The 72,089-nt window shown below is 36.7% G+C and overlaps 1 protein-coding gene and 1 long non-coding RNA gene across 3 annotated transcripts; one reads left to right on the top strand and one right to left on the bottom strand.

The window, feature by feature from the left end:
• Positions 1-20,542: 20,542 nt before the first annotated feature.
• On the bottom strand, positions 20,543-51,140 carry LOC107847786 (1-acyl-sn-glycerol-3-phosphate acyltransferase PLS1). The gene is given in 12 exon segments (XM_047399178.1): positions 20,543-21,112; positions 21,115-21,136; positions 21,235-21,323; positions 21,970-22,060; positions 23,659-23,784; positions 23,934-24,092; positions 24,179-24,256; positions 47,137-47,196; positions 47,600-47,673; positions 47,781-47,820; positions 49,817-49,956; positions 50,952-51,140. Coding segments are annotated over 12 exon segments (1,164 nt in total). The 5' UTR covers positions 51,049-51,140; the 3' UTR covers positions 20,543-20,924.
• Positions 51,141-66,095: 14,955 nt separating this feature from the next.
• LOC107848611 lies at positions 66,096-71,378 on the top strand. 2 transcript variants are annotated; one of them, XR_001668116.2, is made up of 5 exons: positions 66,099-66,883; positions 67,164-67,239; positions 68,715-68,798; positions 69,972-70,080; positions 70,155-71,378. It is a non-coding gene; the product is annotated as an uncharacterized LOC107848611 (long non-coding RNA). The 2 variants fall into 2 exon arrangements; XR_007046969.1 differs by having other exon boundaries at positions 66,096-66,883; positions 68,715-70,080.
• The last annotated feature ends 711 nt before the right edge of the window (positions 71,379-72,089 follow it).

A 72,089-nucleotide genomic window follows, 5' to 3' on the forward strand; every position in this document is an offset into this window, starting at 1 on the left:
GACAATTTCATAATTCAAAGCCATTTACACGAAAGGGTTGAGGGACCACAATTATTCAAAACCAATTTCAAATTTCAAAACACCAATTTGGGTAAAACTATAGACCCTTAGTTTATTCGTCATTCCCATACACCCCACAAGTTCAAAACTATTAACAAAGCATAAAAAATGCAAAATAAATCATGGGAAAACAATTATGAATTAACTATATCAAAACCCTCAACCACACCCAAGCCCATATTCAAAACCATCTAATTAAACCAATTAAATACATGTTTTTCATAAAGTAATAACTGGGGAAGAGTAACAATCCTGAAATACCAAGATTTATGGAGAGAAATCAACCCTCAAGCCCTTAATGACCAACTTCTTGGAAATCCTAAATATCTTGACCTTGGAGAGTTTAGAGAGTAGAGAGTGTGTTTTTATTATGTTAAGAATAAGAAATAACCCTCTTGAGTTCTTTATGGACGTTGGTTCTGAGTAAGAGAAATGGGGAATTAACCAAAATGGACTTAATGAAAAGACTAAAAATTATTTTTCAGTCACTATGGGTGACCTTATGACTCATAGGGTCACCTTACAACTCGAAAGGTCGCACTCGTAGTCTGGACAGTGCCCATGATCACCAATATTAACTTGGCTACGATTCATGCCATACGACTCGTACTCAGTCATTATGACTCGCATGGACCAGTTATTGTCAAAGCAAAAACAAATGGGGCATCACATTGCCTAGGCTATGAAACACACCATACAACTCATTTTAAGTCTTTTTGACTCATTAGTAGCCACTCGTACTCAGACAGAAAACTTAGCCACACAGACTGGTCAGGCTATAATTATGGTTCTACGACCCGTAATGACTCATTACAACTCATAAAAAGAGTCATAGTCTGGGCAATAAGGATAAAATTTTAAAAATTTTTAAGGACCAAAAATTTGGGGTGTTAAAGTCTCCAATCTAGATAAATATGAATCAATCACCTAATAAGTTTGTGAGTGTTTGCATTACTAATCCTTACCCTTGATCTCCAGTTAGCTATTTGTGGACAAGCTTAAGCTATTAGATGAGGGTTGATAGCCTCAAATCTCTATTGTTAATCTCTTTTCTCATTTGTTACCCCTTTTATCTAGCAAGTAATAACTAGGAAAAGATCTAATGTTGGCCATTATTATAAAGCAATCAATATGAAGGAAAGAATAATACATGCATGAATACTGTTCAAGAATCACTAAGTAATTTATGCTACTTGGTTAATTCATCATGGAACTCACAATCCTAGTTATGGAATTTGGATACTCATGTTCATAAGATCACAATGAGAATTTGTAAAAGAATTCATAATCATAAACTTACGAAATAAGTAGAAAAAATCAGGAATATTGAATTATCAAAAAATATCTTAATAATCATGAACCAATGCATGAATAATCTCCAAAAACCCAATAAAAACATATATCCAAGCAATATAATTCACTACTTAGGATATAGAGTGCGTAAAAATAAATAAATATAGAGAAGAAAAGAATAAATCAATTTTCTTAGGCCTCTACAGCTCTTAGTTCTCGCTAGATAAAAAATTATGTAAAAATTATTCTTAAGAAATATTTATAGGTGTGAGAAAAAGCATCAACCAAAATAATTGAGTACAAAATAAACTGAAAAAATCCAACCCGATTTGATTTGGACGACACGGAGTGTGCCACTTGAGACAGTCCAGAGTAGCAGCTTGCTTATTGTGCACATTGGGCCACATGTCTGTCAGGTATGTTCTCTCACTCAATTCATTAATTTGCAAGTATAACTTTTGTTTGTTGCATTTATATATTATAATATTTATATTCAATTTAATTCATTAAGTTGCCTTTTTTATTTCATTATATGGTTTCTCATTTTTAATTCATGTTTACTCTAAATTTCTTTATTTTCACACCAATTTAATTCTATATATAAAAATATAATATTAAGCATAATCCATAGATTCAATGCTCAAAAAGAAAAAGAAAAATACTAAATATAATGAAAATAATGACTAAATATAGATAATTTTACCCTCACATCAGGAACCCAGGTGTTTGAAATAAGTCGTCATCTAACTAGAGGATTTACTCCGACCACAATGCGAAATCAAAATTTATGGCGACAATTTGTCATAATTACAATTTCAACCAAGATTTATTTCCTCAATTTTTAACATAGGACGTCGGTCATTACAAAGGAAATTATCCCTACTGCTATTTTGTTAGAAGAAAGCCTTCCTAGAAAAAATCTTATTTGGGACAAAAATTGGACAAAGGAGGAAAAATTGTAAGCCTATCCTACTGGGGACTTAAATGAAGGCATTCCAACTTTAGATGACACCCCCGGTCCTAGAAAATATCTCATAAGTTCCAAACCAAATAGCTAGCTAAAAAAGCAACAATAGAGAAAGGGATACTTCTCTAGGAGTTTTGCCTAGTTTATCATTTTCAGGGAGCTTCGCATTACAGGCACAAGGAGCCTTCTTTCATATTGCTCGATCTAGTTGGTGGTGGTACTTTTCTGTGCTAACATTCTTGTAGCCTGTAAATTGTGCTGCTGGAACTTAGTTCCCCACTCTTATGCTTTTGGATTCTCTAGAAGGTGCGTCATATACACGAGCCTAAATCTCGACCACCTCTTCTCACCTAAATATAGCTTTCTTCCAAGAGAGTCAGGGATAAGGTGGATTGGTCTCGATGTTTCTAATGACAACCCCACAACCTTTCCTTGTTAGTGGTGTGACAAGGCCTCTGAGTTTGTTCCACACCTACAGGGCCGATCTAATTCTCGATTGATATTCATTTTTTTCCTAAAATTTTGGCTTGTGTTGGGAGTATGTCTTGGTCCTGGTCATTGTCTTGAATCTAGTCAAACTTTATTTTAGCTTACATGAGGGGGATGAGCTCCTCGAGTTCAAACCCCTATTGAAAACTCTTTCTGCCCTTTCATCAGTTATTATTGGCAAGTGTATCCTCTCCTTTTGAAACCTAGGGATGACTTCTTGAAGTAACTTTGTGTTTCCCTATCATATTACAAAATCCCTATGATAGGCCTATATCTCTTTAGGCCTCGATAAAGCAACTATCCATCATGAAAATGAGTCCATAAAGTTCTGCGGCAGATATGTATACCACTCCAAATCCTTTTCCTATAATGTATCCTTTAATTCTCTGACCTTAGGCGTATTTATACTCCTAAGTATTATTATCAATACATTATTAGATTAGTTTTAAGGAATTCTTGATTTTATTAATGAGGTATTAAAGGATTAATTATTTATTCACGTGTTAATTTACATTTTTAGAGTGTTTAAGGTATAATTGAAACAAGTCAAGAGTCAACTAGTGGTGTTAGCTTGAGCAATACTTGTTCTAGTGTAATTTGATGAGCTATATTATGTTGTATGAACTAATTCTTTTTATATTATGTTGTAGGATACCATTATAGGTGTTTTTTAAGTCAATCTAATCTTATAAATAAGTCATAATAAGTGGGTAAATAAAGACCAAATGTACGAGAAGATAGGAGCGATAACACAGTGATTCTTCCCCTTTGAGGAGGTGCCTTGCGATGCACCCCCCAAATCTTCGTATGGCATATGTTTTGAACCCCTTATGTAGAGGTAAAACTACCTCACCCTTGCTTTGTTTTGGCATCTTACCCCCTAAGGCAGGCTTTTGACCCTCCCGGGACATCTAAAAGTTTATTTTTATATCTTTAAGTGAGGAGCAAAGTTGTAAATCCATATACTTCATGTTGGGAAGCCGATGGATGACCTGAATCACTATAAAATGAATTATTATTCATAATTACACCACACTTTTGAAATAACACAAGATTGGAGAGAAGATAAGGCATCCAAAGTCTCTACATTAGGGTTCTTTCATCTTTAGTTTAGTTTCTTTGTAGTTTTTACTTATGACCTCAATTGTGCTAATTCTTTATAAGATTCTGAGTGTCTAAACACCTCATTTTAGGTTTTATTATATGACCATGAGTACTATCATTCAATCAAATTTGTTTAAAGTTGATTATCATATTTGGTTGTTCATATGTTCTTGTTATTACTATTCTATCGACTCGCGATTTTTAGAATACATTTATATTTCTATTGTGAGCCTGAAAAGGGGAATGTTAGATGACAACATGTAATATATAGACTGGTTTTTTTTTCATTTAAATAAATTAAATATAGTATTCGCGGTTATGATATGATATACCTAATTATCTCCATTTGGTTCAAATACAGGGTGACATACAAATGCATTTGAATTAGTTCTCACATTCCCGCTTAACAATGTAGTTGTGGGGCTAATTTAAATTGATTATTAGAGGTTCAAAAGACCATAATCATGTTATCAACCATGTGAATCAACAACCAAGATAGTTAACTTCACCAACAAGATTATACAGCTTTGTAGGATTGTTCAAATTTGGTTTGACCCTTTGATTTCTTCTTATTATTGTTTTAAACACTTTATATCCATGTTATTGTTTCTGTTAATTATCTAAAATTAAAATCCCTTTAGTTACAAAGCACACTTATTTAATCTCATGATTAATGTTAGAATTAGATTGCTTGCTAAATAGTAAGTCCCTGTGGGGTCGATATTCAGCTTGAAAAGGCCACTTTATTACTTTCAAAGCCACGTACACTTATATGTGTGGTAGGACACAATATGCTTTTGGTGCCATTTTCAAGGACTTGAAAATTAAGAACGTTCTGATTTTTAGTTTTTTATTCTGATTTGCAAGTGCTGACAGCTTAGTCTTAGCTACTGAACTTGCAGGTACAGGTTTGAATCTCGAGTAAGTTAGCAAGAAAAAAGGATTTGGCTGAACCATATCCCAAACCTGGGCGACGCTTACATTAATTAAGGAGAGAAACAACACTTCTCTATCTCACCCCTCAATTTTAATAGGGTGAATCCATTTTTGCAGTCATAGATAAAGAACAACCAACCCATAGGACAGTGCATGAAGTGGTAATCCCATTCACAACTAATTTTACCTTTGTCATTCATAGATCGAAACCTGGGGGTAGATTTGAGAAAATGCAGAACATGGCAAAATTATTGCACAACAACAGGTAGTTCACAAGCTTGTTACATGAGGATCCACAGGTCCACTTATAAAATTTCTTGGAGAACGATGAAACCTTTATTCCTGCAAGTGTGCTAGAGTCTCCATAAATTATGTGAGACTTCTATTATTTCCCTTCTCATTATTAGAGAAAGTGGAGCAATAGTTGAATTCAAAACCTTCAATCTAAATCACAACTTAGGAAGACTTGGGAAAAAAGCTCCTTATTTAATTCTTTCCTTTTGGCAAAACTATCAGGTTGAGGAGTGAAATCCTGAGTTTCAAATGAAATCCAGATGAGACTCTCTATCATGCATATGAGAGATTAAGTCTCTTCTCAGAGATTGTCTGCATCACCAATAGACTATCTAGGTATTATGAAATACCCTAAACTTTGGTCCTTGCAAAATTTCTTAAATTTTGGACATTCTAGACAAGGAACGATTTGTGGGTACTAGTCGTTGCCAAGATACAGTTTAGTACTTCCTCTCTCATATGTTAGACAGTGTGTTTGGGTAGGTTTCTGTCCGAAGTATGACTAGGCATCATACCAATTGTATGATAGTGTACGAGTGGTATGTTGCCAAGTCGTATGATGTCTTAAGTATGGTATTAATGATTTTAACCAAGGTATGACTCCAAGGGTACCACGTGTATGCTATGATATGACTTGGCCTTGTATGGTCGTCTATTGATTAGTATGGGGGTTCAATGAGTAAGGGTACCACTCATACCCTAGGGTATGGTTTAAAAGGGGTGATTCGTACCCTCCAACGTATGTTTTTCAGCTTTTAAGTTGAGGGCATTCCAAATATTTCTCACCCCAAAACCCTTATGTCTCCACACTATATAACTTATTGTAGCCTCTCATGACTATCATATATGGGTCAAAATACTCCAAATACTCTCTCTAAACACTCTCCTAAAGATTGAGGCTAGAGTTTCTACAAGTATTCTTCAAAGGGCTCAAGAGTCAAGTTTCCTTCCGTGAATCTTCTTGTATAAGGCATGTAATCCTCCCTCATTGTTATTTCTAACTAAAAGCATGTTTTAATGTGTTTTAAACATTAATTATAAATCATACATGGTGGTTTTGAAAACCAATGTTGAGGGCTTTGGATGCATATTGTTGAGTATTGTTTACTCTTGGTTTAAATTATGTTTTCACATATTTTTTGTGGTGGTTTGCATATGTGGGTTCTTTTTGGTTGTGGTTTAACAAATGGGTCATGGGTAACCTTAAAATTGATGGTTTATTCTTTGGTTTTGGTCTTGGTAAAGGTATGCCCACAACATGTTTGATAAAATGCCTGTGAGAATAGTTTTGGTTATATTATTGAACTTCTATTGAAGCTTTGCATGGTTTACTATAGTAATAGAACCTAAGTTGTTTTGCGTTGGATTAAATGGTTTCGAATGATTAGAAATGGTTTTGAATGGTTTAAATAGTTTGGGATGGTTAAATGGTAAGGCCTTGGTGGCTATGAAATTAAATTGAATGAAATCCTTGTAGGGTACATAAAAATCTCCCAAGTTAGCCTAATAATGATGTACTTATGGGGTATATAGGAATCCTCTAAGTAAACTTAATAATGTAACCTACGGGATACATGGGAATCCCCTAAGGTTGGCTAAAAATATTGCTTACAAGCTATAGTCGGTATGACGATACCACTTCTCATAGCCTTGGTTAATAATAAATGTAATGGTGGTTTGGTTGTGTGGTAATGGTTTTAATTGGGTAATAATGGCGAGTTGTGATAGCTAATCGTGAAGGTGAGAGTCCAATAGACAAACACTGAAAACTCATATTTACCGATATGATAATAGGTCATGGCGACCATATACTTAAGGGGTACAATAGGAATCCCCTAATACTTATATATATATATATATATATCATAGAGAGAGAAGGGTACAAGGGAATCCCTTACTCCTATGGTATCTCTGGTTTGTGTGGTTACATGTATCGGGGCTCATCCAGGGGGTAACACTGGACCCATATATCCCGTGGATGGATTATGATGGTAATGCTACACATACCCAGGTTAATGGTTTTAAAGGCATGATAAACCCGATTTTCTTTGCTGACATGGATTATATATATGTGTGTGTGTGTATGGTTGTGAATGCATATGGTTGGTTTACTTAGTTTTACAGGTTGGCATTTTTTTATCCTTATACTGAGTGCATGCTATCATTCACCCGCTAACCCATCTGTAGGTGTTGTATCCCTATGCGATGCAGGAACCGGCCATACTACTACTCCTGCTTATTGATCGAATTCGAGGATAGTCAGTTTTGGATTGAAGTGGTGAGTTTCCATAGTTCAAAAGGCAACTATTTCATGTAATGGATTAGTTTACATTCTTTTTATATTTTAATAGACTTTGGTTTCTGGCTATGGTCAGGGGCATCTCCCGACTAGATACTCTTTGGTTTGGTTTAATGGCATTATATGGACAATTGTGGACTTGGGTATGGAATGATCATGATATATTTATATATATACATTGGATTAACATTTATGGTTTGGTTGGTTATTGGATGGATTGACTTGGTTGGATTGGTCTAGTAAGTAGACCCATCCTAAAGTCATTATATCTTCTAATTTACTATCTTATTATATATTCAGAATTCATCCAACTTTGGGTATAATTTTGTTGGTTAGATTGGGTATGATATGTTTAGAATTCATCCAACTTTGGGTATATGTTTGTTGGTTAGATTGGGTATTAGGGTGGTCTTTGGTCCCGATTGGACTTGAGATGCCCATTACGATAAGGCCCCAATTCAGGTCGTATCAAGTTGATATCAGAGCTTAGGTTTTGATGTCATGAGGTATCCATAAAGCGTGTTAAGTAGAGTCTTGGTTATGGGTGTTCCATGCACCACACTTATAATCCGGAGGCTACGAGGTATTTAGGAATATTCCACTTTTTTGTTGTTCTACTTTAGGGCTATAAAGTTTATGATCTTGAACTCTTCTTTAAATCTTTTTTTGGTTCACCTTTCAAATCATATCCTCTCAATGATCTAAAGTTCGTGGAAACTCACCTTTCCAACTTGAGGATAACATGGATGGATCTCGTCTAACTCATAAGGCACAAACTCGGTTAAAGGTCATAGTTTTAGATTTTCCCCATGAAATTTCATCGATCTCCACTGACCCTACTTTGAAAGGTGGTACTCGTGTTCAGTTACCTCTAGGAAAGGTTACCAATGCTAAGTTTTGACATTCTATTAATCTATTAACCCATATAGTGATAACTCTACCACGCCAGTCTAGTCCTATTGGTACAGAGGAGAATAAGAAAAGGTTGGGAAATAGGCAAAGTAAGAGTTCTCAATTTTCTGAACAAAGTGGAAGTCAATAGTATGGTGGTAAGTGGTCCAAGAGGAAGAGTTGGATGGGTCCTAACTCCTGTTTTATGGCTAGTGCTCCCTACCCAAAGCCATTGAGAGATAAATATTTTTAGATTGGTAATACTTATAGGGCATAAGGTACCCAATTTCAGACTGGTGGGGCCTACTCTGCACCAACCTATCCTCCTTGTAGATTTTATGGTCAGTCACACCATGGTTGTTGTGAAAAGAGAGGAATCAGTGTTTTAGTTATGGTCAGTTCGATCACATACAATGTAAGTGTCCTACAAGGTTGGGCAAATAAGATATCGGTTGCCACTTCTCTAGCTCTTGCATCTAGGGGTGTTGCTTTTGGCTTCGGCACTGGTCAGGGTTATCTCAATGCTCTTACTTTCTCTCAGAAGTCTGAGGCATCTTTTGATGTTGATACTGGTATGTTGAAAACTCTTTTCTCGTTATATGCATTGGTTACTTGGTCTGGGGTCCCCTCTCTCTCATGTGACTCTATTTGTGGTTATGTATTTTGGTTTTGGTCCTAAGGTTATTTTAGACCCCTTTTTTATTTCTACCCTGATAGGTGACTCGGTGATTGCTAAAAGAGTCTGTAAGGGTGTATGGCATTTTTTGGTAGTAAGGAGACTATGGTGGATTTAAATATCATTCTAGGGATGGATTGGTTACACTAGTGCTATGCATAAATAGACTATCTAACCCGTAAAGTTGTCTTAGACTCCCTGGTAATTCAGATATAGAATAGAAGAATGGTTCCCTAGCTATTAAGGGAAAGGTTATATCATATCTTAGAGCTCGGAGATTAATCTCCAAAGAAGGTGTCTCTGTCATTTGGTCCATATTAAAGATTCTAACTCAGAAGTTCCTTGTTTACATTCAATTTTAGTGGTGAATGAATTTCCTGAGGTCTTCTCGGTGACCCTCATAGTGTCTTTCTAATACCCACACTCACGGATGGTTAATTAGATAAAAAATTTCATGAGTTAGGATTGGTCTTATTTTGGACACTTGTCCAATTTCTATTCTTTCTTTATAGAATGGCTCCGATTGAGTTAAAAGGTCTTAAGGGGAAGTTGAAGGATCTCTTAGAAAAAGGTTTCATCCATCCTAGTCCTGGACTATTTTTTTTCTTTCTTACATAAGAAGGGGGATGGTTTCCCTTGGGATGGTATAGGTTGTTGGTGGGTGAATAAGGAATTTAGGGTGTCCTCCTTGTGGGGTGGACTATATATGTATATTTCTTTATAGGGTACCTTGTTGGTAGTGCATAATAATTGGTAGAATGGATGAGGTTACGGAAAAGGGTGAGGTTAATGACTTGGGGAATGCAGGAGTGGCAAGGTTATGACGTATAGGTCGGGGGTTCAGGTTGAACTGATGGATTGGGGGTTAAGTTATTGGATCAGTTAGAGCATGGAGTTTGTGTGACTATGCTGGACTGTAGGCGGCATTTAGGTGTCTGGGGTTTTAAGTATAGGGGAACCAAGAATCCCTAGTGTACGTCCTTAGTAATACCCTTTAAAGCAAAGTATTGTGCTGGCAGGTGCAATAAGATAAAGGTCGAGGATCAATCTTAAATCTTCTTCTAGTAATGGACTTCTAGGGAAAGTCGGGGTGAATATTCTAGCAATTCTCTCCTATCTTGGTTACGAGGGCACTCTCCTAATATTGCATCCATTCTGGTAGCATTTATGCCTAAGGTTCGCATTCTGCATTCTCCTTGCTCCCTGGATTTGAATCTTGACCTTACATTGCATTACTTATGATATATGTAGTTGTATTTCTTTTGGTGTCCAATCTTAAGGACTCTTACTATGGTGTGTTATGTCGGGATGGTTCTCTATTCATGACCTAGGTGGTTGCTATGAAGTACCTCTTCTTATAGTGTTATTTCTCTTTTTGGGGGTCTCGCTTGGGTGGCATAAGTAATTCTTGTACTTTAGTGCCTTAATAACCCTTCTTATGTTAGGATGGTAGGGGCTTTGGAGGTGTGGTGATGTTTTAAAATGGGGGGCGGTAGAAGTCGCTAAGTGGGGGAGATTTTGGAGTGACTACTAGAGCTGAGGTTTTGGAGAGTGAGGTAAGGTTGTTGTCATGAGAAATGGTTAGGAGAGGAGTACGTGGTAAAAAAAATATTTGTGAAAATGATAGAGGGTACTAGATCCTTAGAAGGATAGGTAGTACCACTGGAATAAAAAAGGTAGTCTTGAATGTTATGGATTATAGATATGCCAATCATTGTGTTGGGTACTTAAAATCTTGGTGGAAATGGAAATGTGTTTTGGGTGGATGTAAGAAGTAGAGTCCCATGGCCTAATTTTACTCTTTTTAGTGCTGGATAGGCTTAAACATGAAGGTGTTGGAGTATAAATCATATTTGGGGTATGTGATGATTTTCTCATCTTGTTTTATGTCTTTGTTTTCTAACTTGGTTTAAAGGAAGTTTGATGTGTATTATTTTGTTGACTCGTTCTTGTGCTTTCCTTTACCCGTCATTCGAAGATGAATAATCCTAAGTGGGGGAGAATAAAACACCCTAAACTTTGTCCCTTGCAAAATTTCTTGAGTTTTGGACATTCTAGACAAGGTACGATTCATGGGGACTAGTTATGCTAAGGTACTGTTTAGTACTCGTTCTCTCATATGTTAGAAGTGTGTATGGGTAGGTTTCTGCCCTAGGTATGACTAGGCATCATATCAATTATATATAGTGTACGAATGGTATGTTGCCAAGTCGTATGATGTCTTAAGTATGGTCTTGATGATTCTGACCAAGGTATAACTCCAAGGGTACCACTCGTATGCTATGATATGACTTGTCCTTGTATAGTCGTATGTTGATCAGTATGGGGGTTCAAGGGGAGGTTTAGGGAACGAGTAAGGATGCCACTCGTACCCTAGGATACGGTTTAAGAGAGGCAAGTCTTACCCTCCTACGCGTGTTTTTCATCTTTTAAGCTGAGGCTATTCCAAACATTTTTTTGCCCCAAAACACTTATGTCCCCATGTTATATAACTCATTGTATACTCTTATAACTCTCATGTATGGATCAAAACACTCCAAATACTCTCTCTAAACACTCTCTTAAAGATTGAGGCTGGGGTTTCTATAAGTTTTATTCAAAGAGCTCAAGATTCAAGTTTCCTTTCATGAATCTTCTTGTATAAGGCATGTACTCCTCCCTCATTGTTAGTTATAACTAAAGGCATGTTTTAATGTATTTTAAACATTGATTATGAATCATAAATGGTGGTTTTGATAACCAATATTGAGGGTGTTGGATGCATATTGTTGAGTATTGTTTACTCTTGGTTTAAATTATGTTTTCATATGTTTTTGGTGGTGGTTTGCATATATGAGTGCTTGTTGGTTGTGGTTTAAGCAATGGGTCATGGGTAACCCAAAACTTGATGGTTTATGCTTTGGGTTTGGTCTTTGGTAAAGGTAAGCCCTCAACATGTTTGATAAAATGCCTATGAGAATGTTTTTAGTTATATTATTGAACTTGCATTGAAGCTTTGCATGGTTTACTATAGTAATGGAATCTAAGTTGGTTCGCATTGGTTTAAATGGTTTGAAATGGTTTTGAATGGTTTGAATTCTTTGGGATAGTTAAATGATAAAGCCTTGGTGGCTATGAAATTGATTTGAATGAAATACTTGTGAGGAACACCAGAATCCCCCAAGTAAGCCTAATAATGATGTACTTGGGGAGTACATGGGAATCCCCCAAGTAAACTTAATAATGTAACCCATGGGGTACATGGGAATCCCCTAAGGTTGGTTAAAGACATTGGTTGCAAGCCATAGTTGGTATGAGATACCACTTCTCATAGCCTTGGTTAATAATAAATGGAATGGTAGTTTGGTTGCGTGGTAATGATTTTAATTGGGAAATAATGGCGGGTTGTGATAGAAAACCATAAAGGTGTGAGTCCAATGGAAAAACACTGGAAACTCATGTTTGCAGACATGAGAATGGGCCATGGCGACCATATACTTGAGAGGTACACAAGAATCCCCTAACACTTGTATATATGTATCATGGAGAGCGAAGGATACACGGGAATCCCCTACTCCTATGGTATCTTTGGTTCATGCGGCTACACGCACCGGGGCCTGTTAGGGGTTAACAATAAACCCATATAGCCCATTGGTGGATTATGACAGTAATGCTACACATACCCAGGTTAATGGTTTTAAAGGCATGATAAATCCAGTTCACTTTTTTGGCATGGATAATATATAAATTTATGTTTGGTTGTGAATGAATATGGTTGGTTAAATTAGTTTTAAAGGTTGGCATTACTTTATCCTTATCCTGAGTGTATGCTAGCGTTCACCCTCTAACACGTCTTCGAATATTTTATCCTCACGCGATGCAGGAGCCGACCATACTACTCCTTCTTCTCATTAATCGAATTCGGGGACAATCAGTATTGGATTGAAGTGAGCTTCCATAGTTTAAAAGGCATCTATTTCATGCCATGTATTACTTTACATATTTTTGCCTTTTTATAGACTTTTGTTTTTGGCTATGTTCGGGGGCATGTCCCGACTAGATACTCCTTGGTTTGGTTTAAAGTCTTTGTATGGACAACTATGGACTTAGGTATGGAATAATCATGATATATTTATATATATACATTGGATTAACATTTTTGGTTTGGTTGGTTGGTTATTGGATGTATTGACTTGGTTGGGTTGGTCTAGTAAGTAGACTTATCCCAAAGTCATTATATCTTCTAATTTGCTATCTTGTTGTATGTTTGGAATTCATCTGACTCTGGGTATATATTGGTTGGTTAGATTGGGTATCGAAGTGGTCTCCTGTCCCGGTTGAACTTGAAATGCCCATTACGACAAGGCCCCTATTTGGGTTGTGCCATATTATTTCATACTTTTGTTGAAGCTCTTGACCATAATACAAAATTTTTCTAGATTCAATTACAGGCAGTCAAGCTTCGGAGAAAACTTATGACAGGTTATATACTCTTATGAATTGAATTGCACAAGGTAATCCCAAATGGCAGGGTGATATTTCCAGAAGTATGGTGAAGAATCTAGCAGGTATATTGAGGTGGATAGTGTCATAGCATTGGCTACTCAGTTGGTATCCTTTTAGAACCAAATGATGGCATAGTTCAGTAAGTTAAGTGTGAATTAACCTTAGGCCCTAGCTAATGCAATTCAATAGACTCAAACTTGGTGTAAAATTTATGGAGGTAGTGATCACTCTGTAGACTTATATGGAACCAAAGTAGAGTCAATAAATTTTGTGAGCAATGCATAAAAGGGAAATCAAAACTATGGTAATGCCTATAACCATAACTGGCAGAGTCAACCCAATTACTCATGGGGCAATAATCAGGCTCAGATTCAGCAATTGTAGCAGCAATAGAGTATTCAAAATAATAGTTAGGCCAATAATAGAGATGAGACATTAAAAAAGATCCTCGCCAACCAAGAACAAATGGTTGAAAATATCAAAAATCAGCAACTGACTCAGAAAAATTTGGAGACACAATTGGGGCAGTTAGCTCAAGCATAAAACACAAGACCTCAAGGGAGTTTGCCTAGTGAAACAAAAAATTCAAAGCAAGTAATGGCAATAATCGTGAAGAGTGTTAGAGACCTTATTAACAAACCTCCAAAGAAAAATAATAAGACGTAGGCAGAGTTGGTCCTACAACAAGCTGATGAGAAGCAAGTGGTAGCTAAAGAAGCTAAAAATTCATGGAAGTTTGAGTACCAAAAGTCAAGACAGTTGAACATACACCAAAGAGACTACCACTTTCATTCCCTCATAGGCTTAAAAACTAAAAAGGATGATTGTTTTAAGAAATTCTTTAACACGTTCAGAGAACTTCACATTAACCTTCCTTTGTTGGAAGTTTTGAAGGAAATGCCTAAGTAAGCTAAGTACTTGAAACATTTGGTGACAAATAAGATGAAGCTGGGTGACATTGAGATGGTAGCACCTACTGAGGAGTGCAGTTTGGTAGTTTCACCCTCCCTATATAAATGGGTGAAAGTGATGTGGTCCATGCTTTGAGTGATTTAGGGGAAAGAATAAATTTGATGCCCCAATCTGTGTTTAAAACTATGGGTTTAGGAAAACCAAGTCCATGTTCAACTGTGCTCTAAATAGAAGATAGAATTAGAGCGATCCCCAAAGGAATTATAGAGGATGTTCTCATTAAGGTTAGTAAGTTCATTATTCCTTCTGACTTTATTATTCTTGCTTATGATGTAGATGACAAGGTACCAATCATACTAGGATGTCCATTTTTGGCAACTAGAGAAGAACTGATAGATGTGAGAGAAGGTACTCTAAAAATGAGACTGAATGATAAAGAGGTGGTCTTAAAAGTGTACAAAGCACTTAATACACCCTTAAACTACTAAGATTTGTCCATGATCATAGTTGTTGAAGTATATAAGTGTTGTTTGGAGGAGTTCAAACCTCAATTTACCTCATTGGACTCTCTCATATAGTTTCTTAAATCAATGATAAGCCCGGATTTGAGAAATATGAAGAAGGTCCTAAAATGTTAAGTGAAAAAATAGCTACAAACCTAGAGAGTAAGAACTCAAAAGGTCATAAAAAATAAGAGAATGGGCTCTGAGTGGGAGAAAAAGGATGAGAGACAGTGGTTAAGAATTGTGATGTGAGTCGTGCAGCGATAATAAATCAGACATTGCTTGGGAGGTAACCCAAGTTAAGGTTGTTATTTTTATTTCTCTAGTTTTTCTTTAGTATCACCTTTGTTTTTATTTTTATTTGAATTAACGAGTTGAAGAAAAGTCTGAGTACTGGAGATATGAGCTAAAGAGCATGGCAAAGACTGAGTATGGAGTTCTTCAGACCTCTTTGATGGTTAAGATGCTACTAATCTAGGCCTAGAGGCCTCATGGAGTATTTCTATTAAGGAGTATTTCTATCCTTACTTTTAATTTATACTGTGGGAACAAAGTGTAATTTTAAGTGGAGTGGGGAATCTTTCGATTGTTTAAGGTGAAATATTGCTATAGGATTTCCATTTTTATTTATTCTCTAGTTTTTTACTAGATTTTAAAAATTACAAAAAGATTTTCTCTTTATTTATTTTAGTTTTTGTTGGTCTCTGTTTTGTAGAGGCACACTTCACCCACCTCTTAATTTTTCTTTTTGATTCTTTTTTTAGGGAGCGGCCTTTGAACTCATTATCCCTTTTTAGGAGTAATTTTAAAAAAAAATATTAGAAATAAATGAGATATTCTTGCTCAGTGCTATGTATGACTGCATGATGCAAGTTGGTTTTAAATGTGAAAGCATGTTTAGTGAATTGAATGACTATTTTGAGACACCTAGACTTTTTAGATGACTCTTATGCGATGTTGGATTAATTTTGAATTCTTGTTATTGCTTGGTTGAGAGTCTTTAGATATCCTACTTAATTTGAGCATGTGTCACATATGAGTGTGGCTTTTTGTTATATTTCTTATTGCATAATGATATCTAGAACTTGGCCGATGTGTTTGAAAAGTGAAATAAAGAATGTTAGGTTGAGGAGATATTATAGGAATTCAATGTTGGGTTGAGGAGATGATATAGAAATTTCTTTGATAACCATGTTTTATACCTGTTTTATCTATCGTTATTGCATGATCTTAGTTAGATCCGTTGAGTCTTTAGTTTATTCTTTGGTAGCCTCATGTGCAGCTTATTCCCTTTTTTTCAATTGACCGTAACTTGATCTAAGACTCCTAAGCGCTTTAGTTGAAATATTGAGATGTTAAGGAGTGTATAATTAAAGAAGAAGAAAAATGAAAGTGAATCCCTACAAAAATAGCTATTGGTGTGTTGAAAATGTTTATGTGTTGTGGTTGGGAGTAATGTAATAAAAATAAAAATTGATTAAAAGTGAATCATATGTTGATAACATAAAGTGTGATGTATTAAAGCGCTTAGGAAAGATAGTCACTATTATTGGCCAGAATAGTTCCTACCCGCCCCTTAGCCTATATTACACCCCTTAAAGTCCTACTTGATCTAGAGCCTCAGTATTTTGATATAAGTGGAGTACTACACTATGGGAAAGCTTATGGTTCATCTTATGTGACATGTGAATTCTTTGTGAGAGTGAGTAAAATTTGATTCTTACACCCATTCTTGTGATAAAATGCATAACCGTAAGCAAATGTAGGTGACTCTCTTGTGGTAAGGGTGCATACTTGATGATGGTTAGGTAATTTATATGATCTCTTTATTGATTAATATGTATAAGTTTTACAACTTCATAGAGTCAATTCTTAAGGATAGGAAGTTTTGAGATAGTGTTCATGGGTTTTTCAATTATAATATGACATGCTTAATGTGGAACTTGCTACCTATGTAGGCGTTGTAGTTATAGCTTGAGTGTATTAGTTGTAGTAGTGATATTAGAGTCTTCTTTGATGGTGATTAATGTAAGAGTTTTTTTAGGATGAACAAGGCTTTAAGTGTGAGATGGTGATCTTAGGAGCATTTATACTCCTAAGTGTCATTATCTATGCGTGTTTAGCTTGGATTTGAGGACTTCTTGATATGATCAATGAGGATTTAAGGGTGTAATTTTGTATTCATGTGTTAATTTACATAGTTATAGTTTTTAATGTGTAGTTGAAACAAGTCAAGAGTCAAAATGATCAAATAGAGTTTAGACGAGAAAATGAGTGGTGCTAGCTTGAGCTATGCTTGTTCTAGTGTACTTTGATGAGATCTATTGTGTTGTATGAACTAGTTCTTGTTATATGATGTTTTAGGAGACCATTAGAGGTGTTTTTAATATAATTGAAGCCTACAAACAAGTCATAAGAAGTGTGGAAACATAGATCAAACGTACGAGAAGATAGGAACAAAAATGGAGTGAATCCTCTCCTTTGAGGAGGTGCCTTGCATTGGACACACCCCCTCCCCCCCCCCCCCCCCCAAATCTTGGGATGGTATGTGAACCACACCCCCTAGGGTGAGGTAAAAATGTCTCACCCTTTATTTGGATTGAATCCACACCCCCTAAGTCTGGCTTTTGGCCTTGTGGTGCAAGCCCTCTTTCTGGGACGTCCAAAAGTTGATTTTTATATCTTAAGTGAGAGGCAATGTTATAAATACATATATTTCATGTTGGAAAACCTATGTAAGATCTAAAGCACTATAAAAGGACTTTTAGTAACAATTACACCACACTTTTGAAACAACACAAGATTAGAGAGAAGAGAAGGCATCCATGGGCTCTACACTAAGGCTTTTTCCTGTTTACTTTAGTTTCTTTGTAATTTTTACTTAAACTTAATTATTGTGATTTACTATAAGTGGATACACACCCTCATTCTAGGGTTGAGGCTACGTACATTAGTACTTAGTGTTCAATCAAGTTGGTATAAAGTTGATTATCGTATTTGGTTGTTCATATGTTCTTGTTATTGCCATTTTATTGACTCGCGACCTTTAGAATACATTTATATTTCTATTGTGAGACTAGAATGGTAGAAATTAGATTAGAACATGGAATATATGAAGTATGTTCTTGTCATTTAAATTAATTAAAGATAGGATTCACGGTTAGTATAGGAATATACCTAATTTGCCCCATTTGGTTCAAATACGGGGTGACATATAAGAATATACCTAATTTGCCCCATTTGGTTCAAATACGGGGTGACATATAAACGTATTTAATTAGCTCTCACATCCTCACTCAATGATATAGTTGTGGGGCTAATTTAAATAGACAATTAGATGCTCGAAAGATCATAATCGTGTTATAAACCCCGTGAATTACAACTAAGATAGTTAACTTGACCAACGAGATTGTTTAGCTTTGTAGGATTGTTCAAATTATTTTAACCTTGAATTTCACCTTATTATTGTTTCAAACACTGTATTCGCGTTATTATTTATTGTTACTAGTAAATACTATAAAATTAAATTCCCTTTGGTTACAACTCGTATTTATTTAATCTTATTAGTAATGTTAGAATTGGATTGCTTGCTAAGCGACAAGTCTTTGTGGGATCGATATTTGGCTTGAAAGGGCCACTTTATTACTTGCACAACCACGTACACTTATGTGTGTGGTAGGACGCAACATTCTCCACCATGGCTGTTTGGCTCTCCTAATGTCAGGTCGGTATCGTTGTAGTGAACATTAGTAGGTGTATCCAGAGATCCATACTTTCGTCTTACTTAGCAATGTCCAGCATTTCAAAATCCTTCAAAACAAGATCTTTCATTGCATGAGACATATAAGGCGACCCAATATGATGCCTCAATCCAAACATTTCCCTCGTCAACAACAGCCTCAATACAGCCTAGCCTAGATAAGATTTCAAAGTAATGCGTCCTTATCTCTTTTTCTACCATCTTAAGCATGGTTTCTGTCATGTCTTCATCCATGAGCCCATGGCCACCCAAATCATCTTTCCTATTCTCCTTTGGGGTGTAGGGCACCTGCCGAGTCAAGTTTGTCCACTACTCACTCACCCTTTTATCCCGAGCCTCTTCTCAAGCTATGAACTCCCCGAGGGACCCGATGATGTCCTCTAGGAGCTTTTGTAATTGCTTCACGCCATTCATACCCACCTCACGATCCTATCAAACAACAGGCCTCTTTCTCCTCCTCCGCTTGTTTTTGTTTATCATTTTCCTAATGAGGGGTGATCCTTCTCTTACATGGGTCCTCTCTCCCTCCGAACATGTGGGGTTTGTCAGCTCAATCCTTGGCGTCTTCTAGGGAGCAATATCTTGTACACGGTCACTGTTGTCATCGACCATGACCTAAACACGGAAACAAACGACAAAGAAAAAGAAACTAAAACCCACACAGTTGTTCCGGCCCATGGTATTTACCATTGATTTAGGGCAGTTACATGTGCATCAAGAGCACGCGTTATGACTTAGGTTCTTGTTGGTGGCATTAGTTTGCAAGATAAGAAACGTACAAAGTGTATTATATATCCATAAGCAAAATAGAAGTCAAAAATATATCTAGAACGACGATGGAGTCCACAACTCTTTAACCACAAGCTCACCTTAGTGGTTGTATTTATTTAGCTATTTAGACATCAAACGTAAAATAGATAAAGTAAAGAGAACCAAAAACAATGGAGAAAGCTAAAGATTTTATTGCTTGAGGATTGAGATGAGCAAAAAATGAAATAAATCTTATAATGGAAAGGGGGAGCCTACTAATTGGGTACAAGGACTGCTTTCAACCAATAAGAGAATGCCACTTGGATCCTATAGTATAACAATCAATGGACGAAAGCCATTTTCTATTGAGTTGTTGGAGGATGTCAGCCCAATATCATGTGTTTGATGCGGCTCTACTGAGGATCGCCTATGCACTTGAGAGACCTGACACACTGTCCTATCTATCTTTTCGTGTGTGGTTGCCATCGCTGCTAGGCTCATGCTATGTCTTCCTTGCCTGAGAAGGCGTTTTCCCATCTACCTTTCGTTCCCGGGACGTCACCACTGCGCGCTGGTTCCCAGATCCGAACCGGCCCATAGCTGATGACACTATTTTACCCTATACAACGACCTGGTGTTCATAAGTTACTGCCTCAAATACCACTATTATCCTCCTCGTGACAACAACCTTCATACGTGCTCGAATTTTCACAATTGATTCAACTACCTTCCACACATCTCTTGCAACAAGTATCTTCATATGATTTGGAAATTTCCTTGTTACAATACTTAATGGTAAAGTTGTTTCTTTTCGAGTGGTAATTGATATATCTGATGAATTTGAGTAGTACGCTATTTTATTTTATTTTCATCAAGTTATAAGATCTTCTCTTTGGTGTTCCTTCAAAAGGAGTATCAACGTGGTTTCTTGTATGAGTTATAAACAACAATAACAACAATATATCCGGTGCAATTCTACATAAGTAGAGTCTAGAAAGAGTAGTGTACGCAAACCTTACCCCCTACCTTGAAGTTAGAGTCTTCTACGAGTTACAATACACGAGAATTATATAGTTTTAGCTATGCATGTATAATTACTAAAACAACAATCATTAACCACTGGTTAACGAAAATATGTAAAACTTTATAATATTAAAAATAGTATTCCCGCTCCAGCTAATATTTTTTGTGTCAAACAAATGATACAACAATTGTAGCAACTTTTCACATACAATGGAACAAACTCTTAAGATACATTTGGATAATTTGTAAACTGCTACAGATTAACCTAAACATATTGCTGATAGTTTCATAAAAGGCAAACCATGAATAACAAATCGAATCAAAAGGAAAACAAATGAGAAAGTTTGAGCCACCCAAGTATCAATGGATCTTGATCTTCAAAAATCTCTTGTAAAACCAGCCCTTCTTAGTTTTCTCCTCTAATTTGGATACTCAAATTACCCCTATATATAAACCAGTTGAACTTAATTTACATCATATCATCATGCAGGAAGTAGGTTTTCCCCCAATGTATTTGGAGGAGGTACTATATGAGTGGAAGGTTTTTCTGACTTGGAGAAGACAATGAGAATCTGCATCAACACTAGGACCAAAACCAAGAAAACTGCACAAAATACAACTCCTCCCTAAGAGAATGGACAACACTCGAAAAATTTTATAGCACTGAAGGAAAAAATGACCAACAGATAACAACCTGCATATAAACAAATAATCTAGTTGTCAAACAGGAGAACAAATGGAAGTGACAACAAGTGTGGAACTGGCTATTTTATGAATTTGCTCCCTCCTCACCATTAAGGATTTTTTTGGTCTTCCAATATCTTGGCATTCTTGGTCACCAAATGTACCCGTAGCAAGATGCCGGTCCAATAAAGCATCCTAACACCAGAGAAAGAAGGATAGAACCATCAAGAGATATAATAACAATTAACCAGAATGTGACAGTTAGTGCTTTGTGACTAATCAACGAGTCAAGTTACAATATTACAAAGTGAGCTTTGTTGGATGTCCCACATTGGACCAGAGTATGTATTATTATCTCCTTATATGGTCTTCAACAATCCTTACCTTAAGAGCTAAGTTTTTTAGGTTTAGTAGGGTTAGAGATTCAGTTTCTTCACATGGTACCAGGTCAAACCCATCCCTATCTCCATTTACTAGTGCTGGGTCCATCTTGTATTGTCCACGCACCATATGCATAGTATTTGGTCGGGTAGTATGTGTTAGATGTCCCACATTAGTTAAGCGTACGGGTTATTGTCTCCTTATATGGTATTGAGTAATCCTCACATCAGGAGCCAACCCTCACATCAGGAGTCAACTTAAAAGATTGTTAGGGCCCCAACGTCTTGTTCTTCCCACTTCACGAGTATTCACACACTCCCTACTTTCATCATTTCCAAAATGGAGTACCTAGCCCCCACCTGTCCCAAAATCTTCTTAGAGAGATAAATGATTGAGGCATTTTATTCTTGACAGTTTCAAATTCTATGATAAACTATGCTTTAAGTGTATCGAATTCTTCCTTTACAACAAAAACATCTCTGCACTATTGCGCAATACCACTCTCATCTTCTGGTAATTCCTTCATCAAACGGCGTTCAATACGCACATGGACCTACAGAGAGACAAGATAAAATGTCAAATCAATATGAGCAGGAACCAGTCATATGCCCACAAACTGCAATATATGGAGTCATCCCTAATACTTGACACCATGCATAACATAGAAGACATTCAACACTTCTTGTAAGAATCTATCTAAAGCTGTAATTATATGTGAACACTGCAACAAATCAAAATGAAACAAGGAAATGATCATTCATCTGCCACTCAAGCCAGAAATCTGAATTCAGAAAATAGATATTTCTAAAGAACAGAACTAAAGAAACTTGATAACATTATGTTGAATGTGTTAATCAAGTAGCATGATATTAGGAGACTTCATTTTTCCTTTTCCTTGTGTTTATAGGAATATAATATTTCCTTTTATTATAATTGAGTGTCTTTCCTTCATCAGTTAGGAATTCACTAGGAAAAACATACTGAAATATAAAGACATCTTTCTTCTTTCTCAAATCATACATTTAACTGAATTATTTTATAAAAGAGAAACAAAAATAGATGGGGAGAGAGGATAGAATGGAGAATGTAAAGAGAATAAAGGAGATGGAAGAGAGGAAAGCCTTTGCTTCAACAATTGAGTGCCACATTTTCGGTTCTTGTCCTTCTATATAAAGAACAATTAAGGAGATGGGAGAGAGGAAGCCTTTCAACAACTTTAGCCCATTCTTTGAACACTAGTGCCAGAATTCATCTGGTTCCTGTTCTATACTAAGAACCAATAATCCTTAAGGCAGATTCTTCATAAATCAAGAACTGCTCAATCCAGTATATAATTAAAACAGAAAACTAAACTTCCTTTATAGGGGACTGCATAATTTTGAATTTTTTCCAGCTGAAAGTACAGTTTTATCAGTTTCATTTGCTTGTGAGGTAGAGGTTTGTTGGTGGAGCTCTAGAATAGATGAACAGTTTCTTGTATCTATTCAACTGAATTCCTAGTTCTAAACAAACAAGTATAGAAAGCTTATTTATTTGTCAGAAACAACAGCATAACTGAAGCTCGGTTTTATGCAAGCACCAGCTGATTCAAGTGGAAACAAGGGACATTGAAAAAAATGAATGTAATTTTTGAAGTGTGTGAGCATCTCATGTAAAAGCTTAAGCTGTTAGAGAGGAGACACTTCTGTTTTATGACTTCCAACACGCCCCTCATGTGTGGCCTGGTTATTTTTCACTGACCAAGCACGTGGAAATTCTTTTTATAATAGGTGGCAATGAAACTCGAACACAAGACCTCTGTCTGCTCTAATACCATATTGAGGTATGTAATCATCTTATCTAAAAGCTTAAACTCTTAGAGGGAGCACATTTTTATTTATTTAATTATGCCTTTCAACAGTAACATTATCCAGATCTTAAGCAGCGAATAATTCCACGGCTACGAGTTTTGTGGACAATATAGATCATAGCATTCTGATACCCTACTGAGAGAGAACTGCTGCAAATTCTCAGATCAATGCACTGGCATGGTGCATCTTTACTGTCTCAAGCATAAGTGTAGAAACCCATTTTTTTAGAGTTGTGTAGACTGGTGTATAAACTAACAATATCAGTTTTGGAAGGTGAACTTCTATGTAGGTATAAGCTTACCACTGAAGAACATCCTCTAAGCATTCATAGCAATGTCGGTCAAGGCTTATCTTTAGGAATTGCAAATGTTACATTATAAATTGCTGGAACAAAGGAACGCAAATGGTTTAATGATGCAACAAAACCCTGAGAAGAAGAGAATACTATCAGATAAACGTTGGCTACATGTAAGTAATGTTGTCAATGTTAAGAATCTCCTCTGAGTGTTGAATCTAGGATGGGAAACTGTTATAGTCACCACATTCAAATTACATAAGTTAGAAAGACTACGTCACCTTGGTTCGAGGAATCAAAACATTCCTTGGGATAGGTATTCCTGCAGAAACAGCATATTCTTGAGCTAATAAAAGCTTAGCGTGCGTAAAACGAGTTCCTTCTACAAAAACAGCCAACCAAAAAGGTTGATGGAAATCATTTAGCTCTCGGAATCCTGACTGCAGTAAAGACCAAAAGAAGGAATAAATGCAACAAACATAAGTAAAAGATCACAGGCCAAACAGACAAAGGTAGAGAATGGTACCTTCAAGGTGTGTTCATCCTTGGCCCAGCTTCTCTCAAGACTGATATAACCAGCAAACCACATTGACCATCCTAAAACCTGCAAGCAATATTTCCTTTACCATTGAGCTAAGGAAGATGAATTAACGCATTCCTCAGTCAAAAAGCAGTACTGCTTTTCCCTAACGCTGCAGCACAATGATAAGTTGATAGTATTGCTAGATTTGTCAAGTTTAATGAGCATAACAAGCGAAATTTGACCCAAAAGTCTCTTCTGGTATCATAACACTCAAAACTTAAGATTTGCAATTTTTTATGCATTTTGTTGGTCTTATTATGGACAACAGTGACTATGCCTCAATCCTGAGCTAGTTGAGGTTGCCAAATGAATCTAGACTCCATGCATGGATCATATTACTCCAGTTAAGTTCATCTTAGGCCTGTACAATAATAATGATATTATTATTACTCCAGTTAAGTTCAATCTCACAATTATTATTATTATTGTTGTTGTTAATATTATTACTATTATTATTATTGTTGTTGTTGTTGTTATTATTATTATCATCATTATCATTATAATTATCATTATCATTATCATTATCATAACAACAACAAGAACAACAATAATAATAATAATAATTATAAGAATGATAATTGTTAAATATGGTACAATTAGATAGTGTAAATATGGAATATCCCCAGATTCCTGTAATTAGGCAATTGAGAGATTATGTAATATTCTTAATGGTGAAATGATCAGATGGACCACTGTACTTATCCGAGTTTGTAATGTAGACACTTCTACTTATCTTTTCGTCATTTGAACCCTTTAACCTATTAAAACATAATATTCTAAACCCTTTTGATGCATATGTAGCATTAAATTATTGAGGTGGAAAAACGCGCGCTAGCACGCATTTTTGGGCAAGTGAAACAAAAAAAAAAATGAAAAATGAAAAATAGTAAATTATTTTAAAAAAGAAAAAATCCCAAAATCCCACTTTCTTCTTCGCTGACCCCTCCCCGTCCTGCCCCCACCCAACACCTCCATATCCAGCAACCATTCCCCTCCCCCATCCCCTACCCTCCACCCCAAACCCACCCACCCTCTAATTTTTTTTTCTTTCTTCTTTGTCAGCCTCCCCCCCCCCCTCCACCGCCCCCTCCCTCTATTTTTTTTCTTTCTTCTTCTTTGTCAGCCCCCACCCGTCTCCCCCACTCCGTTTGCACCACCCCACCCCGCCCCACTATTCTTTTTCTTCAGCCTCCACTCCTGCCGCACCCAAAAGAAAAAAAAAATCTATTTTCCTTCTTCGAAATTCCCTTACTCTTCATTCGAGATTCACGTTTTTATTTTCTTTTTGCAAATCACTTTCTCAATTCAAACTTTTCATGTTTTTTGGGGACTAAAATTTGAATTTAAATCGAAAGTGAGTGACAGTGGATAAAAAAAGGGCAGCCCGGTGCACTAAAGCTACCGCTATGCGCGGTGTCCGGGGAAGGGCCCCACCACAAGGGTGTATCATACGCAGCCTTACCTTGCATTTCTGCCAGAGGCTGTTTCCAAGGCTTGAACCCGTGACCTCCTGGTCATATGGCAACAACTTTACCACTTACTCCAAGGCTCCCCTTCATGAGTGACAGTGGATATTGAAAAATTAATGAACTCCATCGATAAACTTGGACAAGCTTGAAGTTCAAGTTTGAAGAGCAATAAATTGACTTTTGCGAATTTGTCAAAGATATTTAAAATTGAAAATTGAAAATTTATTGTGTTTGTGTATCTGAATTTATAGTTGAAAATTTAAATTAATTGGAGAGAAATTTCAACTATTTGGAATGAATTTGATGCTCAATTTGTGAGCAAACATCAAGAACATGATTAAATTTATTCTACAATTTGTAAAAGTTATTTATTTAATTAAATTTATTTTAATATTTAATTTCTTATGTGGCATTTAAAATGACGTGGAATTTAATACAACATTTAAAAATGACGTAAAAACTGACGTGGAGGGGGTTGTATTACACACACCGAAATAGGAAGTAAAATCTTGAGTTTTATTGAATTGAGGGGTTCAGATGACAAAAATCTAAGTAAAGGTGTTCACTTTACAAACTCAGATAAGTACAAGGGTCCACTAGACCATTTCGTCTATTTTTAATAGTTTCTTATCTACTTTCTTTCTAAGAACTATTTAATCCCATTAGCTTGTGGGAATAATCAAAACATTAATTCTGAAAATTTTCTTCTCTATCTAATTTCTAATAGTATCAGAGCCCTATTTTCTCTAAGGCTATGTTTGGTATGAGCAGGATCCGGGGTCAAGTCAAGCTACGAGTCAAGGTTGGGGTTCAGATCCTGGATCAAGGTAGAAGTTAGGTAGTTGCATCCTGAGTCGAGGTCGGGTTCGAGAGTCGAGAGTCAGGTCTTGGGTTCAGATCAAGATCAAGAGTCAAGTCCAAGGATGCAACTAGGGTTGGGAGTCGGGTCTCGGCTCAAGGTTGAGATCAAGATCCGGGTCTTGGTTCGGGGTTGAGAGTGAAGTCTAGGTCGGGGCTAGAAGTCAGTCCCTAGTCAGGGTTAGGGTCAAGATCAAAAGTCAGGTTCCAAGCCGAGGATGAGTCTCGGGTCTTAGGTCCCAAGTTTGGATAATAGTCAACTCCCTAATCGTGATTTGAAGTCCGGTGTCAGGTCATAATAGGAGGAGGATGCTGACCCGAGAACTCGATGGGAGGCCTAATTCCAGACCCCAAATCAAGTCCTAATTCAGGACCTAGGACCCGACCCCCACATAAGACCTGACATTCGATCCTAACTCGGGACTCGACTCCACACTTCAACCCGAGACCTGACTCATGACTTGGGACCTAACCCCAACTCAGGACTCGACTACACACCTCAACTCAAGACCCAATTCATGACTTGGGACCTAACCAACTCGAGACCTGACTCCTGACGCTGACTCTAACCCTAGGAATCGACCTTGGAACCAACTCCTAACTCGGAAGTTGAATCTTGAGACCAACTTGGGCTTCGAAACCTGACCCTGAATCGAGAGTCCATTTTCGACCTCAACTTACACTACCCAACCCCAATCTGAAACCCAAGACCTAACCACAACCTGAGACCCAACTCCTAACTTCGAATCAAGATTTAGGACCCGACCTAATTCGGTGCCCGACTTTCAACCTCGACCCCCAACTTGGGACCCGACTCCCGACCTCAACTTGAGACCCAACTCATGACCCGAGACCTGACTGTGATTGAGGACCAACTACGACTCTGGGACTTTACTCCCGGCTTGAGACTTGACTCCTGGCCTTGATCAAGGACATGACTCCCAACCTCGATCGGGCTTTGACTCACGATCTCGACTCGAGACCTCGGACATAACTCCCAATCCTAGATCGACTCCTAACCCTGACCGTACTGGAGACTTAACTCACTACTCGAGACCCCACCCAACCCTGACTTGAGAACTGACTCCCTACCCTGTCCCAAGACTCAAGATTAGACTCTCGATCTCAACTCCGACCTAGGACCCGACTAACGACCCTTCCTGAGACCCAACTCATGACCCCATAAGGGTCTTGACTCTCAACCCCGACCCAGGATTCTATCCGACTCTCAACTCTTGACACCGAGCCGGGCCCAAGTCAAGGTCCGATCTTGAGTCGGGATCATGAGGTGTGTCCTAGGTCGAGGTCAGATCCTAGGTCTCAAGTAGTGAGGTTAAAAGAATTTTCAAAAATGTTTTTCTTACTTTTTGTAGGAAATTCATTGTCTATAAATTTGAGGAATTTAAGTCTACTTAGAAAACATTCTAAAACATTTAAAATGGCCAAATCTAAGAAAATTAGAAAACACTTTTCGAAAAGTGTTTTCCGTCATTACCAAACACACCCTATTCTGTTTTTTTATCCAAAATAGATTTTGTAAAGCAGAATCAAAGAAATAAAAGCAGAATCAAAGAAATAAAAATAAATAAAGGTTTTTGCCAAATTTTTTCTATTCTGTTATGGTTTGTTTCTATATCTTTTTGGTGAAAGATTAAAAGTAGTAGTTGTAATGTCTGAAAACAATGAAAGTTAGAATATTGGAAACTCAACTTTCTCTCCCCCGCTAACGCCTACAATTACTATAGCAAAACTAGATGTTATTGGCAATTATACTTCGTGGCTGTTTATGTAGAATTATGGTTTATCGGCATAGGATATGATGATCACCTGATCAAAATTATAGTGACATTGCATCAACAGAAAGACCAACTTGGGTTAAACTAGAGGCACAATTGTGTAGTCTTCTATGGAATTCACTTGATCCTAAGTTGTTATATTTGTTTCAGTCTTGTAAGAGTTGCAGTGAAGTGTGGAACAAAGCCAACACTCGGTACACAAATTACATACATTTACAAAGTTGTATCAGATATTGTTAATCTACATACTAGGGCCACCTTAAATTAGTCATTCAGATATATGGGGTCCAAGTCCTGCAAGTTCTTCCTTAGACTTTCATTATTTTGTGACTTATATTGATGACTATTCTTCATACACCTGGTTAATTTTAGTAAGAAATAGATCTGAGTTATTCTCTGTCTTTTAAAAAGTTTGTGCTGACATTTGCAATCAATTTGGTATTACCATTAAAAAGTTAATCAGTGATAATGCCCAAAAATATTTCACTGCTTCTCTCTTCTTTTATGTCATCCTAGGGCATATTCACATTGCTCATTCATAATCATGTCCCTTTATGTTTTTGAAGTGATGTTAATGTTATTGGCTATAATTTGATCAATTGTATGCCTTCATCTGTTTTGTAGGACAAGAGTCCACACTCATTCCTCTGGCTAGACCAGAATTTGTTTCCGCTTCCTCCATATATGTTTGGTAGCACCTGTTTTTTTCATAACCTTACCCTTGGAAAAGACAAACTTCAGCACAAGTCTTTTGAATGTGTCTTTCTCGAGTATTCTCGTCTACAAAAAGCTACAAATGCTTTGACCCCAGTTACCATAAGTACTTGATCTCTATAGATGTTACCTTTATCGATACTTCTCCATATTTTTCTCCGAATATGGAAAATCAAAAGTCCATATCAACAACCCTTCCAATTGGAAGTATTTTTCTCCTAATACGGAAAATCAAAAGTCCATATCAACAACCCTTCCAATTACAACTGTTCCACCCCAGCTCCACCACCATCTTAAGTCTAGTCCCAATGACCTCAGCCTTCTTCTAAACCTGTTAATCCAACTAGTATTTCTAACTTTGATAGTACACAAAGCACTCTTGATGACCCATTACCTGCTCCAACAATGTCTCCTGCTTCGGTCAAGTACTAATCAGATGATTTTTCTTCCAAAGGTACTAGAGCTATTGCCAGTCAAACTCCCACTTCTACTTATTTAAAATACGGAAAAGGGCCTAAATTGCCCCTCACCTATTGTAAATGGTACAAAAATGTCATTCATCCGCCTTTTAGCTCTATAATACCCTTCACATCTACCTTTGGGCTCCAAAGTGCCTTTTATTTCCATCCCCAAATTAAATTTTAAAAAACAATTTCATTTAATGACATAGCACTCTCCCATTGGTCCCCATTAAATTAATTTAAATAACCTACCTAAAAACTGAAACCCCAATTATAAGACCAAAACTGGTTACACTTAACCCAATATACCTAACCCCTTCAGAGCCATCAACTAGAAGTATCTCACATAATTTGTACTCGACTCAGTTTCACTCGTCATCTTTTACAAATTTCTTCAGATTGTTGTTGGAAGAACTAATGTAGTATGATGGAAAAGGTTATGATTAGTCGATTACAGAGTCAATCGACTGAACACGATTGATTTTCAGTGTTGATTGGGACATGAATTTCATAATCTTTTAAAAGTAAAATTTACATGTGCAAGTCTCACTACTATGTAAAAATATAAGAAATGTAAAAATATAAGAAATGATTTTGATAAGGAAGTGTTTCTTTGATTTACATATGGTAAAAGTTCCACACAAAGAGTCAACAAAGGAATTTGACGTTTAAGGGAAATGGCAAAATAAAAGGAAACTGAAAATACTATGTAATGGTTGTTTGAATGTTTACATTTAGATGCAAATACTCAGGATTTAAACTTGTTTGAATTGCTTTTTATTCCTAAATCTTGGTTCGTTGAAAAGTTATCTTGTTTGAGTCGATGGACTCGGTTAGGGTATATTAGGTTCATCGACCGTTTGGGTCATATAATTGGGGGTTTGAGTTTTTAGGTAGGTTATTTTAATTAATTTAATTAAATTAGTGGGGACCAATGGGAGGGTATCATATCATTAATGAATCTTTTTTTTAATTGTAATTTTGGAATCGTTAAATAAAGGGCATTTTGGAGCCCAAAGGTGGATATGAAGGGTATTATAGAGCTAATGGGTGGATGGAAGGCATTTTTGTACCATTTTCAATAGGTGAGGGGCAATTTAGGCCCTTTTTCATTTAAAATTTCATTGTTTATCACCTTAATATCATGTTGTCGCTACAAGCTTATCCACTGTCAAAGTTCCTAAGACTGTAGTAGAAACACTAGTTCATCCAGGGTGGCATCAGGCTATGATTGAGGAAATGATTGTTTTGCATGATAATAGTACTTGAGAGCTTGTTTCTTTACCCGAAGACAAACCACTATTGGTTGTCATTAGATATTCACTTTTAAGGTAGGTTAAGATAGCGCTATTGATCGTTTAAAAGTTAGACTAGGTACTAAGGGATACACTTAGCTGCCAAGATGGTTTCGATTCGTCCTCTTATCTCTATTGTAGCAATGAATCATTGGCCCATTTACCCAACTGGATAGTAAAAGAGCATTCCTTAATGAAGAACCGGTTGAAGAAGTTTTTATGGAGCAACCACCTGGGTTTGTTTCCTTGGAGAGTTTGTAGTAGTAGGTAGACTTCACCGATCCTTTTATGCTCTCAAGCAGTCTCCTAGAGCATGGTTTATTCTTTTTAAGATTGTTGTCTAACCGTTTGGAATAATCCCGACAGAAGCTGATTACACCATATTTTAATGGCATTCATCGTTGGGGCAAACGTATCTTTTTAATTGTTTACATTGATGTATTTTTATCATAGGTGATGATCATAATGATATTTCTCAACACAAACAACATCTTTCAAGTCATTTTCTGAATAATGATTTCGGCAAGCTGAAGTACTTTCTAGGCATTGAAGTGGCATAGTGTGGCAATTTTATTGCTATTACACACAAAGGAAATACGTCAAGAAATTTTGGAAGACGTTAGTATTGCAAACATGTGGACACTTCTATGGATCTAACTATGTTAGGATCTTTAGAGAAGGATCGAGTCACAGGGCAATATATAACTTCAGCTCGTTAAAAGGAGGCTGAAACCTTAGAGTTCAAAGGAAAAAGAACACCAATCTCTTGTTTTTTGTTAAACTATGACTTATTGATTTATTCTCCAAAAACCCCTTTAAATTAGAGTCATATTACAGCAATAGTCTAATGCTTAGAAAAGTAGGAAGCATATAAGTCTATTATACAAATTTGATCCTTATGTAAGTGGAAAACATAAAATGCTATTCTAGAAAGCTAATCCTTGTGAAGGTAGGAAACATAAACCCTATTCTAGACTAATAACGATAGCTAACATAAATCCTATTCTAGAATAATAAATAAAGTTACTAATAATATAATTAATTTCTTTTTTTAATGGTTTTCCATGCATCCACAAGATTACTCCTCTCACGTTGAAAGAGCTTGACCTCAAGCTCAAATTTCAGGGCGGGTCATCCAAACTTCCTAAATCATCCAACTCCAACCCTAGCCAACTTTGCTTGAAACTAACGTTGAAAGATTTCAACTGTACCAGTTTCCCAAAGCGTGACTAATCTGCCTGCCGTGTTGCTAGTTTCAGGAGGTCAAAATCGCTGGAAACAATGTTTCTGAAATTCTTCCCAACTCATTGGGTCCTTTGCTCGTTTAAGCTAATAATACCAGAATTGTGTTTCTCCCAACATTGAACCTAAAACCACTCCAACCTTTTTCACTTTCGTTGTATGTTGATTTTCAAAAAGTTGTTCACAACAATATGCCCGAATTAATGGATCATTGGTGCAGCTAATTGTAATAAAATCCATCTTTGCATACTTTGGTACTATCGAAAGGAAATTACCACTTGTTGGACGATTCTAATTGGCTAGTTGAATAGGTAGTGTATTTCCTTTAGCATCAGGAGTGATCTGCCAGTCATCGGGGCGCTACTCTACTCAGCTACGTGGTTTGCTGATTTTGTGGAACCAATTCCCAAGCTAGACAGTTGTCTTTGGATGACATGGATAGTTCTTTCGAGGAAGCGTTGTTCCATTTTTGCAATTTTAGAGACCATTTAGGGTTTCGGCAATCAGACGTTCTTTTTTAAATTCGAAAATGTTTTTATCCCCCATTATGTTAGCCTCTGATACCACATTGTTAGGACCTTTAGAGAAGGATCGAGTCACAGAGCGATATATAAATTCAGCTTGTTAAAGGGAAACTGAAATGAGAGCTCCGATCTCTTTTTTTGTTAAACTATGACTTACTGATTTATTCTCCAAAAAGCCCTTTAAATAGTCATATTACAGCAATATTTAATATTTAATACTTATGAAAGTAGGAAACATACAAAACCTGTTCTAGAAAGTCTAATCCTTATGAAAGTAGAAAACATAAAACCCTATTCTAACCTCATTCTAGAAAGTCTAATCCTTGTGAAAGTAGGAAATATAAAACCCTACTTTAGACTAATAACGATAGCTAACATAAATCATATTCTAGAATAATAAATAAAGTTACTAATAATATAATTAATTTCTTATTGTAATGGTCTTCAAAGACTCCACAACAAACTACTAAGTTTATTCCAGGACAGTGGGAGCCTCTAAAAGATCCAAGCTAATAAGGGAGACTTGTTGCCAAAATCAACTACCTTAGGATCACACGACTAGACAACCCATTTGTTGTTAGTGTAGTTAGTCAGTTTCTGTAATGACCTTGTGCTAGTCACTGTAATGCAATTTGGATTCTTTGATATATCAAACGCTCTCCAGGACAAGGGTTATTGTATAAAGACAAGAGACACAGTCACATTGTTGGGTATTCTAATGCAGATTGGACCAGATCTCCTTCTGATAGGCGGTCCACTTCAAGTTATTATGTTCTAATTAAATACAATCTAATATCCTGGAAAAGTAAAATATCTAGATGTCATGGCTAGATCAAGCTCAGAGGTGGAGTATTTGAGCTATGGCATTGGCTACATGTAAGCTTGTATGGTTGAGACAACTTTTCAAAATAATTGAAGATGGGAGGAGTTGAAATGATGAAATTGATTTGTTATAACCAAGCTGCACAACATATCATTTCTAATGCCATGCTTAATGAAAGAACGAAGCACATCGAGATAAATTGCCACTTCATTCTAGAGAATATTGAGTTTGGATATATTGCCACGAGTTCTGTTGACTCGGAAGATCAATTGGCAGATACTTTCGTAAAATCACTTTGAGGACCCAAAATTGACTATATTCATCGCAAGCTAGGAGCATATGACGTATACACTCCAGCTTGAAGGGAAGTGTTAATATGGTATAATTAGATAGTGTAGATATAGGAATATCCCCAAATCTCTAAAATTAGGCAACTGGGAGATTGTGTAGTATTCTTATTACCCGTTCCGTCTTAATTTATATGAGTTAGTTTGACTTGGCATGGAGTTTAGAAAGAAAGACTTTTGAAACTTGTGGTCTAAAATTCTCCATAGATGTTTGTGTGGCTATGAATTCTTTCATTAAGGATAAAATAGGTATATTAAAGTTAAACTATTACTAAATATAAAAATGTGCTATCCTTTCCTGGGACTAGCTAAAAAGGATACAAAATGCGACAGAGAGTAGTTTCTTTCCTCATTTACATTCTCTCTAACAACTGCTTAATCCCAGCAACTTGAGGGAATAACCTAGCTAATAATTCTAAATTCTCTTCTCTTCTCATTTTGATTTCATAATAATAACAATAATATTAATATTAGAACTAGAAGTTCTCTCTATTTTCTATTGGCATATAATTTCATAGAGGGCAAAAAAACTCCTAGAACACATGAGACCTAAAGTGCACACACTAGCATGACTGAAACGCAATACCAACTATTGGTATCACTTACAGGGGGAGATAGTTTCTGGAATGAAATATCGATAGGGGAAGGTAGTTTAATTTGAGAAACTCATTCCCTCATCTATATACTCTGAGTCTGCAGAACAATGCCACTGTGGCCACAAGTATGGAGTCAGCAGGATTGTAATCTATTGTTTAGAAGAGCATTGAATGATTGGGAAATTGAGTAAGTTGCCTAGTTATTGGAGGTTCTTAATGATTTGCCAGGTATGTCTCTAAGGGCTGATAAGCTAATATCGAAAATACACATAAAGGAATCTACACAGTGAAGTCATGCTACTAGAAGATGAACTATAATGTATCACTGACTGAGAGGTGACCTTGGAAACTGACTTGGAAGGTATAATGTCCACTGAAATCCTCATGTTTTGTTTGGCTACTGATCAGGAAGGCATGTCTCACCCATGTGGCTCTACAGAAAAGAGGCATGCAAATTTGTTCAAGGTGCTTCATGCGAGAAAAGGAAGCTGAGGTAGACAACCATCTACTTATCCACTGCCACATAGCTGTAAGTTTGTGGAATATGTTTCTGTGCATTCTGGGGGTTAGCTGTGTCATGTCAAAGACTACTTTGGAGCTCCTGAACAGCCGGCCAGGAGTTGGGAGCAGAGGCAAGAATGAAGGATGGTGGAGCTCATCCCAGCATGTCTCTGGTGGTCCATATGGAAGGAAAGGAAGGCTAGGTGCTTTGAAGGACAGAAGATTAATTTTCAGAGAATTAAAATGAATTGCATTAGTCTTCTGTTTTTTTGTGTAAACAAGATTTGGTGGGGAAGGTGGTAGAGTTAGTTGATTTCATAGGAAACTTGAAATCTAATCACCCTTATGGGAGTGTGCCCATCACACAATGGGATGTTCTGCTTCCAATTCATCATCTCTTGGATGATGAACTTTTGTGAATATAAAGTTACCCTTGTCTCAAAAAAACTATTGGTATCACTTATATAGAACGTTTCTTTTATTATGTATACTACATTATTTTTGTAGAAGGTGAAATAAGGTCTTTGCGTGAAGAATACACCAAAGAATTCACCACAATTGACAATGCAGAACAAGAAAAGAAGGAACTTGAGTTAGGACCAATGCATTCTATATTGAGACCCAATTTCACAGATCAATAACTGTAAATGTATCAATTGGTCGTTCCACTTGAAGGAAATTCTCGCCCTTGAAGTCTGGAGTCGAGCGCTTTAGACACTACATTATTTGGACTCTTATACAAAAACCTATTGGCCAGTTTACTGCAGTCGGATAATGTAGAGGAAATCACGGGGTGACCATGCAACTCAGTTCATGTGACGACGTGGTCACACCAAATCTCAAGTGATCACACGAATATTATAGAAAGTTGGCCAAATTTGACGTACTAACACCAGTTTTCACATGGCTACACGAGAAGTCATCATGCCAAGGCATTTTCACATGATCATGTCAGCTGATGGGACTTATATATTTCTTGCTTCCTTATCTCCAAAATCATTAAAGAGAGATATCAATGAATATTGAGGTAGTTTTGGAGCCTATATTTTAAGAAGAATATCAAGAAGTAACAACATCAAGAGGAAGAAAAAGAGAGAGAAAGATCAAAAGTTGGGCATCAAAAGAGCTCTTCTCTTCTTGCATTGGTTTCATTGTGCTGATTTCTTGCCTTTTATTGGGTTTTTAAATTTTATCTAAATGACATAATTTCTTTAATTAAAGTAACATGAACCCATGACTCCTTTGGTTCAATAATTGACTCTAAAATGATTAAGCTGTTGTTTTTAATAGTAGTATACTTTATTATATTACTTAATGCTTTTCAAATATCTTACATTATTAGGTGTGAACAGAGATGCAATGTATATATAACCAATTCATTGAATACAATATAACCCCAGATTAGATAAGCAGTATAAATATCTAGGCCAACTACAATGTATATCATAATTGAAATAGGCTTAACCGACTTCGGAAACCCTAAAAAGACACATTGGCTTCGAGAAGCTCATCCGTGATAAATTCATTGAATCTAATGCATCTTTAATTGCATTAAGTGTAAAATTAGATTGGATTATGGAACCTCTACCTTGAGGATAGATAAGAAACTGTTAAAATATGAGTAGGAACAGGAACTGTTAGAATGAATAGGAACACGAATAGTACACAAAATCCTACTTGGAAAAGATTGTAATATAGTGTCTATAAAATAGGGTCTCAATATAATTATGTAGATACACATTCAGTAAGAATATTTTCTCCATTGTTTATCACATGGTATCAGAGCATTGGTGAGAAACATTCAAAATTAGTCTTGTGCATCAATTCCGACGACTGTCCAACTTGTTGATTGTATCATCTTCAAATTTGTGAGTGTTGTGCAAAAACCAACACTACCCCGAGGCTCGAAATTATCAGGCGACCCCCATCTAGAACCACCGAAAAACAGCACATCACACGCACTCACGCGTCGGCGACAGTCTGTTTTCCGGCGAGATTTATGTCACGCTAGGAGATTCCCATCAAGTTTCTTAATTTTTCTTTGTTTGTTGGAGTCGTCCAGATCTTCCGACCAGATTTCAGCAATTTTTCTCATATTCCGGCATTGTTAGAATATGAGTAAAAATAGGAATAGTATACCAAATCTTACTTTGAAAAGGATTGTATTGTAATGTCTATAAATAGAGTGTCAATGTAATTATGTAGACAATAATTCAATAATATTTTACTCTTATATTCTCACATGGTATCAGAGCTTGGTGAGGAATATCAGAAACGATAACTCAGTCACCGTGCATCAATTTTATTTTGTGGGTTGTGTGAAAAATACAACACCACCAAGAGGATCGAAAAGATCAGGCGACAAAAAACCCAACGAAAACCGCCGGAAAATTACCCTTCACGCGCTGCCACGTGCCAGTCGGAATCCAGAAATTCCGACGAGATCTACGTCACACGCCGGTGCGTGAGCCCATCTCCGATCGATTTTTGAGTTGTTTCTTTTTCTGTTGGGGTCGCCGGTCTATTCTGACTCCGACCACTTTCTCCTTTCCAGATTCCGACAATTATTTTGAGATTCCGACCGCCGAAACCCTAGTTTCAGCGACATCATTTTTTTTTCGAGCATTTTTTTCAGAAATTCAGATCTGGTTCTTAAGATATTCAAGTCAAATTCCCAAGATATCTTTTGGGCTTGATATTTTTTGGCTCCAAAAATATTGAAATTGGAAGTTCAAGTCCTATGATTAAATCTGAGCCCTTAATGAGAAGATAAAAAAATTAAACGTCACAGTCTATGCAGAATCAACAAGGGGAAGGTCGATTTGGAAGATCTTGTCCTAGGTGTAGTTATTGTAAAAGGCTTGGACATACTTGTGGCGTATGTTATTCTCGACAAGTGTAGTTATTGTTATAGGCTTGGACATACTCTTGGAATATGCTATTCTTTGCATAGTCGACCAACTAAAAATGCTCATGTTGCTCAGTCTAACACCATAAGTAATCAATTTACATGTAATCAATGGGTGTATTTATCTGACAAGGAATATAATGAGTATCTTCAGTATCGAGCAAATAAGCATATATCTCTACCAATAGCCTCAACTGCACAACCCCTACCTTTGGATCATGGGGTTGTGGACTCAGATACTTCTGATCGTATTTTTGGTGGCAAATCACTTCTGTCTGATATTGTTTATTCACAATCTCTTCCTGCTATTATTTAGCCAATGGAATCCGAACAGAGCCAAAAGGAGTTGGACAAGCTAAACCCCTATCTTCTGTCACTCTAGACTCGGTTCTTTATGTCTCTGGTTGTCCTTTTAATCTTGCATCTGTTAGTCGTTTGACACGTGCCCTTCATTGTAGTATAACTTTTTTTTATGATTCTTTTCTAATGTAGGATCGCAAAACGGGACAGACGATTGGCATAAGACATGAATCACAAGGCCTTTAACATCTTACCTCTTCAAATTCCTTCACAGCATGCTCCATTACAGACCCTCCCGACATTATTCACAAACGTTTGGGATATCCAAGTCTATCCAAGCTACAAAAGATGGCGCCTAGTTTGTCTAGTTTATCCGCTGTAGATTGTGAGTCGTGTCAACTTGGGAAACACACCCGTGCTATATTTTCACGTAGTATTGAGAGCCGTTCAGAGTCTATTCTCATTAGTTCATTCTGATATTTGGGTCCTAGTAGAGTCAGTTCACCCTTAGGATTTCGTTACTTTGGTACTTTCATTGATGATTTCTCAAGATGTACTTCGGTTTACTTGATGAAAGATCGTTCCGAGTTATTTTCTATATTCAAAAGTTTTTGTGCTGAAATACAAAACCAATTTGGTGTTTCTCTTGGTGCTTTTCATAGTGATAATGCCTTAGAATACTTATCCTCCCAGTTTCAGGAGTTCCTGACTCATCAAGGAATCATTCACCAGAAATCATGCCCATACACTTCTCAGCAAAACAGTATAGCAGAAAGAAAAAATAGGCATCTCATTAAAACTGCTCACACTCTTCTCATTGAATCTCATGTTTCGCTGCATTTTTGGGGCGATGCAGTCCTCGCATCTTTTTATCTCATTAACAGAATGCCATCATCTTTGATCCAGAATCAAATTCCTCATTCCATACTATTTCCTCAGTCACATCTCTACTCTATCCCACCTCGTGTTTTTGGGAGCACGTGTTTTGTTCATAACTTTGCCCCAGAAAAAGATAAATTAGCCCCTCGTTTTCTCAAATGTGTCTTCCTTGGTTACTCTCGAGTTCAAAAAGAATACGATGCTATTCACCTGATCTGGGTCGCTACCTTATGTCCGCCGATGTCACATTCTTTGAATCTGAACCTTACTACAAATCTTTTGCTCGTCTTGATATCTCTAAGGTTTTACCCATACCTCCAGTCTTACCCACACCAATCTTTAAAGAATCAATGGTTACTTCTCCAGCTGCAGTGCCACCACTTTTGACTTATCATCGCCGCCCGCGTCCAGCATTAGTCCCAGATGATTCATGCCATGCGCCTGACGCTTCCCCTGCTGCGGACCTGCCTCCTCCTAGCCAATCAATTGCACTTCAAAAAGGTATAAGATTCACTCATAATGCTAACCCACATTATACTTTCTTGAGTTATCATCGTCTATCATCACCCCATTATACTTTTGTATTATCTTTGTCCTCTATTTCCATTCCTAAGTCTACAGGTGAAGCACTTTCCCATTCAGGATGGAAACAGGCTATGATTGATGAAATGTCTGCTTTACATACGAGTGGTACTTGGGAGCTTGTTTCCCTTCCTGCAGGTAAATCTACGGTTGGTTGTCATTGGGTTTATACAGTCAAAATTGGTCCAGATGGTCAGGCTGATCAGCTGAAGGCTCGCCTTGTTTCCAAAGGGTATACACAGATATTTGGGCTTGATTATAGTGACACTTTCTCTCCCGTGGCTAAAATAGCATTTGTCCGTCTTTTTCTCTCTGTGGCTGCCGTTCTTCATTAACCTTTTTATCAGTTAGACATTAAGAATGCTTTTCTACATGGTGATCTTGAGGAAGAAGTCTATATGGAGCAATCACCTGCTTTTGTTGCTCAGGGGGAGTCTAGTAGCCTTGTATGTCGATTGCGCAAGTCACTCTATGGTTGAAAGAATCCCCTCGAGCTTGGTTCGAAAAATTTAGCATAGTGATTCAGAAGTTTGGCATGATTTGTAGTGGAGCTGATCATTTAGTGTTTTACTGTCATTCTGAACCAAATTTGTGTATTTATCTGGTTGTTTATGTTGATGATATTATTATCACAGGCAATGATCAAGAGGGTATCACTAACTTGAAGCAACATCTGTTTCAACATTTCCATACTAAAGACCTCGGCAGACGAAAATACTTTCTAGGTGTTGAGGTTGCACAGTCTAGATTAGGTATTGTTATTTCTCAACGCAAGTATGCTTTAGACATTCTTGAGGAGACAAGAATGATTGAATGTCGACCCATTGACACTCCTATGGATCCAAATGCTAAACTTCTGCCAGGACAGAGGAGCCACTTAGTGATCCTGGAAGGTATAGGCAGTTGGTTGGAAAGTCAAATTATCTCACAGTGACTATACCTGACATCTCTTTTCCCGTGAGTTTTGTAAGTCAGTTTATGACTTCCTCCTGTCATAGTCATTGGGATGCAGTTGTTCGTATTTTGCGATATATTAAGTCATCTCCAGGTAAAGGACTACTCTTTGAGGATCGAGGCCATGAGCGTATCATTGGATATACCGATGCTGATTGGGCTGGATCACCCTTTGATAGACGTTCTACATCTGGATATTGTGTTTTAGTAGGTGGTAATTTGGTGTCCTGAAAAGGTAAGAAACACAGTGTGGTTGCTCGATCTAGCGCCGAAGCGAGCAATGGCTACAACAACCTATGAGTTGGTTTGGATCAAACAATTGCTGGAGAACTAAAGTTTGGAGAAACCGGTAAGATGGAACTTGTATGTGATAACCAAGCAGCCATTCATATTGCATCTAATCCAGTGTTCCATGAGAGGACCAAGCACATAGAGATTGATTGTCACTTTGTTAGAGAAAAGATACTCTCGGGAGATATTGTTACAAAATCTGTGAAGTCAAGTGATCAACTTGCAGATATCTTCACCAAGTCCCTCACTAGTCCTCGTATTAATTACATTTGTAACAAGCTAGGTATATATGACTTGTATGCACCAGTTTGAGGGGGAGTGTTAGAATATGAGTAGAAATAGGAATAGTATACCAAACTCTACTTTGAAAAGGATTGGATTGTAGTGTCTATAAATAGGGTGTCAATGTAATTATGTAGACAACAATTCAATAATATTTTTCTCTTAGGCATATTTTTCAGATTCCAGTTGCCGGAGTTAAGGTTTCGGCGACTTTCAGAATTTTCCCGGCGGATTTTTCCCAGAATTTCTTGTTGCTTTCAAAGTCAATATTCAAAAGATGCCTTTTGGGGGTGATATTTTCGGCTCTAAAAATACGGAAATTGGAAATTCAAGTCCTATGATCATTTTTGAACTATTAATGGGAAGTTCAAATTATATCGCTTGGGCTTCCTCGGTTGAGCTGTGGTGCAAAGGTCAAAGTGTCCAAGATCACCGAAAGATTAAGGCTAGCGTGGTAGATGAAAAGGCAAAGTCTAATGCAGAAGATACGAAATTCAAAGAACAATAGGAGAAGGTTGACGCTCAATTATGTAGTCTCTTATGGCGATATATATTGATTCTAAGTTAATGCCCATGTTTCGCCCATTCCAGACATGTATGTTATTTAGTTTGGGAAAAGGCTCGTGCTTTATACACTAATAACATATCTCATTTTTATGACGTGATATCTCAAATGCCAACTTAAAAAAACAAGAATCTGATATGTCTACTTACTTAGGGCAGGTACAAGCAATCATAGAGGAATTTGGAACATTGATGCTCATCATTGCGGATGTGGAAAAACAACAAGAGCACAGACAAATGTTGTTTCTAGTTCTTACACTTGCTGGACTTTCTACTGACAGATTTTAGTTAGTCCTGCATTTCCTACAATTGATGAGTTATTCTTGCATTAATACATCTGGTCGCGCCTCCCAGTCACAAAGTAATTTCATCACCCACTATTGACTCCTCTATTCTCGCATCTCAAACCATAGAAAAACGAACATATTAGCCTATGGAGAATCCGCAAAGAGGTCGTTCTGGAAAATCTTGATCTAAGTGTAGCTACTGTCATAAGCTTAGACGCACTCGGGATATATCTTATATTTTGCATGGTCCTCACCCAGTTATGATCCTATTGCTATAAGGGAATAATGAGCTCCTTCGGAATCAAACAAGTAAGCAGAAATCTCTACAGCCTAATCGACCATCCAATAACGTGCAGAAATCTCTACAGCCTAATCGACCATCCAATAATGTTCATATTGCTCGAATAGATTATGATGAGTTCCTTCGGTATCGAGCAAGTAAGTGGACGTCTCCACAAGTAGCCTCGGTTGCTCAGCCTGATGCTTCTGTTGTAGGTAATTTTTTTCTTGTGTTTCACAGTCTAGTACTCTTGGATCATGGGTCATGGACTCAAGTGCTTCTAATATTTCTAGTAATAAATCAATTCTTTCTGACATTGTTTATTCACAATCTCTTTCTTCTATTACTTCGCCAATGGGATCCAAACAAAAACAAAAGGAGTTGGACACGCCAAACCCCTATCTTTTGTCACTCTAGACTCTGTTCTTTATGTCTCTTGTTGTCCTTTTAATTTTGCATATGTTAGTCGTTTGGCACGTGCCCTTCACTATAGTATAACTTTTTTTGATGATTTTTTTCTAATGCAAGATCGCAGTACGGACAGACAATTGGCATAAGACATGAATCACAAGACCTTTACCATTTTACCTCTTCAAATTCCTTCACAGCATGCTCCGTTACAGACCCTCCAGACTTAATTCACAAACGTTTAGGCCATCCAAGTCTATCCAAGCTACAAAAGATGGTGTCTGGTTTGTCTAGTTTATCCACATTAGGTTGTGAGTCGTGTCAACTTGGGAAATACGTCTGTGCTATATTTTCACATAGTATTAAGAGTCGTTCAGAGTCTGTTTTCTCATTAGTTAATTCTGATATTTAGGGTCCTAGTAGAGTTGGTTCACCCTTAGGATTTCATTATTTTGTTAGCTTCATTGATGATTTTTTAAGAAGTACTTGGATTTTCTTAATGAAAGATCATTTTGAGTTATTTTCTATATTTAAATGTTTTTGTGCTGAAATACAAAACCAATTTGGTGTTTATATTCGTACTTTTCGTAGTGATAATGTCTTAGAATACTTATCCTCCTAGTTTCAGGAGTTTATGACTCACCAAGGGATTATTCACCAGACATCTTGTCCATACACCCCTCAGCAAAATAGTGTAGCAGAAAGGAAACATAGGCATCTCATTGAGAGTGCTCGCACTCTTCTCATTGAATCCCATGTTCCACAACATTTTTGGGGCAATATAGTCCTCACATCTTGCTATCTAATTAACAGAATGCCATCTTCTTCTATTCAAAATCAGGTTCCTCATTCCTTACTATTTCCTCAATCACCTTTCTACTCTATCCCCCTTGTGTCTTTGGGAGCACATACTTTGTTCATAACTTAGCCCCAGGAAAAGGTAAATTAGGCCCCCATGCTCTCAAATGTCTCTTTCTTGGCTACTCTCGAGTTCAAAAAGGGTATCGTTGTTATTTACCTGATCTTCATCGCTACCTTATGTTCGCCGATGTCGCATTATGTGAATCTCAACCTTATTATACATCTTCTGATCATCTTGATATCTCTAAAGTTTTACCCATACCTCCGGTCTTACCTGCACTAACCTTTGAGGATTCGACAGTTACTTCTACATCTCCAGTTGCAGTGCCACCACTTCTAACTTATCATGGTCATCTGCATCCAACATTAACCCCAGATGATTCATGTCATACATCGGATGTTGCTCCTACTGCGGACTTGCCTCCTCCTAGCCAATCGATTGCACTTCAAAATGGTATATATTCCACTCGTAATGCTAACCCTCATTATACTTTCTTGAGTTATTAGCGTCTATTATTATCCCATTATGCTTTTGTATCATCTTTGTCCTCTATTTCTATCCATAAGACTACAGGTGAAGCACTTTCTCATTCAGGATGGAAGTAGACTATGATTGATGAGATGTCTATTTTACATACAAGTGGTACTTAGGAGCTTGTTTCCATTCTGGTAAATCTACTATTGGTTGCCATTGAGTTTATGCAGTCAAAGTTGGTCTAGAAGGTCAGGTTGATCGACTTAAGGCTCGCCTTGTCGCTAAAGAATATATGTAGATATTTGAACTTGATTATAGTGACACTTTCTCTCCTATGGCTAAAATAGCATTTGTCCATCTTTTTCTATCTATGGATGACGTTTGTCATTGACTTCTTTATTAGTTGGACATTTAGAATGTTTTTCTGCACTGTGATCTTGGGGAAGAAATCCATATAGAGAAACCACCTGGTTTTGTTACTCAGAGGGAGTCTAGTAGCCTTGTATGTCGATTCCGCAGATCACTCTATGGTTTGAAACAGTCCCCTCAAGCCTGGTTCGGAAATTTCCGCATAGTAATTCAGAAGTTTGGCATGATTCATAGTGGAACTGATCATTCAGTATTTTATCACCAATCAGAACCAAATCTGTGTATTTATTTGGGGGTTTATATTGGCAATATCGTCATCATCGACAATGATCAAGACGTAATCACTAATTTGAAGTAACATCTCTTTCAGCATTTCTAAACTAAAGACCTTGACAGACTGAAATACTTTCTAGGTATTAAGGTTGCTCAATCTAGATCATGTATTGTTATTTATCAATGCAAGTATGCCTTACATATTCTTAAGGCGACAAGAATGATGGGATGTAGACCCATTGACACTCCTATGGATCTAAATGTTAAACTTTTGTCAGGACGGGTGAGCCACTTATTGATCCTATAAGGTATAAGCGGTTGGTTGGAAAGTTGAAAAATCTCACAGTAATTAGACCTTACATCTTTTTCCTGTGAGTGTTGTAAGTTTATTACTTCCCTATATAATAGTCATTGGGATGCAATTGTTCGTATTCAGCAATATATAAAATCAGCTCCAGATAAAGGACTACTCTTCGAGGATCGAGGCCATGACCATATCATTGGATATACAGATATTGATTGGGCAGGATCAACGTCTGATAGACGTTCTACATCCGAATATTGTGTTTTAGCAGGAGGTAATTTGGTGTCCTGGAAGAGTAAGAACCAGAGTATAGTTGCTCGATCTAGTACGGAAGCAGAATATTGAGCAATGATTGCAACAACTTGTGAGCTAGTTTGGATCAAACAGTTGCTGAGAGAACTAAAACTTGAAGAAACCGATAAGATAGAACTTGTGTGTAATAATCAAGCAGTCCTTCATATTGCATCTAATCCAGTGTTCCATAAGAGGACTAAGCATATAGAGATTGATTGTCACTTTGTTAGAGAAAAGATACTCTCAGGAGATATTATTACAAAATTTGTGAATTTAAGTGATCAACTTGTAGATATCTTCACTAAGTCCCTTAGCAGTCCTCGTATTAATTGCATTTGTAACAAGCTAGGTACATATGACTTGTATGCACCAGCTTGAAGGGGAGTGTTAGAATATGAATACAAACAGGAATAGTATACAAAATCCTACTAGGAAAATGATTGTAATGTAGTGCCTATAAATAGGTTCTCAATGTAATTACGTAGATACATAATTCAATAATAAAATTTCCTCCATTATTTCTGACGGACACAATCATAAATTGGTTTAAGGAACACTATAAAGTGTCCCGCTATATTGTTAGAACCAAAAGTTGAGTAGTTGTGAGTTGAATTATGACCAAAAGGTTGTAGGTGAGAGACTCTATCGTTTCATTATTAGTTTGTGCCAATCAACCAATCACTCATTCAATCTCTTAAATGACACCATAGGAAAGCACAACCATGACTATTATAGTCCTTGTGGGTTCGGCAACTCTACCTTGAAATGTTAGGGCTTTTGCTAGTGTCAAGCTGAATGCATCACACAAGAAGCTGAATCTCGATAGAGAGGAATATAAGGTGCTTAGATAAGTCACACCTATCTAAAAGAAGATTCTTGTGACATGTCTAGTTTTGATACCAATACTGCATCACTATAGCAATGCACCGCAAGCTATGGCTTGGAGATTAGATTTAGAAAGAATTGATAAGATTGGGTAAGTTAAAGAATGATCCAATTACTAGGCAAATTGGAAGAGATAAACAGGACTTTTTGATTAGGATTTAAGTGATTCACTGAGATGGGCACCAAATAGAGAAGGAGTGACCTGTTACAATGACTACATCAGATAGTAGTATCTTCTCTGCAAAAGAAGAGCACCTCTCACAGCGGCTTGATCGAGATTGTAGAATGTAAAGCTTTTCTCAGTTAAAATTTCAGCTGAATGTGTATGCTGAGGACAGTAATTATCTGTTTCTATTTCGCATTGTTGCTACTCAGCTTTTAGACGTGTTCCTTAATCTATGTAGTATTCAGTGGATAATGCCTAGGAAACAGAATAACTCTCATGAGCTGGACAAAAATGCAAGCATAATAGAAGATTAGAAGGATATGGAATACAGTTCCAGTATCCTTTGGTTCATGGGCATGAGAAACGGATATTCGTTTCAACTTTTACATTTCCACTATTACCTTGGTGATTTTTTATTGAATAAATCCAACTTACTTCCAATCAATCAATCAACAGCGCCTTAATCACAAAGTCCAACTTACTTAACAAAATAAAAAGATATCATCATACTCCCTTAGGAAAGCTAACAAAAACCTTCAGAAAACTGAGGAAAATATTAACCTACATAGAAATTATAAAGCAATCGCCTTAAATGCATTAAAAGAAATAGGACATCCTAAATTCAAAATTATGGCAAGACCTAGATGAAGATGATATGTTATACTGCAATGTAAAAGGAACCGTGTCTGTCCTCTTTTGACTGCTTATTGAAAATATTCAAAATGCTGGAGAATAGTCTATGATGTCTCTATCTTTGTAAAGCAATATTTAATTTTGCACTCTTCAACTTAACATTATAAGCTTCAAAATAATATAAAATGAAGTTTGCATTCAGCTGCAATCCGACTTAGCAACAACTAGTACCAGAGAGCATATAACATAGTGAAGAATTCTGATGGAGTGAGAAACTTACTAGAAGATATGATAGGGATTTCTTTGCCAAAGCAACTGGGCTACCGAGGCAACCTACTCGCTGTTAATAACCATAGAGGAAAATATCAAAAGGTAGATACTTCTGCTTCAATGGGGAATCAGAGTAAGTTTTCTTCGCAGAAGATAACATGAAAACAAATGAAGGGATAAAAATGCTACTATTTTATATGAGAAAAGTATCAAAGCCGTAAGTTCTACATAAAGAAAAAGGAGACCATTCTAAACACACAATTGAGTTCTCATTCTAACAATGTAGACTAAAGTGGAGGAACTGACATTCTGGGTTACTGGAGTGGTGAGAAATGACATATCAAAGATTTGATAGCCAAGATTTTCTTAAGAAATGGATGCTTCTAAAAAGAGGGGATTTGTGATGCATCAAGAAAAAGCAACAATTCGAAGCTTCAGGAAACAGAGAAACTTAATTTGAAGTAGACAAGCACCTGAGCTAGAACCCATCCAACAAGCCAGTCAATGTCACTTCTATGGTTGGAGATTACTAGAGCTGGCTCTTTTCCTGAAATCAGTTATTAACCAAGAACAAGTTTACACAGGAAAAATGAAGCTACAGACAGCTTATCTGGGGAAAGAATTCAGGTATCAAAGATGATGGAACTTTCTTACCCATTAACCTGTACGTTTCTTGATCTGTGTATAGCTCAACCTAGCAGTAAACACAAAATACTACAGCGTTACTCTTAAAACACGATAGGAATCAATTAGGTGACTGTTTTTAGTGCAACCATTTCCTTACATAATCAGGGACTTTTCCTACCAGAAAACAAATTTAATTCTGTATTTCGCATGCCTAACTGTAAGAAAACTCCGCTGTCACACACATGGCCCAACTCATTAAACAGCACTTAAGAGAAACGGAATGACTTCTCTTTTTCTTCCGACCAAGGATAATTCTTTTTATTAGATTATCAATTAGAACGCATTCTGCACTGCTTCCCAGGGGCGAAAAAATAATTCTACAAAAAGGAGAGTATAATATTTCCGTCTGAAGCTATTTCCAACAATAGCTGTTCGAAAAAACACCTGAAGATAGTGCAGACAAGAATATAGTTCTGTATATGTGATTATGAACTTAAACTCATTCTAAACTGCTTCCCAGTGCTGAAAATATAACTCTAAGAAAAGTGGAGTAAATTTCTTAGTTACGTTAGCCGTCTGGAACTATTTCCAACAACACTTGTTCAACAAACATCTGTAAATAGTACCATAACAAGTACCATAACAGTTGTTCAACAAACATCTGTAAAAGGAACCCTCCTTTCACCATCTCCGTACAACTTTTTTTTTTAAGTTTTCCCGGTAGGTATGCTTATTATCTTGGACTCTGGACATATTTCATAAGCTAAACTGGTATTGCTGCTGGGGGTAGATGACAACAAGGTTCTCTTTGGAAAATTCTAATTATGAGTTTATAAGGGAGGTGCCTGAGGCAACGTAATCCAGTCCCTAACCAGGACATGCTAACGCGGGATGCTTTGTGCACCGGGCTGCCCTCCACTTCTTTTTCAATAAGTATACAACTAGTTCTCTGAGCAGCAAGAACTTCCCATCCTTGATGGATTTTTCCTAGTTTTACTGTTTACCTCTTTCATTCTTATTCTTCTTCCTCTCTTAACACTCCAATACTTTGTCCTAAAGCATATACTCAATATCAAAGAGGCTAGACAAGATTGGTCTGTCATATAGAGGTGGAAAAATGATGACTTTTGAAAGTATATTTAAAACCATTTTGCTAAGGATCAAAGAAAGTAAGAAGACTTCTTCATTGTAAGTTTTCCCACAGTCAAAATGACGTCAGGTGACATGTAATCCCCAGGAATCTGGAAGGATCTCGGGCAAACTGCAAAGTGCATTTGGAACATCACATATAAGACTTTTTCCTTGCAGTATGTGCTCTGGAAGTTGGAGTATAAAAAACAATAAAGTGACATCTATTAAACAGAAGGAAAACACTGAGCAAAAGAAACTATACAGAGTCCATCGCCAGATATGTTCCCTGCTTGGCTACACCTACTAAAGCCAAAGAATAGATTACCCTGATATCCACCAAAATAGTCTTTCCAAAGAAAGGGAGGCGGGGGGTTTAAGCATTTGGCAGCTCAGATGTACTTTTGCTGCACTAACATGTTAGATATAATTACACCAGGGTTTACAATTGTTTGACTTAACAGAACCCTCCAACATTTTTGGGAATAAGTTAAACACTCTCAGTGACACTACAGGGACAACTGGACTACCATCAGTCCTTACAAAAATCAAAATAAAGACCACTTGCTTGCTTATAAAATATATATATATATATATATATATATAGATATATATATATCTTCTAATTCTATTTGAGATGAACATAAGTTGAACTACAAGTGCAAGAAGAGAAGTACTTGAAAAAACCTTGTGGTTCATTTTCTTAGGCTCTTGAAGAAAGCAGGAGTTTAGAATTCTCAAAATCCGTACTTATGGCTGTTGTAACAGATGAGGAAACTGAGTTATCACAATTATGTGCAAGCACATTTAAGTTATCACCAAGAGCATTATGGTTCTAAATTCCAGCAAACACGTAGATTGTCTTCAAATAGTAACTTAAATAATGAGATTTAGCACAAAGGTAAACAATAAATTTAACAATAGTCTTCAAATACCTTAACATTTGCCCACCAGTCGAAGAGCCATATGATTTCCAACCATAACAATTCTGTGACTTCTTTGTTTATCCTTCTGTATATGATTTTTGATAAGGGTCTAACTAGAATGAAGAGAAGTGCCTGAAAGTAAAAGCATCCGAAAAATAATTTGAATGTATTTCTATATAAAATGTGATTATGTAAGAAAAAGGAAGACTGCAATTGAACAGCAAAATCAACTGCAATTGAACAGCAAAATCAACTAACATCAAACAAAATGATTCTACAATTCTTATTATGCATTTAGTAGACTTTGATAATAGTCATGAATCCTAGAGTGGAAAAATAGGCAACAAATAAAAATAATTGAAATATATTGGTCGTGGTTTATACTCACTTTCTATAGCCAAAATGAAAAACAAGTTAAAGACATATCATCAACAGATTATACTCAATTGCTATAATAGCTAGCAAGATATCAAAAAATTCTCTTCATTCACTGTTCCAAGCATTCTGTCTACGATTTTTAGGTAATCCCTACATTGGTTCATTGATATTCTGGAAACCACCTAACTGACCCAGAAAATCCACTTTGCAAAACTAAATACTACTCCTCTACTTCAATTTGTTTGTCTTGCTTTCCGTTTTTGTCCGTTTCAAAAAGAATGTAGCTTTCCCTTTTTGGCAACTTTAATTTTAACTTTCCACGTGACATATTTAAGACTACAAGATTAAATTACATTTCAGTACATCATATAAATCTTTAGTTTAAGACCACAAAATTAAAAAATCTCCTTTACTTTCTTAAACTTTGTGCCAAATCAAAACTAAACAAACAAATTGAAGTACAGGGAATACTATAATGTAGAAAAAAAATCGGTCAAACAAAAACTTAGGCATACAGACAAGCAGAGTAATCAAAATCAAGAAAATCAACATTCCAACAGACTCTTAGCATAAAAGGAACAATTCAAAGAATGACGAAGCCATATCATGCATGAAACAACCCAAAAAACCGCAATAAAAAAAGGACGAACCCAAGAACATCAACAGAATACATAACAAATAATATTCCACGAATAACAAAAGCAACGTGAGATCTAATCCAAAACAAGCAAAAAATAATTAACATATTAAAATGTGTATATATCCCTGAATAAAGTTGATAATGAGGCCGGATAAAAGGAAGAGAAGACCAATAGGAAGAATAATGGCGGCAATGATTGCCATTGCTTATAAATTACCCACATCCAAAATCCAAAAAATATAATGTAAAATATATAGATTGATTGAAGATGAAATAATGAAGAGAAGTTGGGGGTGGTGGAGGGATGTTTAGTTGGCAATCTGACCGTTTTTACAAATCGAACCATTTAGTTAAATGGCAAGCAAACTGCCTGTCCCATGTTGCCCCGCTGACTTTCCAAATTGTGAAAATACACTTTATAAAATAAAATTAGTATACGTGCCGCGCGATGTGCGGATAAAAAAATTATTTCTAATCTTTTTGAATTGTGATATTCGAGCATGTTAAATCATATTATCTTAAGTAGATGTTGGACAATAAAATTCTCGAAATCAAAAATAATAATCGAGTCAAGAAAAATACTGCAACAATTGATTTATTGATTTCAATAAGTGAGTGTTACAATCTCTATGAATCCTCTGATTTGCCTTTTCAATAATAAATTCAAGGGCTTCGAGCTTGATCTTGAACTTGAACTTGATGAATTTGATCTTGTCTTGTGCTTGAATCCTTGGGCTTTGCAACTTATTCTTGAATCTTGCGGTCTTGATCTTGAACTTGAGCTTCATTTGCGGATTTGATGAGCTTGATCTTGACTTGTACTTGAATTTAAGGGCCTTTGAGCTTGTTCTTAAATCTTGAAGTTTTGATCTTGAAGCTTGAACTTTGTTCTTGAATCTTGAACTCTTGATCTTGAACCTTGAACTTTGTTCTTGAATCTTGATGTAATACCCCGTACTTTTCCTAGCTTGAAAAGTTTCCCAAGAATGTTAGAAGCTTTCTTTGATAGATGAATCTACTTTTGTACACGTGTTATTTTCAAGATTTTCACTTTTTGTCATGTGGAAAATTCAATAAGCTTTCCATCGATACCAAATTTGCCCAAATCCGACACTCGGGTGAAGAGTTAGAGCCTTTTTAGTGAGACAGTGTATCACCTGAGCCTTCAACGCGTCGCGAAGATAGCTCAAATGGCAATTGTCAATTTCCAGTATTGCTCCACGATAGTGGCGCGTCGCGCCAAACTTCCAGGTCGTAGACAAGGTGGCAACGCGATAGCTCTGCGTCACGCCGCCGTGCAATTTTCCATTTGTCACTTTCCAGTGACTTGGCGCGATAGTGGCGTGTCGCGCCAGGGATGAAAATCAGGAAATTTTCTTAGATATTAAAGATGCGTCCAAGGGTTGAAAGGGTCAATTTCCTACCCCTATTTAAACCCAATAACACATGATTTAGCCATTCTTCACCCAAAATATACTAGTTTCTCTCAAATTTCTCTCAAGAACAAGCTAGGGTTTCTATTAGGAATTCAAATTCAAGAAGGTTTCACCGTCAATCTTCACGAAATCACGAACTAAGGTATGCATAGTGTTCATTCATGAACTCCTTTCATCCATGAAGCCCAAGAATCTCTTTTCTAAAGTCAAGATTTTAGATTTTCTTTATGAACTTCATGTTGGTTTATTTTGTTTATGTTGAGAATGATCAATTAAATTCAAATCCATGTTGGGTGATTAATGTTATGTGGAATTGATTTGTATAGATGTATATTCATATGAACCTATGATTAAACCCTAGGATGATGAAATTAGTTATGAATCATAATGTTTGATTGTTGTATAATATTTTCTACATATATTATGCCTACCATGTGTTTGATTAAATGCCTATACGAAGGAAAAGTGCCCAACTAGCATGATATTATGAAATCCCCATGTTTGTACAAGTTTATGCATACCACATGTTTGATGGAGTGTTTCAACATATGAATTATGAATTGTGTTGTTAGTCATGTGTTCACGTAAGTCATGCTATGTCCGTTTCTTTCCATCAAGTCCTGGGGGTATTTATACCCAACAATTTAGCTGTGTCCCTAGAGCCATGTCATGTTTTCACGATACTCTCAGTCAAGTTACGATCCATAGAACTTAGTCAGTCATGTGACTCAGGAAAACCCAGAAATCTCAGTAATCTCAGTAGTTCAGTAATCTCAGTAATCTTAGTACTTAGTAATCTCAATAACCTCAGTATTCCCAGTCAATCTCAGTAACTTCTATATTATCAGTCAGTCCTCAGAACTCAGTACATTCCATCAGTCAATGGAACTCAGTAAATTTAGTTTAGTTTAGCTCCGCTAAACAATACCACTAGTATCAGTTCAATTCAGTAAATCAATTCAGTGTCTTTCAGATGGGAGTAGGATTCAGCACCGAGCGAACCTAAGGATGGGGACTCACCCGCTAGATAGGACTGAGATCCCTAGAAGCAATCCCTAAGTTCCAGAACTACGTAGCCAGCGTAGGTTCAGATGCACCCTATGTGTTTAGGGACATATATACATCTCATTTGGGTTACTTACCAGGAGAGGTTGACGAAAGAGCTCCCTGTCAGAGAGGATATACTCACAGTAAGTCTTTATCAGTGGCGCGGTACTGACACCCTTCCAGCTGAGGTTACAGGTTGGACCCTACCAGTTCAGTTTTGGGGTATGTCGGTTAGATGATCACTTCCCACAGTCTTAGTTTCAGTCTCAGTAAAAAAACTCAGATAGTTCTTCAGATTTCAGGACTGTCAGATACAGTCACGCATGTTATCAGTTATATCAGTTCTCAGAACTCATGTTATCAGATATCTAAACTCATATTATTAGTATTCAGCTTCAGGATACAGTCAACCAGACCAGTTCTTCATAATTAGAACTGTCATAAATAGTTATTCATGTATCAGTAACATAGTATCAGCCCCTCAGTATTCAATAATACAGTATCAATCTTTCTCATGCATCAATGACTCAGATGTCAAAATCAGTAGACTCGGTGGTCACAACTCAGCATTCAGTCCTAGCACAATCTCAGTTATAGTTACGTATGCATGCATGTATTCTCACATTCATGTTAGTCAGTCAGTTAGTATTGTTCATGCATATGAACCTATTGCATTTATCCTACCTCACCTGCATACCAGTATATTCAAAATACTGATGCATTTGCGCTATGGTGTCTTATACCATAGGTTTAGAAGCACGAGCTCTAGAGAACCAGTAGCATCCTAGTTCAACGATCAGAGTTAGCAGTGAGTCCTCACCTTCGAGGATATGATAATTTTATTACTAATTCAATTTTTAGTTTATTTCAGTAGTCGGCGTTAGTTGGGGACATGTCCCATCAACTCCTTATTCAGACAGTTTAGAGGCTTTCAGACTATAGCATGTTAGACAGTTATTTTAGATTTGCTTTGGTATTGTTATACTATTTTTAGACATTGTTTATCAGATGTTCATTCAGTTTTGAATCTTATGGCCATTCAGTTCTTGTTTTCGCATTTTATGGTTCATTATGCAGTATACAGAAACAACTATCAGTCATGGGTTAGCTTATGGTCCTTTGGGATTATAAGCACCGTGTAACGTTCTGGCTACCAGATTTGGGGCGTTACACTTGAACTCTTCATTTTGAAGCTTGATGAATTGATCTTGAATTCTTGAATTTATAGAGAAATTTGTTGCTTTTATCCACGAGCTCTCTATTGCTTTTTGCTAGAATTGTTGGTTCCTTTTCTGAATTATAAGGCCCCTATTTATAGTTGTAGGAAATGAAGAGTCATGATAAATATGAACTTCCTTTGACCAATCAGATTTAAGTGACATGGTCTTGATAAATATGAACTTCCTTTGACCAATCAGATTTAAGTGATATGACTCTTTTAATGGCCTTTTAATTTACTGCATCATTTTGACATGTGACATGGTCCCATTGGCTCCTTTACTTGACTTGGCATGCCATGTCATTTGACACGTGGCACCAAATTGGGCCTCTAGAAAATGATGACATCTTGGGCTTGATAAAGTGCGCTTAGTCATTTGTAGCCCAAATTAATATGATGACATCTTGGGCTTTATAAAGTGGGCTTAGTCATTTGTAGCCCAAATTAATATGATGACATCTTGGGCTTGATAAAATGGGCTTATCATTTGTAGCCCAAATTAATGGTCTAACCCAATCAAGGTTGGACTTTAATTAAATCCATATATGTTTAGACTTGACTAATTAATTCAATTATATTAATCCATAATATTCATTTAGGACTAATATATTTTAAATTTTATATTATCCGAATTTTGTACGGATTTAAATTTAATAAAATTATATTGCTTACAAAGTGCCCTCTACTTCAAAACTTGTCGAAATATTTAATTTGTTTGAGACTAGACTTGAACTACACAAAAAAAATATATGTATATGATAATATCCACGGACCAATAGCATATTTGTTTTGCATAAAAAAACCCCTTATATTCATCATTCTTACGTGGCAAACATAAAACAAAAAAATGATGTTTACCTTTTTTCCTTTTGGTTGCCAATCATTGGTCCTCCTTACTCTATTGGTATTTATCACTTTTGATAAAATTTGCCATATTAGTATCATATGGTATTGCTGTCGCAGCCTCATGTACAAGTATTAGTACTAGAGTCCTGATTGGATTATACTAATCCTTTTTACTCAAATTAGGTCTCTTAGTTGATACCACCACTCCTACACATCTATAAATACCATAATCGTGGTATTTTTTTCTTGTACTTGCATGAACTTGCATGATATTAATAACAGCTTGTGGATGATTTGAATCAACAACAAGGTAATTTCTTCTCCTCTCATTTATTATATACTCCATCCGTTTCAAAAAGAATGACCTATTTTCCTTTTTAGCCCGTTTAAAAAAGAATGACCCCTTTTCTTTTTTTACAATACTTTAATTTCAACTTTCCACATGGCATATTTAGGGCCACAAGATTTAAGGACATTTTAGTACATTTGACATAACTTTAATTTAAGGCCACAAGATTCAAAAGTCTTCTTTATTTTCTTAAACTTTGTGTCAAGTCCAAGTAGGTTATTCTTTTTGAAATAGAAGGAGTATATTTTTTTTCTTTTTTTTAGTAACAACTTATGCGCGACTTATACTTCTCGCTTAAATAATGTTTTTCATGCAAAGACGATAACCACATGGTATGAAGGGATAACTACTCATCCCCGCCATAAGAAAGGTAATTTCATGGTAATCTTATGGCGCGTAGGGATGGCTACTCATCCCCACAATAAGAAAGGTAATTTCACAGGTAATCTTATGACGCATAGGGATGTATTTTCATCCCCGCCATAAGAAAAGGTAAAAGGTAACTTTATGATAGTCTTATGACAAAAGGCAAAAGGTAACTTCATGGTAGTCTTATGGAAAAGGTAAAAGGTAACTTGTTGGTAGTCTTATGGCAAAAGGTAAATGGTAACTTCATGGTATTCTTGTGGCATGTAGAGATGGCTACTCGTTCCCTCCATAAAAAGGTAACTTTATGGTATATTATGGCGCATAGGGATGACTACTCATCCCCGCCATAAGAAAAGGTAAAAGATAACTTTATGGTAATCTTACGGTGCATCGGGATGACTACTCATCCCCGCCATAAGAAAAGGTAACTTTGTGGTAATCTTACGGTGTATAGGGACGGCTTATTTGTCCCCACCATAAGAAAAGGTAATTTCATGGTGATTTTACAGTGCATCGGGATGACCACTCATCCCCGCCATAGAAAAAGGGTAATTTTACGATAATCTTACGGAGAATGGGGATACTTAGTCAAGATTGTTTTGTACCCATTGTTGTACGCCATAGATTTAACCTTTCTTTTTTTCTTTGCGATTTGAAGAGATGGTGATTTTCAGACACTAAACCTCCTCTTCTATCGGCTCCAAGTATCTTATAGTCTAAACTGAAGATGGGGCCCAGCAGACTCGACTTTTGACTCACACTTCGTTGACTGGTCGGTTTACAAGTTTGTGGCCTTCTTTCAAGAACCTATTTTCCATGACGAATTGGACTTCGGTACAAACCTCTAATTCGGATCAGTTATTCAAGTTGTTCTCTCTTCAAGCGTCAGATCATTATCATGCAAATATCACAACTCCACTCCCAAGGTTAGGTCATCGTATAACTTTAGGAGAGATATGTTGGAGAGCCACAATGACACTTAAGGGAGAGTATCGTCATATTCCTGGGTAATGGGAGTGGACAAAAGATATACTTGATAAAAGCCAAGAAACTTTGAGCAAGGCACAGATTTATGATGTCGTTTATGCATCGCTTTTTACTTATGATCATAACTCAGACATATTCCAAGCATTTTGTGAAGCTTAGTTCCCCAAAACAAATACACTTCTCACATCTGTCGGAGAATTATCTATTTCTTTATGGTATCTGCATGTTCTTGGAGGCTTGCCAATTTAGGGTATTCTTTATGAAGAAGTAGTGACTGAGGCAAAAAAAGTTACAGGATTGGATGCGAAAAAAGGTAAGGTATATCTCCCGCACTTGTGAGTACTTATTTTTGGCTTTTCATAATCTGCGGGATGCTAGCCAAGAAGTATCATTCAGTGATTGGATAACATTTTGTGCAAGAAACCTTCGAAGTACGGCCTTACCAATAGCCTTTTTACCTACTATGCCTTTCACCGGGTAAGCAAAAAATAGTTACTTTTAGCTCGGTCTTCCTTATTAATTATTGATAAGGCATAGGGGAAGCATCATCCTTATAAGTCTGTTGCTAAACAAAAGAAATTCTTTTTCACATTTAACCATGAGAGAGTACCTTGAGCAATCAAAGCTACGCTCCACCAAGGTAGGAAAAGATAACCGCTTGTCCCGAGTTCACACACAACCCTAGCGGGGTTTTTCTTAATATGCTAAGATGGTCACATGCTGAAGAGAAGGTATTTTTTCATCTTGGGGTGAACCGCGACAAAAAAGATGATACATATTTGGCAGCTTTCTTGTCTTGTTGGTTGTGCGCTTTTGTTTTTCCAAGTACGAAAGGTGACTTCATTCACCCTGGGACTTTCAAGATAGCATACATGATGGCGAGTGGGAGGAAGGTCGGCCTTGCAATACCTGTTCTTGATAGCATTTGTAGTAGACTAAATAAGATATCTTCTTCAGCGCAACTCGATCAAATCAAGGTTTGTTTTCCTATTCACTATGTGTATGGTTGGATTGCTTATTATTTCAGGACCCATTATCCATTTTCCAGTGGCCCGTCCGTCCCTACTATGATTGTATACTCCAGAGAGGGTGGTGCAAAGTATTTTGACAAAAATAATGCAAGAAAGTGTATCCATAGTGGGGAGAGTGCAGTTTGGACTTCTACCAATTAGGACAAAATACATCCTTACTTTTATGTGGATACTGTGAATGCCCCAGCATTGTAGACGAGCTACTTTATGAGTATTCGTTTCAGCTTTCTCACACTTAGATGCAGAAACTCAATTATCATTGAGCCATATAGTCCACACCAATTCAGTGGACAGTTTGGATTTTGTCAGAATATTTCAGGCATCATGAAGAATGGCATTCACACTGCCTCTTTAGACAAAGGACTAATATTTTTGAGGATTTTCACATTGAGCCGATCATCCTCACGAGCAACTTTTCCTTCAATTTCTCCTAATGTAGGTGAGTTCTTCGAAACCGACTATCAGACTTGGTGGAAAAAGACTTATGGGGATTTCCTTGGTTATCACCTACAGACTTTGATGGATATCGTTGGGTCGACTACCGCATTTGGGAAATTCTGATGAAGTACCTATAAATGAGGCTCTTACCATTGATATTCCTCCTTTGGATGCCAAGTTTCCAAATAAATATGAAAATGAGAGATCTCACATGCCTCCGGTGGTATACGAGGGCAAAACCCCTACTCAAACTACTCATATCTCTAAAAAGTTGTCCTAAGATCAAAGTGAGAATAGTAGTAGAGACCGTTGCTGGAAAAGAGTAAAGGTACATTTCGACGATGCGAGGGGTACCATTCCACCTGCTATTGAAATTTATGATGACATGGATAATCCTTTGAAGACTATATCAGCTCTTGCCGAGGAGGTATGGTTAAGACATCTATTTTACCAATTGTATCTTAATGACCCCTTTTTTAATTAATCTCACTTTTTTTGTTCTTATGCAGCTGACTAATGTTACAGCCTTGCAGCGTGAAGGGTCACATGATAGTGATTGGTCTGTATCTGGTCCAAATCTGATGGAACCACCTTCCACAGTTAAAATGGGAGAAAGGCCAACTTCTGTTTCTTGCAACAAGGTTAAAACAACCTTGGATTCTAACATTTGTAAGCCCCCATTAGTTGTTATGTCGGTGTTTTATGGAAATAAGGTCGTACTAGATGCTCAGAAAAACTATATCTCCTCTGTTTGGACAGTAATTCAAGGTAAGCTTTTGAAGTGCGATGTTGATTGTGCTTTTTCCCTTGAAGATAAAGTCCAGGTAATCATCAAGGAGATAGATTGTAAGGATGTGGATATTTCCCCATTGAGAAAGTTGTTGCACGACCTCTTTGACCTTGCTACTTCATATGACCAAGCACGATCGATGCTTCATGACATGAATGAGGAAGCCATAAGAGAAAAATTATTCTATGCAACATGGGAATGCCTCTCAAATGCCATACTTGAAGAGGATGGGAAGGTTAAAGTAGCATACTCTATTCGGCAATCACTACAGAGCATGAAAAAGAAGATAAAAGAATTGTGTAGAAAGGCGCAGGCTTTGGAGAGCCTTTTAGCGAAAGTTGAAAATAAAGTCGAAGAAGCAAGGCTAGAGTCTTCTGTTGCAGTCAAGGAATTCGATCCAAGATTTGATGCAGACTTATCAAATAATGTAGATCAGAAGAAAGAGCGTCTGGAAGCTATGCGCCAAGACTTAATCAATTACAAGTTATGCCTAGATTAGACTTAGGAGATGTTTCCCTTTATTCAAACTCTTTTGTCGCTTTATTTTAGCCTTTTATTGAGTAGTTAGATCTATTAGTTGTAATAGAAACTCTTCTTTATATTGCACTTTTCTCTTAATATTACTTTTGAATTTCAACTTCAAAAATTGGTTGCCTTTTTTTATGTGCTTGTGTTTTAGTACTAAACTCTGGTTTCTCTTCAAATTTGTTGATTATTGGTTTCACGTCTTTGTCTCACAATTAGTTTAGACTTGAAACTTTAGTTTGAAAGCCTTAAATATTAAGTCTTTCGATTTGCGAATTTGCCGATTGCGTTGTTGGCAGATCTACGCTTCAAACTGCAGGCTTTGGGTATCCTAAATCCGATTAAAGAACTTCTCTTCCTTTTGATGGGTTGCCTCTATTGAGCCACCAGTACTTGACATAATTCCAAGAGTTAATCGAGATGCATACAAACTTAACTTTCATATGACGGACCAAGCAGGGACATGTATTTTTTTCGACACTTATGTAACTGAACTCAGAATAAAATTCCAAGCGCCTACGTACCTCAATGAAGAGGATCAAGTCACAATGTAGTTATGGGGTGTGTTTTTTTTCTTTTTTTTTGCGTCCTAACTTTTGCCTAGGCCGCCTCTTTCAAGGTTTTCAACCTAGCGGACATTTTTTAGCCGTTCATAGTTTATACTCTTGTAGGTAATTTATACTGGTGTGCCAGAATTTATTGGACAATAAAATTCTCGAGACCAAAAATAATAACTGAGACAAGAAAAATACTGCAATAATCAATTTATTGATGTCAATAAGTGAGTGTTACAATCTCTATAAGCCCTTTGATTCGCCTTTTCAACTATAAATTCAAGGGCTTCGAGCTTGATCTTGAACTTGAACTTGAACTTGATGAATTTGATCTTGACTTGTGCTTGAATCCAAGGGTTTTGTAACTTGTTCTTGAATCTTGCGGTCTTGAGCTTGATTTGCGGATTTGATAAGCTTGATCTTGACTTGTACTTAAATTCAAGGGCCTTTGAGCTTGTTCTTGAATCTTAAAGTCTTGATCTTGAAGCTTGAACTTTGTTCTTGAATCTTGAACTCTTGATCTTAAATCTTGAACTTTGTTCTTGAATCTTGAACTCTTGATCTTGAAGCTTGATGAATTGATTTTGAATTCTTGAATTTATAGAGAAATCTGTTGTTTTGATCCACGAGCTCTCTATTGCTTCTTGCTAGAATTGTTGGTTCCTTTTTTGAATTATAAGGTCCCTATTTATAGTTGTAGGAAGTGAAGAGTCATGATAAATATGAACTTTCTTTGACCAATCAGATTTAAGTGACATGGTCTTGATAAATATGAACTTTCTTTGACCAATCAGATTAAAGTGACATGACACCTTTTATGGGCTTTTAATTTACTGTATTATTTTGACATGTGGCATGGTCTCATTGGCTCCTTTACTTGACTTAACATGCCACATCATTTGACACGTGATGCCAAATTAGGCCTCTAGAACATGATGACATCTTGGGCTTGATAAAGTGGGCTTAGTCATTTGTAGGTCATATTAATATGATGACATCTTGGGCTTGATAAAGTGGGTTTATCATTTGTAGCCCAAATTAATGGATTAACCCAATTGAGGTTGAACTTTCATGAAATCTATATATGTTTGAACTTGACTAATTAATCCAATTACATTAATCCACAATATTCATTTAGGACTAATATATTTTAAATTTAATATTATTTGTATTTTTTACGGATTTAAATTTAATAAAATTTTATTGCATGCAAAGTACCCCCAACTTCAAGACTTGTTGAAATATTTAATTTGTTTTAGACTAGACTTGAAGTACACACAAAAAAATATATGAATATGATAATATCCACGAACCAATAGCATATTTGTTCTGCATAAAAAGAAAAAAAAACCCTTATATTCATCATTCTTACGTGGCAAACACAAAACAAAAAAATGATGTTGACCTTTTTTTCTTTTGGTTGCCAATCATTGGTCCTCCTTACTCTATTGGTATTTATCACTTTTGATAAAATTTGTCATATTAGTATCATATGGTATTGCCGTCACTGCCTCATGTACTAGTATTAGTACTAGAGTCCTAATTGGATTATATTAATCCCTTTTTACTCAAATTGGGTCTCTTAGCTGATACCACTGCACCTACACATCTATAAATACCATAATCGTGGTATTTTTTCTTGTACCTACATGAACTTGCACGATATTAGTAGCAGTTTGTGGCTGATTTGAATCAACAGCAAGGTAATTTCTTCTCCTCTCATTTATTATATGTATATATCTTTTCTTTTGTTTTTAGAAACAACTTATGCGCGACTTATACTTCTCACTCATATAATGTCTTTCATGCAAAGATGATAACCACATGGTACGAAGGGATAACTACTCGTTCCTACCATAAGAAAGGTAATGGTAATTTCATGGTAATCTTATGGCACGTAGGGATGGCTACTCATCCCCACCATAAGAAAGGTAATTTCATGTGTAATCTTATGACACATAGAGATGCAATTTCGTCCCCACCATAAGAAAAGGTAAAAGATAACTTTATGGTAGTCTTATGGCAAAAGGTGAAAGGTAACTTCATGGTAGTTTTATGGCAAAGGTAAAAGTTAACTCCATGGTACTCTCATGGCAAAAGGTAAAAGGTAACTTCATGATAGTCTTGTGGCATGTAGAGATCGCTACTTGTTCCCGCCATAAGAAAGGTAACTTTATGGTAATTTATGGTACATAGGGATGATTACTCGTCCCCTCCATAAGAAAAGGTAAAAGGTAACTTTATGGTAATCTTACGGCGCATCGGGATGACTACTCCTTCCCGCCATAAGAAAAGGTAACTTTGAGGTAATCTTACGGTGCATAGGGATGACTTATTTGTCCCCGCCATAAAAAAAGGTAATTTTATGATAATCTTACGGCGCATCAGATGACCACTCGTCCCCGCCATAGGAAAAGGGTAATTTTATGGTAATCTTACGGCGCATGGGGATACTTATTCAAGATTCTTTTGTACCTATTATTGTACGCCATAGATTTAACCCATCTTCTTTTCTTTGTAGTTTGAAGAGATGGTGATTTTCAAATACTACGCCTCCCCTTCCACCAGCTCCAAGTATTTTATAGTTGAAACTAAAGATAGGGCCTAACAGACACGACTTTTGACTCAAACTCCATTGATTGGTCGGTATACAATTTGTGGCCTTCTTTAAGAACCCATTTTCCATGATGAATTAGACTTCGGTACTAACCTCTAACTTCTTTCAAGGGATCTATTGTGGCATTCACTCCTTCTTCAAGTTGAGATGGAGTATCTCTAGCATCTTCCTCCTCTTGAGGATCATCGTCGTTAATGGATACGTGGTGACACCAGAAAGTATCTTTCATCTCTTCATCAACCTTCATTTGAGATGAGACTTCATTCTTATTCTGGGCCGTAACATGATATGAGGAGCCAATACTTTCTTTATCTTCCTTACATTCCTTAGTATAAACTACAGTATGAGCCTTCACTTTTAACACTTTATTGCATGAAACCACCAGTTTTGTCTGCCGCCTCATTCTAGAAGGAATCAAACTTTAGAAATCCTACTGGATCTTAGGCGAGAGTGCATTATTATACTTTGATGACTTCTCCGATGCTTATTACTTCTCTTCTTATTTATAGGACCCACCCTCTCCAATACCGAAGTTCTTACAGTTGATTCTCCAAGTCGGTCAAAGATAGAAGGCCTTTTATTGGATGTGGTAGACTCCTCTTCTACAGTGATGTAGTTATAAACCGTTCTTCTTATAAAGATGAAAATTGAAGGTGACTGTATGTATCCTAGGCCTTCACGTCCTGCCTTATTGTACTTTTTGATGGAAGTTTTCCCAACCTTGATGGCTTATTAGGATTATATCTAGCCTTTACAAATAACTTGTATGTATTTGGATCAAAGCTCTCTTTTGTACGCTTCATACGGAGTGTCATATCTGGTGGCGGATTTTGAGCCACAGCTTCTCCAAGCAACCTTAAGGATGGATTTATTGCGTCAATCTTCCTAATAGGTAAAGTTATCCCCTTTAGCACATTATCTTGGGCATCAAACGGGTGACCTTTCTCTTTCTTTACCTTCGATACGTAGTGAAGAATAGGAGTTGCCTTTTTTTCAGAGGGGCAACGCTTTCTTTATTTGAAGTGAAGAAAGGCTTCTTGGTGGCAACTTTTTCAACAGTCACCACGACCTTCTTGGCTGCAAGATCATCACATTTGGTCTTAGTGACATCATCAACCCTTTTCTTATTCACGACATAGTTCTTCAAGTAGAATTTTGCATCGGCAAAGTGTGATTCAGCTTCAGTGAATAGCTTATCATCAGCTACTATCTTTCTCTCCACTCCACCTTTGAGGTACTTCAAGCATTGATAGTAAGAGGACGACATTTTTTTTTCCCGTGAACCCAAGGCCTACCAACCAATATATTGTATAAAGTTTTGGCATCGATCACATGCATCAATGGATTTGATTAAAAATCATCCATACGAATACCCAACTTGATAGATCCCATGGCCCTATGGCCCCCTTGGTTGAAGCCTTAGATTATTATATGGCTTTCATCCAATTTGTCATTAGTGATGCCAAGTTCCTTCATCGTGCGGATAGGCAGGAAGTTGACTCCGGATCCCTCATCTATCAAGATTCTATCGATCTTCTTTCCTAGAATATGATCCACCATGTATAAGGGACGGTTGTGTAGGGCCTCACCAAGCAGAAGATCGCTATTTGTGAATGCGATTTTTTTATTACCTGCATGTGCCTCTTGACCAAAAGGTTCAACAAACGGTTCAGAGGATGAAGGAACTTTTATGGGCACATTTTCACCCTTTGCCCCCCATTTGGAAGTATTAAAACAAGATGCCTTAAGGTTGACTTAGGCAGTCTTTACACGAAACCAACTTGGTAAGAATTTCTCTAAAATCACTGGACATCAAGGTTTCTGGTGGTGGAGCTCCATTACCCTCGTATTTTTGGAAGCTCGATCAACTTTTGTTTTATTAATTTTCTTACCATCCTCCTTCTAGTTGGTTTCTCGATTGACTCATTTCGTGGACTCATCTTTTTGCATCTGCGCCTGGTTACTAGAGTCCAACCTTCATTATCGCCTTCGCCAATTGAAGACTTGTCATGCTCTAATAGCATCTCATTATGCTCTTTGACACATATTTGGATCGGATCGAGTGAGCCAAAAGTGAAAGAGATTTGATGAGAACTGGCAGTCTCATCATCGAGAAAGATCATCTTTTCATTTGCTAATTGCATGACTTTGTCTTTAAAGACAAATCACTTTTCCAAAGGGTGACCCACAAGCCTATGATACTTACAATAATTTGGGTCATTGTTCTTTCAGCTTCGTCGGGATGCTTCATCTCTGGTAAATCAATGAGCTTATGCTCAAGAAGTTCATCAAAAATCTCGGCTACATCAGAATCAAGGAAAGGGTACTCCTTTTATTGCATCTCCTTTAAAGTTAAATTCTGATTTGGACGTGGTCGAGAAGTCATCTTCATGTTTTACTTCTTGCTCACCTTCGTGGTGACCTTCACAGGAGACACATCGACATTCATGGATTCTTTGTTATAATTTTTGGGGACAAACTTACCCCATCTTTTGGGTTCTTGCTTATCCTTTTCCCTTTGAGGGTCATGGATAGGCGTTGATCCCTTTTCAGTAGAAGACATGCTCAATTCCATATCGTGAACACGGATAGCTAGCTCTTCAAAGGATTTAGTCTTAATGTCTTGCAAGATGTAGAGAAGCACCCAGTGCATTCCTTGGATTGACATATCTATAGCAGAAGCTTCGCTAAGCCTATTTTTATAATTTAGGCTCGCATTTCTCCATCGGTTGATAAAATCGATGACTGGCTCATCCTTTTTTTATCGATTATTTGTGAGCTCTACCATGCTCACTGTACGCCTTGTGCTATAAAAACGATTCAGAAACTCATGTTCCAATAGCTCCCAACTAGATGGAGTTAGGCTCAAGGTTCGTATACCAATCAAAGGAATTTTTCTTTAGGGAACAAACAAATTGTTTGACAAGATAGTCACCATAAGTTCCAGCATTATTACATGTCTCAACAAAGTGTGCGACATGTTATTTCGGGTTCCCTTTGCCCTCAAATTGTTAAAATTTGGGCGGTTGATAACCGATAAACATTTTGAGGCTATTTATCCTTGCAGTGTAGGGCTTGGCATATGCAAGGAAAGACTTGGTGACAGCATCATACTTGTCTTTGAGGGTCTCTTTGATGAATTCCTTCAATTGTTTAATCAGGATTATCCCCTTAGAAGAAACTCGTACCTCTATAGTTGGTGGTGTTTACTTCATAGGGTGTTTTGTCTCGTGATCCTCTGGAGCTTTTCCCACTGCATGGCTAGATTCTTCGCCTATCAGGCTTTCCACTCCATCCACTATCTTATCAATCCTAGCATCTTGATTCAGAACATACTTGGTCAGGCTTTCAATTGCCTTTGTCAGATTCGCAAGCTGCTCCTCCATCGAAGAGGAATCAGTCACCATTGATTGCATGATCACTGGATAGGTTGGAGAGTAACATGGATTATCACATAAGTTGATATTTGAAGGGCTTAACTTATGCGGTGTAAGTGGACATGACACATTTGTTGAACGACCTTCGCTCTTTGCGCCAGAGTATTTGGAACCAAAATGCTCAAGTAGAGCCAGAGTCTTCTTAAGTGATTTTGCGACACTGCTTCCTCCTTCTGAAACACTTGTATTGAATTTCTCCCCTTTTGGGGTTAAAGATCCAAAAACTAAAGTTGGCAAGGACGACACTGGATGTGTTTGTTGTCCTAGCAAGCCTGCCTTGCTCCTTGTGACAGCTCCTAAACATCCAAAAGTAACACTCTCGCTTCCCCCGCCCCCCCAATTGACTCCATTTCCCTCAAATTGACTCCGTCGGCCGGCCATTGCAATTGAGCTGGACTCCGAGATTGAATTGGGTTAGAGTAATTGGTGGATTTTTAGTTTAATGGTGTTCTATTTGCAATAGCTTATATCGGCATTACCTCCTCCTTCTAACTCTGATTTGCAAAATATATGCTTCAGTTTTCATATTTTGCTTTGAAGATCTTCTTGTATTTTTTAATTGTGCAAACCATTATCTGCTCATATCCCTGTCATTTGTCCCATGGATTTTCTTAGTCTATGAAGCTGTGCTTTGAGGAGGTAATGCGTGTAATGGTACTCCGAGATACGTATTTACATTTGTTTATCATGTAGGGAGGAGTTTGAGAAGATTGAAGATTTTGCTTCCAGACTACCAGTTGAGAGTTGGAACTGTTGCAAACTACATACGGTAAATCGCCCACTAGCTCCCATGCTGATATTCTTATTCAAAATATAGGACATGATTTTTTTGTTACCAAAATGAGACTTGGTATCATGTTTCTGAGGTTACATGACTTGTAAAGATATACCAGGATGTGTCTGATATTTTTATTCGAATTGCATTGCTTGCTACGATGCTCATCAGTTTGTTATGAGAATTGTTACAGAATATACCATAATCTATATCTGCAGCTGTTATATCATTGTTCTCTGCTGAATTTTAGTTGTTTGTATAATTGTATTACATGCCTGTTCATTAGCTTGTTGCATAAGGTTGCAGTTTTCCAGTTTTATGTGGCAGGGCTTAGTCTCATAGTCATTCTAGTCTACCCACCCTAGTTCTTGCTTCCCTCCTCATAAAAGACTGGTCATGCCCCATGGTTCACAACATATTTGGTGATGCATTTGAGAATTGCTCTTTGATTCAACTTAGCTGATGATGCGCATAACTTTATCTACAGCATAGTTATGCAGTTGAGTTTAGTGTACCGAGTTACTTCCTTTTTCTTGTATAACTGTAAAGGCAGTATACTCAGATGTCACTTGTGAGATCATTGTAGCTATGTTATTGTGTCGTTATAAGTGTGACACTACATGTTTTTTTGTATGTGTGTCATTAATTGTTGTTGCCTTTTAACTCTAATATTCATATTCAAACTGACGATATTTAAGAACTAAAGTAATGACATTCTTGTAATGGAGGCAAGGGCAAAGCTAGTAGCTATGTTGCTCGGACTCTTCAATAGTGTCAATGAGTGCGTGTCAGATTCGCCAAAACTAGTGTATTTTTGGAGAATCTGACATGGGTGCGGCTTCGAAAGTGAAGAGTCCACGTAACTCAGACTAGTAGTTGCAGAATTTGTAGATTTGTATTCTAGGCACTTGATTAATAAAACAAAGCATTTTGAAAGGACATGCTAATTCCTTTTATTTTCCAGACTTCAACATTCTAAGGGGTCATTTAGCTACCGATTGGAGTTACACAGGTAATAGTAATGTAGATATTAGTTATGCAAATGTTAGGTAAGAATTAGTTATGCAAGATTTAGTTATTCGTGTATTAGTTAAGCGAGATTCTAGATTGTGAACCAAACACCATATTTTGTGTGTTGACTTCTATACATAGCAAAATGAAACCACCCAATATGGTACAAGTTATGCAGTATTTAATACATAAATAAATCACCTCCTAACCAGCAACCGAACGACCCCTCAATACATTTTTAATGTTGGTTTTGTCTCTGTTCATGCTTTCGATAAGTGCAATTGAGCTGGAGAATTTCTCTCATTTTTTCCTTTGTATTCCTCTAAATGGGAAACTGCGATTGTACATTTCCTATGTATATGTCTCAGACATGTTTACTTTGTTGATGTTAGATATCAATCACTATAAGTAAGTACGCTGGCTTAGAGCAGATTTTACCTTGGTTATTTTATCATAAGGTTATTGGTGTATCAAACTTTTTCCTGTTTGTTGAAGAAAAAGCTGCATCCCCCAATATATCTAAAGTGATAGAATCCATTCAAGTAAGTGTTCATATCTCCTTAATATTTCCATTATAATTAAATTTTCGTGAACATTCTGTTTCATCACTTCTACGTTTTTTATTAATATACAAAATGTGTGTACTCTGCAGGGAGTAAAAGGTAGCTGATATTTGCATATTTTATACAGTATTTTGTGCCTATACTATGAAGATGAGGTCTCCATGCAGTAGAGTAGATATTATTTCCAATTGCTTTGAGAAATGTTTGTTATCCCTTCTGTGGGTTTTATTTTCTGTATTTAGCCTTTTATCTGTACGTTGCTAATTAATGATCAAGGAGGAGAGAAACTTTTTGTCCGAAGTTAGATGAGGAAAAGCAAAGTTTATGAACTATTATATGTTAGCATGGGTTGACATGTTCAAACTTGTTGGGAGTATCTTACTTGATAACCTATTATATATCAGGAGCAACTATTCTTTGTGGATGGAGGAGGTTGGTGTAGAGTGACCCGTTTACCTATTACGAGCAAGCAGTAATTACCCATGGTAGCAGTGTCAACATTGTGACTCTCATTCAAACAGTTATATTATGCTTGGTTCTTAGAAGGGAAAGGGAAGGGTAAATGAAAGTGAAGTTCATTCTTTATTTTCCTTACGTGGAACACCAAGCATTTAATTCCTTTATTTGATATACTGGAAGGTAAGTGAATGAGATTACCTCTTTCACCTCCTTTACTAAACAAGAGAAATAACTCTTTCACTTCTCGTTATCCAACCCTTCCTCCTTTCAATCCAAGGGCATTACAGTTCATCCCGAGTACGCTTTGGATCTGTTATTAGTGTTAAATGACTAAATGTACTGAAGGATTGGTTACTGAGCATGGAAGTTTGACTGTAAAAGTGTAACATTTGTCTTCTTGTCTTCTTTCTATTTATAAGTGAGATCAATTCATTCATAGAGATTGCAAAAGAAGAGACTTTCTTTTCAACATTCTTGACTTCTCAATTTTAAAATTACTCGAGAAGTTGAAGGCATTTCATACCGGGTTAAAGAAGAAGTGATTATTCAAGTTACTAACTTAAATCAAACTAAATTTAGAGAGTGAAATTTCCACATGGGCTAGTAGACATGCTTTGTTCCCTATATTTCATCTCACCTCTCTATTAAGTGTATATTATTTGATAAACTGATCTATAATATCTTGTGTCCTAGTCGGATTTGGAATGAAACTTGGCTGGCTGGATTTTTCTACCAACCATGCAACTACGAGTTGTTTGTTAAGCAAACCCTTAACATGGAAATGACCATCGTCATGGCAAGGGTATGATTACAATAACTATGTCTATTTAGTTGTGGTTGCCTTTTGATCCTCTTCATTGCCTTGTAACTCTACAGAAAGTTGGCGTGGACTAGATCATTCATATTGATACTGATGAACTATTGCATCCAGCTGGATCTAGTGAGTATTCTTTACGAAGACTTCTGGCAAATTTACCCGAAGATGTTGATATGGTGATCTTTCCTAAATATGTTAGTAATTGAGCTTGCTCTAGGCTGTCTTCTGACTCTGTCTAAGCATGTTACTATGCACGAATATTCAAAAAGCATGCATTTGCTTTCTTTTCATTTTCTTTGGGATTTTCTTGTCATTGGTATAAGATGGTAAATATTTCAGGAGAGTAGTGTTGAGAGAGATGATGTGAAAGAACCTTTTAGTGAAGTAAGATATCTTTCACTGAATCCCTTTTCTTATTTTTCAAGTTCTAGTGTTTAAATTCAATCATTTGGCTGGAACATCCTCCACTGTTATACATGAAAAGAGATATTCAAAAAATTTGAGATTGAGGATCTGATTTCTCCCAGAATGGATAAATGCTACCTTCAATAATATGAAACCTTTGTAGTGGTAACTTTTGTTTTTCTTTTTATTGAAGTTATTTGTGAAGTTTCAGTATATTGTGTTCATGTAATTTTGGAATTTTGTCTATGAGGTTTGATATTAAAAGTTAGGAGAATGAACTTTAGTGTTGCTGATACATTATTTTTTGTTCTGCACACTACAATTTCTGCTCTTCAATCTGTTCTGCAAGAGGATTTCAACGCCAGTGAAATTGAGGTAATTTGTTTCTTTCCACATATTATCCGTCATTAATTATTGCAGTTATTATTGCCTATGTTGATCACCACGTTAGCGGAGGCGAAAAAGGAGGAAGTGAAGGGAGCACAGTGCTTTTTGCTTGAGTTGAGTTGAGTGAAGTTGAGGAAGGGAAGGGAGCACAGTGATCAAAGAAGTCATTTCTTTTTCTTGTTTGGGGATTGATTTAGCAGTACTTGAGTTGTACCTCTGAATGGTTACCATCACATGTCATGAGATTCATATTCCATTAGATAGTGTAGTTGCTTAATTTTCATATAACTAGCTACTAGGACGAGTGATTTCAGGACAATAGAGATGAGACCTCTGTCACATAACTTATTCCACTTAGTGCCACTGCTCTAGCTACTGCATTGCTTCATATCATAGTTACGGCACCTTTAGCTTATTTTGCAGGACAATGAACTGATCCTGCTGTAAAAGTTTCTAATTATTGTTGGGAAAGAGTACCCTTATTTCATTCATTTCCCCTGTGTGTCTTCTCATCGCAAAATTACGTTGCTACTTGCTATTGCCAAGCTTAATCTTTTTGTCACATATTGGATTGTAGGTTATGTCTAAAGGAATAATTAAATTTGAGCTAAAATTAGAATCTATAATTAGTTATTGAAAATTTATGGGCCCTACTAAATTTAAAAAAAAATAAAAATTACGGGGATTTTAAACCCCTGCAATTTTGAAATAAAAATTTATTATTAAAAGAATTAAATTTAGAGTACTGGGGTCAAACTGCCGCAAATTATTTATGGGTGTCATTAAAAGACCGCTGCAAATTATTTGTCACGGCTCGTATTGTGGGGGGTTTTGGGAACCACCAAAATTATATAAAATTTCCGCAATTTGACATGTTTTTTGTAGTGAACTAATCTAAGATCAAAAATAAATAATTTTTGCTTCATATGTTCATTGTAAATACCATTGTATTATTTTAGAAAAAAAGAATTTTGATCAATCAAACATGAAAGAAAATTATCAATACCAAAGAAAAATTATTATACATAGAACTAATGTATACGAAGTCCTAAATAATTAAAATTACTACTATTAAATATTTAAAAATATCTATACAAAGAACTATACAAATTTTCAAATTAATTCACACGTTCAGTACTAATTGGTTTAAATAAAATCTAAAACTAAAGTGAATGAAAGAAGTCTCCAATAAAAGTGATTTT

Source organism: Capsicum annuum, chromosome 11, assembly GCF_002878395.1.
Source record: "Capsicum annuum cultivar UCD-10X-F1 chromosome 11, UCD10Xv1.1, whole genome shotgun sequence".
NCBI classification, from domain to species: Eukaryota; Viridiplantae; Streptophyta; class Magnoliopsida; order Solanales; family Solanaceae; genus Capsicum; species Capsicum annuum.